This window comes from Gopherus evgoodei, chromosome 24 (assembly GCF_007399415.2).
Source record: "Gopherus evgoodei ecotype Sinaloan lineage chromosome 24, rGopEvg1_v1.p, whole genome shotgun sequence".
NCBI classification, from domain to species: Eukaryota; Metazoa; Chordata; order Testudines; family Testudinidae; genus Gopherus; species Gopherus evgoodei.
Window position 1 is genome coordinate 787014 of NC_044345.1, and position 66770 is coordinate 853783.

The following is a 66770-nucleotide window of genomic DNA, read 5'->3' on the forward strand; positions in this document are numbered from 1 at the left end:
TTTCTTTTCTGAGCTAGTGTGTTGTATCTTGACATGTTCCCTTGCAATATCCCTATCGTTATATATCCTCTGTGCCGTATGAATTGGCTGGGAATCTCCTCCTGCAACCCCTCCTCACACAACCATGTGAATTTCCAAACCAACCAATGTGTGACGCTGGCTGCTGCGCTGGTTTGAAAATCGATTGGCTGGTGAATGATGAATTCCCTGTCTGCCTGGGCCAGCAGCGGAGTCGACAGAGCAGCAGAAGGGCCAAGAGTGTGGAGGACGACGACGAGGGGCATCTGATCTATCGCGTCGGCGACTGGCTACAAGAAAGATGTACAGCCGAATCGTAACATATTTAGCTCTCTAGTTAAGCTCCCATCGCAGTCGCAGATCTGTCTTATCTTTCTGTTCGTTTTATTTTCATTGTTTTTAAAGAGAAAACCCCCTTCCCTCCCTCCCTTCCCTTTCGTTAAATAGATTAATTTTCTATTTTGCATTGTTACCAAAATACCAGGGACTAGGGCAGTTGCCTTGTGCAGCTGGTGTCAGCATTCTGCTGCACTGGTGTCTCAAGCTGTGTGCAGGCTAGGTGTTGCAATGCATTCTCCTCTGCCTTGTGTTATGCGCTCACCCAGGTCCTGCTCACTCCCTCATGTTGCCTTCTCTCTCTCTCTCCCTCTCAGATGAGATTATTAGCACCTTAGGGGAAGGCACGTTTGGCAGAGTGGTGCAGTGTGTGGATTCACCGAGGTAAGCGTGCTGATGGGCTTGGCACGGTGGGTGGGCAACCAGCTGAATGTGTGTGTAAAATCTGGAGCTTTTATGGGGAGACGAGCCCCCCTCCCTCCTGGACTCCATTCAAATCCAGTGTGGATCAGTAGGCACCCACTGCTGATCCCATATGGGTGGATACATGGTGGGTCTTGTGATTGTTTGTAGTGGAATAAACCCACCATCTCAGCCTGCACTGGTCCAGCCAACCAAAATCTCTGCTGGACCTGGCTAGTCCATGACACCCCTTCCCCAGGGCAGGGCTGAGCTCCACAGTGACCTTGCTTTCTTCCCTCCTCTCCCCAGAGGGGGCGCACTGCGTCGCCCTAAAAATCATAAAAAACGTGGAGAAGTATAAGAGGCTGCTCGGCTGGAGATCAACGTGCTGGAGAAACTCAATGAGAAGGATCCAGAGAATAAGAAGTGAGTATCTTGCGGTGGTGGGGCCAGGGAAGCAGTGTCATCCTAGCCCCTATGCCCTCCAGCTGCTAGGGAGCTGCCTGGCAGCCCATGGCAGGGTATGGGGTGGCAGTGCCATCCCAGTCTGCCACACTGGGGTCCTGAGTTCGTTATTCAAAGTATGTAGGGTTGAGGTTAGTCTTGGCTGCTCTGTGCCCTGTTGGGGGGTGGGGAATGGCCCAGGGAGGACTAGGACCGTCTCTAACAGAAGTGTCTCCTCTCAGCCTGTGTGTGCAGATGTTTGACTGGTTCGATTACCATGGCCACATGTGCATCTCCTTTGAGCTGCTGGGGCTCAGCACCTTCGATTTTCTGAAGGACAACAACTACTTGCCCTACCCCATCCACCAAGTGCGGCATATGGCCTACCAGGTGTGCCAGGCTGTGAAATGTGAGTGGCAGCCGCTCCCCTTCCTGACAGGATGAGGCGGGAGGATCTTTGGGCCACACCTGTGCCAGCTCTGCATCTGATAGGCCCAGGGCACCCCATCACTAGAAGGGCTCCCTTCTGCAGATTCCAAGGCCAAGCCCTCCCTGCCTACCAAGAGAAGGAAAATGGTGCATTGGGGTGAACCCACCCTCCTTTACCCGTCTCTGTAAGAGCAGTAATCATGTGGGATGGGGACAAAGAGGTGCCACAGATCTGGGTACCCTCTCTTTCTGTGTCCCACAGCTCTGTGTGTGGAGCCCATCAGCTCCAGTTCCCTGCACCCTGGGCTGGAGCAGTGTCTGACAATGTAAACCACATTCACTGACCACTGCCAACTGGTGTCAGTGTCAGCTGGGTTTAATGGACTCTGACTCTGATCATGTTTTCCTCCCCAGTTCTGCATGACAACAAACTCACTCACACGGACCTCAAACCCGAGAACATCCTCTTTGTGAATTCGGATTATGAACTCACTTATAATCTGGAAAAGGTAAAGGGGCTGCCCTCACCTTAAGTGCCTCCTGTGAGGTTTTCTGGCCTCCCCTGGCCCTATAATCAGATAGGAAGGAGTGGGGGGCACCCGTTTTCCTGGTGGGAGCACTAGTGAATTGTGCTGTAGGGAACAATTCTGCAATGTCGGTCTCCTGCCCCCTGGGAGATGGATGGGATGGGACTGATAGGGTTCCTGTGTCTGTTCAGGGCCCAGTTATCACATGAGTTGCCTTCATCTTCTGTAAACAGACAGCAGTGGCCCCACGGTGCTCTGAGAGCTGGTGAGAGCAGCCTTTGCGCTTGTGGGTGGGCAGGAGTGGAAGGACAAGTGCCAGGCCTAATGATGCTCCTCCAAAGCGATCCATTTCTGTGGTGCCCTGCTGTGCAAGGGGCTGAGGCTGCCTGGTGAAACTCCTGTGTAAGTGGTCCCTTCTCTCTCCAAGAAGCGAGATGAGCGGAGCGTGAAGAGCACGGCCATCAGAGTGGTTGATTTTGGCAGTGCAACGTTTGATCATGAGCATCACAGCACCATTGTCTCCACCAGGCACTACCGAGCCCCAGAGGTCCTTCTGGGTATGTACTGCTGGCTCTGCGTGCTGGGCCGCAGGGTGCTGGCCCCTAAGTTCCCAGGGATCACATTGAGTAGGCACCACGGGCTCTGTTCGCTGAGCTATGGGCTGTTTGCCTGCCTGCCATGCCATTTTTCTAGAAATGCCAGCAGATGCACAGCTCAGCGCACTGGCTTCAGTACAGGCTGTGAGCATGCTGAGGGTCAGTCAAGGCAAAAGTTTCCTTGGCAGCAGCTTATAGAAAAGGAGGTTGGCAGATCTTGTGCAGTGACTGCTCTTTCCTCTGGTAATAACCTCTCTGCTTCTTAGAACTCGGCTGGACCCAGCCCTGTGACGTGTGGAGCATCGGCTGCATTGTCTTCGAGTATTATGTGGGCTTCACTCTGTTCCAGGTGAGACTCACGTCTTTGCTCCACAACCACATCAGCTTCAAGCTGATGGAGTCAAATCCTGGCACTCTCCCACTATTGTTTTGGGACATCCACACCTGGGAGTGGGTTCTCCTGATCATTGGTGTCCTCTGGTGCTGCAGTCAGCAGTGCACTGGGCACTGGCTGGCAGCCAGGAACCACACTCATTCTGTGGCTGCAGTAAGAGGCTGAGACATCCTAGCTCCAGTGAGCTGGAGAATCCCCCGAGCTGTGCAGGAGTCCGAGTCTGCTTCATGACATCCCTTATGAGCTGGGCCAATCTGTGTCTCTCCAGACTCATGACAACCGGGAGCATCTGGCCATGATGGAGAGGATCCTGGGTCCGATTCCTTCACGGATGATCCGAAAGACCAGGTGAGAGAGGCTGGCAGGATGCTGCAGGACCTGCCATTTGCTCTCCTTGCCTCATTTCCCTGTGGTAGTTCCTGCTGATGTGGGGCTCGGGCTCGGGCTCAGAGGTTCCTTACTGAATCGGCTCTGTTTACAGTGCTGTTCTGGAGTAGAATGGCCGAGCATGCCTGTGACCCCCGCCCCGTATTGTCTGGGTGGCTGAGTCTCTATGGAGGCAGGGGGTCTCCACTCCAGCTCCTTGCTGTTATGGCCTCATTGCTCAGTCCCTTCTGCTGTAATTAGGCCTGGGCTACACTAGCAGGGGGGTTCAAACTAAGATACACAACTTCAGCTACGCTATTCGCGTAGCTGAAGTCAAAGTATCTTAGTTTGACTTACCTGGTCGTCCTCATAGCAGCAAGTCGACTGCCGTGGCTTCCTTGTCAACTCCGCTTACTCCTGCCGAGGTGGAGTATGGGCGCTGATTTGGGGATCGATTTATCGTGTCCAGACAAGACATAGTATAGACGTACCCTTCTGTGTCACCTCTTACTCTGGCAGGAAGCAGAAATATTTCTACCATGGTCGCCTGGACTGGGACGAGAACACCTCCGCAGGCCGCTATGTCCGGGAGAACTGCAAACCACTGCGGGTAAGGCTCCCAGCTGGGGCACCCCTCCCTTCCCACGGGAACTCTTAATGCCTGCCCCAGCTCTTGAGAATTTGGACTCTGTGTAGCCAGCAGGGCTGTGAATGTAGCCTGCTGGGAGCCACTGAAAGGCTCTGTCCACATGGCTTCTTGATGGAAACCAGAACTGAGTTAGAGATTAAGACAGGAAATGGAAAAGGCAATGATGGGAGCTTAGCCAGAAGGCTGGGAAGGGGGTTGGGGGCTGAGAAGCCCTGGGGGAGGTGCCTGCGAAGGAGAAATGAGAACTGGACAACACGTGCTCATTAGAATGCTCCACAACTTTGGGGCCTTCTAGGTCCCAAGCCCTAACTGGGCTCTTTGCCCCGGAAGCGTGTTGGGAGCTCCCAGCTGTGCTGCAGTGTGGGTGGTGGGCCATGCTGTGTCTCTCTCCCTGACTTCTCCCCCTCATCTTCCCAGAGATACCTGACCTCTGAGGCTGAGGACCACCACCATCTCTTCGACCTCATCGAGAGCATGCTGGAGTATGAGCCATCAAAGCGCATCACTCTGGCTGAGGCACTCAAACACCCATTCTTCGACATGCTGAAAACAGAGCCAAGCACAAAAGTTTGGGACTCTAGCCGAGACATCAGCCGGTGACACTGCTGGTGCCCAGTCTGTCCTCAGATTCTAGCCCCCGTGGAGGCCTATGTGATTTCTATTCGGACACTTGGTGCTTTTTTTATACAAAAAAACCCCAAACAAAACCCCCTGGATCTTTTTATTACTATGTAAAACTGTTGATATGTGAGATATTGTAAATACCCAAATCTATATCTGCCTTTGAACTCCATGGACCCAAGCCCCTGCTGCTGCCATTACTCCTAGGGGAGGGGGCCTCTTACGTCCATGCTGTGAATACCTCTGTTCATGTGTTGCTTTGTCTCCTGTTCTCTCCTCCTGCCCTCCCCAGGGCTCCCGGCTGTCTGTAGCTCATCCATTTCCTTGTAAGTTATGAAGCTGGTGGGGTTGCATGGGAATTATTTTTTTGGATCAATGTCATAGCCCATCCCCGCACCAGAGTTTTATATGAATTTTGTACAGTCTTTGTGAAAATAAATATGAAGTCAATTAAACTTTCTGGCCTTCCTCCCAGTCTGCGTCCAGACTAGTGGGGGCCCATCTTGGCATTTTCCGGTGCCCTGGGATTGAGGCGCTGCTTCCCGCATCCCAGAAGATGGGGTATGTGGTGCATGGGACGTTAGCCTAAATAAGAACTCTAACCCCCAGATCTTTGCTAATTCCCTGGAAATGGAGGTTCAGCTGCTGTCTTATATTGGGTAGTAAATGTACTGTTGGTGGTTCTTTTGGGCCCTGATGTTGTGCATCAGCTGCACTCTGCTTCTGCAGAGGATGGATGGGAGTCCTTTGTCCCAGCAAGAAGATACTTGAGGGGATAGGATCCTTGTATTGGTTTCTGCTCTGCTTGACCCATTTCCAGCTGTAAAACTCATTCCAATCTTGAATGCTTGACTGGTGCCCAAAAACGCACCTGCCAAGGATTGCTCTTGGTGTGAGGGTTGCAGCTGGATCTGAGCTATAAGCCCTGATGCCTCAATCCTGTTTCAAAGTTACTGCTGTGTGACTCTGATTCAATTATAGGTTGGAGACCGGACTGGGGACAGACGGCTCTGCAGTTTTGCAGCCAGAACTCCTTCCTGAGGGTGAGCCATTCCAAGCAGTGAGGCCATCTCCTGTCCGCATTCCTCTGATGGACTTCCTATGCATTGTTCTTTGCTCTTGTGCCTTCTGTAGCTGCCATGTGCTACCTAGTAGACTTGGCACCTCTGCAGAGGTCACTGCAGCAGGGCTCCTGGTCTTCCAGCCTGGCTTGTTGGCTGTAAGAAGATTGGAGACGTCAGTTGCTGTTCCAGGGGACAGCAGAGCATGTGCTGGCTCCTCTGGAAAAGCCTCCTCATTTCAAGATCAGTGTTTTGTGGTTGGAAGGTGCTAAATATGAAATGCCGCCAGCTCTGGTGTGGGGCTGGCAGCCAATTCCTAAGACAAAAAAAAGGAGACTTTAAGCCCAGGTTGCTGTGACAAATCCAGATTTTTAAAGTGTCCCAGGCTCATTAACGTCTGCACCAAGTGAGCCTGAGTGTTTGTTTGAGGTCTTGCCAGAGTGTGTCACTCACCCACAGGATGTATTGGTATTGACTGTATTAGTGATGGCTGTCAGGAAAACTGTCTAGGTGCGGTGTAGCTATCCCTTTGCAGGCGGCCATCCCAACAAGAGCTTTCCTTACCCAAACTCACAGCATAGCCACTTGTTCTGCTGCTGAGCTAGTCTCTCTGTTCCTCTCCGCTCTTTTACCAGCTGCACAGCTCAGTTCAGACAACTCCTTCTGCTATCTCCCACTGGAGCCACAAACATAGTGGAATCTTCATGTTAGTTCTTGGTTAAGTGCTTGGCAGGGAAAGTCTCATAGGGGACTGGGGGGAAAGACAGAACCGATGCATGAGGAGCCCTCATGCAGGATGCTTTGCTAATGCATCATCGGCTATGACAGACTGTGCCCTAGCCTAGCACCCTGTCATCACTCAGAAGGATAAAGGAAAAGCTCAGCTTCACCTGGAGTTGGTGAGAGCTGAGACTTGGGTGAGGGAGGGGGTGACATTGAGTCATCTTCGTGTCCTGATTCCAATTTAAGGAGCTTGGGCTGGGAGCATTAATCTGTCTCCAACAGTGCTGCTCAACCAGCAGCTTATCACATTGCAGTGACACAATGAGCATCCAGGATTGAGCACAGGAAAGCCTGACACCACCGTGCCGGCCATCAGCGTCCAGCTGAGGGCAAGCAGGAGCTGGATCTGAGTGAGTAACCTGTTCCCTGTACCCAGCGAGGTCCGGGAGAGAATCCCTATTTCCAGCCTGACGCCCTGCCCTCAGCCTCCTGGGTAGCAACACAGCCAACCCCCTTTGCAGCTTGAGAGGGATCAGAGTTCTGCCCTGGACATTATGCACTGACCTACCAAGCCCTGTGCTATCAGTCTGGCAACCTGGAGGCTGGGTGGGGACTGGCTGCATTTGGGCCACGCTTTCCTTCTAGCTCCTCTCTCTTGCTCTCCAAGAGGATGGATGGTGATCTGTGGCCATGAGGCAGGTGCAACTGTTGCCCAGGTACTGAATTCCTGGACCTGTGTCTGGCTCGGCATGCTTGCCCTCTGTGCCCCATACAGCCAGCTCCCAGGATGGTGGCAATCCCCTTGGCATATCAGGGCACTCTAGCCACTCCACTTCCTGCTGTGTGTCTTCAGATGATGTCTGAATGGGAAATGTTAGTGGAACTAGCAGCACTGAGGGTCCCTTGTGTCCTGTATCCTGACTTGAGCTGGCCAGGAGGTTCAAAGCCACTGGAATTTCCCTGTCTGTCTGTCTTTGTCATGCCAGGGATTCCTCCCAGGCCAGCTTGGGACTGGGACATCCCTACAAATAGCACCTCGCCATGCCCTACATGGATTCATAGACTCCAAGGATAGAAGGAACCAATGCGATCATCTAGTCAAACCTCCTGCACAGGGCAGAGTAATGCCCTCAAATAATTCCTAGAGCAGATATTTTTAAAAAACACTCAATCTTGATTTAAAAATTCAGGGACAGAGAATCTATCGTGACTCAGTAAACTGTTGCAATGGTTAATTACCCTCACGGACAAACATTTACGCCTTGTTTCCAGTCTGAATTTGTCTAGCTTCTACTTCCAGCCATTAGATTGTGTTAGACCTTTCTCAGCAAGACTGAAGAACCCATAATTAAACATTTGTTCCCCATGTAGATACAGACTGTAATCAAGTTGCCTCTTAACTTTCTCTTTCTTAGGCTTAAAGAGCTCATTCTATTTAGCCTATCACTATGCCATGTTTTCTAATCCTTATTCTTATGCTCTTCTCTGGCCTGGTCTACACTACGCGTTTAAACCGATTTTAGCAGTGTTAAACCGATTTAACGCTGTACCCATCCACACTATGAGGCCCTTTATATCAATATAAAGGGCTCTTTAAATCGGTTTCTGTACTCCTCCCCGATGAGAGCAGTAGCACTAAAATCGGTATTACTATATCGGATTAGGCTTACTGTGGCCGCAAATCGATGGTATTGGCCTCTGGGTGGTATCCCACAGTGCACCACTGTGACCACTCGGGACAGCAATCTGAACTTGGATGCAGTGGCCAGGTAAATAGGAAAAACCCTGCGAAATTTTGATTTTCATTTCCTGTTTGCCCAGTGTGGAGCTCTGATCAGCACGGGTGGCCATGCAGTCCCAAATCCAAAAAGAGCTCCAGCATGGACCGTACGGGAGATACTGGATCTGGTCGCTGTATGGGGAAACAAATCTGTTCTATCAGAGCTCCGTTACAGAAGACGAAATGCCAAAGTGTTTGAAAAAAATCTCCAGGCTACACAGTGCTGCGTGACAAGCGTAACAGGAAGCCAGAGACTCACATGGATGCTCCTGGAGGGGGTACTGAGGACTCCAGCTATCCCACAGTCCCAAGCAGTCTCCGAAAAGTATTTGCATTCTTGGCTGAGCTCCCAATGCCTGTAGGGTCAAACACATTGTCCAGCGTGGTTCAGGGAATAGCTTGTCAATTTAACAACCCCCCCCCCCGCCCCCGTGAAAGAAAAGGGAAAGAAATCGTTTGTTGACTTCTTTCAATGTCACCCTATGTCCTGAATGCTGCTGGTAGACGCGATGCTGCAGCAGTGAAGAGCAGTATCCGCTCCTCTCCCCTGCCCGGTGGCAGACGGTGCAGTAGGACTGGTAACCATCTTTGTTATCGACCCGTGAGTGCTCCTGGCTGGCTTCAGGTGAGGCTGGCTGGGGGTGCCTGGGTGAAAATAGGAATGGTTCTCAGTCATTCCCAGTAGATGGTACAGAACGGCTGGTAACCGTCCTCATCATAGCAACTGGGGGCTGAGCGCCATCAGCCCCCTCCCTTTCCTGTGTAAAGAAAAGATTCTGTACTGCCTGGACTATCATAGCAGCGGGATGCTGGACTCCTCTCCTCCACACCGCTTAATGTCCTGCCTGGACTGTCATAGCACCGGGAGGCTGCCTCCCCCTCATTTTATCTCACTAACAAGTCACTGTTTGTTATTCCTGCATTCTTTATAACTTCATGACACAAATGAGGGGACACTGCCACGGTAGCCCAGGAAGGTTGGGGGAGGAGGGAAGCAACAGGTGGGGTTGTTGCAGAGGCACCCCCCGTGAATGGCATGTAGCTCATCATTTCTGCGGGATCTGACCCGGAGCAGCTGTGCTCTCTGATACACTGGTTCTCTAGCACACTTGCCCCATATTCTAGGCAGGACTGACTCTATTTTTAGAAACCATAAAGGAGGGATTGACTTGGGGAGTCATTCCCAGTTTTGCCTTTGCACCCCCAGCCAATCTCAGCTAGGGGCCCCCATGATAGCAGCAGACAGCACAGAAGGACAGATAACCGTCATCTCATTGCCAATTTACACCGGCAGCAGACAGTACAGAACCACTGGTAACTGTCTCTGCTATCGTGCAAAAGCAAATGAATGCTGCTGTGTAGCGCTGGAGTATCGCCTCTGTCCGCAGCATCCAGTACACATACGGTGACTGTAAAAAAAAAAAAAAAAAAAAAAAAAAGCTGAACGGGCTCCATGGGTGCCGTGCTATAGCGTCTGCCAGGGCAATCCAGGGGAAAAGGTGTGAAATGATTGTCTGCCGTTGCTTTCCCGGAAAGGAATGACTGACGACATTTACCCAGAATCACCCGCGACAATGATTTTTGCCCCACCAGTCACTGGGCTCTCAACCCAGAATTCTAAGGGGCAGGGGAGACTGCGGGAACTATGGGATAGCTACGGAATAGCTACCCACAGTGCAATGCTCCGGAAATTGACGCTAGCCTCGGACCATGGATACCGCCGAATTAATGTGCTTAGTGTGGCCGCGTGCACTCGACTTTATACAATCTGTTTTATAAAACTGGTTTATGTAAAATCGAAACAATCCCGTAGTGCAGACGTACCCTCTGAGCCCTCTCCTATTTATCAACATCCTTCTTGAATCGTGGGCACTAGAACTGGACACATATTCCATTCAGCATTCGCACCAGTGCCAAAAAGAGGTAAAATAATCTCTCTATTCCTACCCAAGAGTCCTCTGTTTATGTATCCCAGGCATGCATTAGGTGTTTTGGCCATGGTGTCACATTAGGCTTTCAACTTCAACTAATTATCCCCCAGAACCTCCATGTTTTTTCAGAGTCACTGCTTAAGAGTTCTCCATCCTGTAAGTATAGCCTAAGTTTACATTTAGCCATATTAAAACACATATTGTTTGCACCCAGTTTACCAAGCAATCCAGATGGCTCTGAATCAGTGTCCTGTCCTCTTCATTATTTACCATGCCCACAATTTTTGTGTCATGTGAAAACTCTGATGATTTTGTGTTTTCTTTCAGGTCATTGATAAAAATGTTAAATAGTGTAGGGCCAAGAACCAATCCCTGCAGGACCCCACTGTAAACACATCCACTTGATGATGATTCTTCGTTTACAGTTACATTTTGAGACCGAACAGGTTTTTTATCCATTTAATGTGTGCCATGTAAATTTTATATCATTCTAGTTCAGGGGTTGGCAACCTTCCAGAAGTGTGTGCCGAGTCTTCATTTATTCACTCTCATTTAAGGATTTGCATGCCAGTAATACATATTCATGTTTTTAGGTCTTTTTCTTTAAGTCTATAATATATAACTAAACTATTGTATGTAAAGTAAATAAGGTTTTTAAAATGTTTAAGAAGCTTCATTTAAAATTAAATTAAAATGCAGAGCCCCCTGGACTGGTGGCCAGCACCCAGGCAGTGTGAGTGCCACTGGAAATCAGCTTGTGTGCCACCTTACCCAGTAAGAACTTAGCCAGTACTCCAGGACTTATTGAAAATCAGCATTAATGGTCTAGTGAGCGCCTCAGCCAGCTCTTTTAAAACTCTGATGTGAGTTATCTGGACTTGCTGATTTAAAAGTATCTAACTTTAGAAGCTTCTGCTTAAAATCCTCCAGACATACTATTGCAATGCAAAGTATGTTATCACCATATGATGAGACTAACATCTGGTTTTCTGCCAAACACAGAACAGAAATATTTATTGAACATTTCTGCCTTTTCTGCATTATTAATAACACTTCCATTTCAGTCTAATAATGGATCAATATCATTGTCAGGATTCTTTTTGTTCTTTATATATTTTGTTAAAAATTCTTATTGTCCTTAACTCTGCCGGCTATACATTTCTCCTTGTGTCCTTTTGTTTCCCTTATCAATTTTCTACAATACCATACTTCTGATTTATATTAGTTACTATCAGTTTTGCCTCTCTTCCATTTGTTATATATATACACACACATTTATACGTGCTTTCACTTTCCCTGTAAACCAGGCTGATTTTTTACCCAGCACTGCTTTCTTCCTCAATTGTTGGATTTTGGCTTCTTGGGCATCTATTATATGCTGTTCTTAAATGATTCCTAATTATCAATCACATTTTCTGACTAAATTCTCTCTTCCAGCTGACTTGGCTTGAAACTGTTTTTAGCGTTGTGAAATCTGCCCTTTTAAAGCACAAAGCATATATATTATAGGTGTGGACTTTATTCTGCTTGCACAGTATAAATGTGACCAAGTCATGATCACTTGTACCTAAGTATCAGAGGGGTAGCCGTGTTAGTCTGAATCTGTAAAAGCAGCAAAGAGTGCATCCGATGAAGTGGGTATTCACCCACGAAAGCTCATGCTCCAATACGTCTGTTAGTCTATAAGATGCCACAGGACTCTTCGTTGCTTTTACTTGTACCTAAGCTACTGTTAATTAATTTGTTCCTCTATTTGTTAGGACAAGGTCTACTAAATAATTCCTCCATGTTGACTGCAACACTTTTTGAGATAGGAAATTATTAATAAATAATTATTGATAAAATTTATACCTTTCAAGCTTGTTTTAATACTGCCAGCATGAGATCTCCAGCATTTTTCACTCAAATTGAAGTCCCCCATGATCATTTTTTTTTCTACACCTCCTAAGTAGGTGCCTAAGGAGATGGCCACCCTGGAATTTGGTGATCTGTAGCTACTACTCAATTTTGTGCTTTATCTGTTAGGACACTGAGCTGTAAACATTCAAGATAATTTTCTTCTGAGTTATCAGTGAATCAGAGACAGGCAGTGCAATTTTTGCCATAGAGTGCCATTCTCTCTCTCTTTTTGCCCACTTGATCCTTCCTAAATAGGTTACAACCATTGATTTTTAACATTCCAGTCACACAAATGCAAATTATAAATGACCAATTCCAATTATTTCATTTGTTACCCTGGCTTCTAGCACTGATGAATAGGCAATTTAAGAATTTCTTCTCCCCATGTCCTTAGGTTCCTTGATTAATGTTGTTCTTAACATCTCAATTTTGTGCCGAGTACTCATATCTTTCCTCTTTTACCCTCCCCTTTTACTATTAGTTTAAACCCCGCTTGAAGTGTCCGCCCAACCTGTCCTTTAGGAGATTAGTCCCCCTTCTGCCAAGGCAAAGGCCATCTAAACTATACATCCACCTCTCCCCAGTGAAGGGGGACCAATGTTTGACAAAACTCCTCCACTCGATGCTACTTACCTAGCCTGCAATTCACTTCCAGAATCTTCTGCTTTCTGTTTTCCTTTGCTCGTGAGACAGGAACGATCTCAGAGAAAATTGCTTGGATGTTGTTGTTCCTTTTCAGCACGGATGACCTGTTCCACTTTCTGAGGTCTGTCTCTGCACCTTGCACAGCACTGACTGCTGCTGTCCTTGCTGCCTCTGCTCCCGCCTCTCTGCTCACCTCTCCAACTCACACCTATGGGATCTGTAGTGAAGTTTGCTTTCAGGGCCCCAGTGAAACAACTGCAGTGCTGCATCTCTGCTGTCTTTCCTGGGGACAAGGACTGCCAGGCATTGGGAGGCTGCATAAACCAATGCAGAACAGAACCAGAGGACCCAGGATAAGAAGTAAGAGCAACTGGCCACCTCACCATGCCCAGCTCAATGAGATGTTCTAGGCCCTGCTTGGATCTGATGGGGTCCTCCCACATATTGAGGGGACCCCTTTAATGACAGACCCGTCTGTATAGTCATCTTCTGTGTGTGATGTTCCTCAGTGAGCACAGAGCATGGCCCACAGCGGGCTGCGTAGGCTGGTCAGTCCATGAGAAGTGCAGTTCTCTGTCGCAAGCTTCCTCCAGCTCAGTGAAACCCATTATACCCACCACCCTGTTCTGATTGGGTGAAGCAGCTTGCTGACATGGTTCTTTCCAACTCAGGAGCAAACGGGACGTGGTCTATGCTCCAGAGAAAGGCTGAGCGTGCAGCCATCAGAACCCACATCAGAGAGAAGTACCAGCTTCCCACGGTAAAGGGGAGCCAATTCAACAGCCTGGGGAAGAGGAGACTTAGCTCCTCAGGGAAGCTTAGGATTAGAGTCTCATAACTTTGCCTCTTGGGCTGCACCCATTGGTCAGGTCCTAGCCCCATAGGCTGCTGGGCAGACCCTGCTCCAGCTCTGGGGCTGTTCACTTGCCCATGGGGTGCAGATAATTGCAAAATACCCTATTTAATTTAGGAAGAGGGAAAAACCTGTTTATACGGTAAGGCTGTGATACTTCCTTAGGATCAAGTGACCTGTGATCCTGGATGGACAGTTGTGTTGGGGCAGGACCCAGCTCATGGTACCAGCTGGGTGGCTCCACGCATGACTCCTCATACTAACATCTTTCTCCTTTTCATTTCCTCTTCAGAACAAGGTGGATAAGAAGCAGCTGGAGGTCATTGGGGGGAAGGTGAAAATGCTGCAGGACCATGTGGCTGTGGTGAGGCCTCAGGGCACCCCTGAATTTGACTCCTGCATCTCTAGCCTCAGTGCTATGGATCTCAGCTCCCTGAAAAAAACAGCAGAGAGCACAATGCAGTCCGTGCGGCTGGGGCTGCGCTGTCCTATCATATGAACAAACCAGCAGCGGGGGCACAGTAGCCCAGTTTCTCTGCTCAGTCCAGACTCTGCTTTGCTCCCTGCCCTGTGTAAGAATTGCTGTTCTCGCCCTCCTGGGGGAACTATAGGTTAGTGGAGTTCAGTTGGGAGTTGGGCTGCTCCTCTGATGCAACATCTGCTTCTGTTCCATTAACCATCTCTCCCTGGGGGTGTGGGAATCCATCCTCCACTTTAACCACAGTATCTTTTTGGAATGAGAAGTGTGGAAGTGGGATCACCCTGGAAGTTGCAGAGTGACCTATACTCTCTTATGCCTCACCTCCTAACCACACCATCTCCTGGTAAAGCCCTGAACCTCTCACTGCTTTGGCTTCTCTGAAAGAAGGATTCAGGAGCTTATGCCAAGCATGGTGAATTATAAGACACAGCACTTGTGTTTGGACACACCTGTGAGCTGGGATTCTTGGCGGGGGGGGGGGTATTCAGGTCACTTGCATGTGGGCCTGAACATTTTGTAGCTCCTCTGTAATTGTGTAAGATTTCAGAGACAGCAGGCCTGGGGGTTGTGGTGGATTTCAGGATGGACGGCAAGTCATGGTGATTAATGAATCTGAGTCCAATGCCCTGGGATGCTCACATAGAATGGCTTGTCGGGGACCACCCATCCTGTGACAGCCAGGAAAGGGCAAAAGGCTTAGGGCCAGTCCTGCCCTCAGTCTGTCAGCCAGAGCGTTTATTCTGATGCCATGTTCCTTGCTCGCCGGCGGGTGTAAGTTTCTCTGGACCGGGAGTTGCTGCTCCTGCACTCTGAATTAAACACACTTGCATCCTCTTTACAAATCAAGTGTCATTTCCTGGCTCCCTCTTCAAACTTGCTCAGCCTACGGCAGGAAGTGGCCTAGCAGCCCTGGCCCAGGCGGCACCAAGTCCTGCGGTGGGGCAGTCCTTCACAGGCCCCCTCCCGTAAGGGAGGCTCTGAGCTGGCCAGGCATTGACTAGGCCTGGGTTCGATGTGCAGGAGACGTAACCAGGTCCGGTGCCTGCAGCTATCCCCGCCCTGCTCAGCGCCGGCCGCGCTAGGGGGGGGGCAGGCAAGGCCTCACTCGCTGAAAGGGAAGGAAGACAAAATAGTACCTGCTGCCTGACCGCCCCTTCTGTTGGGTGTGTCACCCTGGAAACTACAGCTCCCAGCATGCATTGTGGACAAGGACCCAGAGACATTCCCGACAGGCAGCGGGAGTTCAAGGGCTGGAGAAACTCCACATCCCAGCATGCAGCATGGCGGTTCTAGCCCTACGCATGCGCACACGCCGCCGCCGCGTGTGATCATGCCTCATAGACTCTAGGACTGGAAGGGACCTCGAGAGGTCATCGGGTCCAGTCCCCTGCCCTCATGGCAGAACCAAATACTGTCTAGACCATCCCTGATAGACATTTATCTAACCTACTCTTAAATATCTCCAGAGATGGAGATTCCAGAACCACCCTAGGCAATTTATTCCAGTGTTTAACTACCCTGACAGTTAGGAACTTTTTCCTAATGTCCAACCTAAATCTCCCTTGCTGCAGTTTAAGCCCATTGCTTCTTGTTCTATCATTGGAGGCTAAGGTGAACAAGTTTTCTCCCTCCTCCTGATGACACCCTTTTAGATACCTGAAAACTGCTATCATGTCCCCTCTCAGTCTTCTCTTTTCCAAACTAAACAAACCCAGTTCTTTCAGCCTTCCTTCATAGGTCATGTTCTCAAGATCTTTAATCATTCTTGTTGCTCTTCTCTGGACCCTCTCCAATTTCTCCACATCTTTCTTGAAATGCAGTGCCCAGAACTGGACACAATACTCCAGTTGAGGCCTAACCAGCGCAGAGTAAAGCGGAAGAATGACTTCTCGTGTCTTGTTTACAACACACCTGTTAATGCATCACGTTTGCTTTTTTTGCAACAGTATCACACTGTTGACTCATATTAAGCTTGTGGTCTACTATGACCCCTAGATCTCTTTCTGCCATACTCCTTCCTAGACAGTCTCTTCCCATTCTGTATGTGTGAAACTGATTGTTCCTTCCTAGGTGGAGCACTTTGCATTTGTCTTTATTGAACTTCACCCTGTTTAGCTCAGACCATTTCCCCAATTTGTCAAGGCCTCAGGTGCGGAGTTCCCGCCCCCAACGCGGGCAGCGCGGATGACGTAGTGGGGCGGTAGCCAATAAGCGTCGGTCAGGCGAGGGGAGCGGAGGCGGCGGAGTCGGTCGCTGAGGCTGGGGCCTGGCATGGCCCAGAACGGGGCGAACCCCTTCCAGGTGCGCGGCGCGGGGACCCCGGGGCGGCCCTGGAGTGCTGCCCGGCCCCTCAGCGTTCCCCCGGCAGCGCTTCCCGTCCCAATCCACGTCATCGGGCACCGCGGCGGGGCCTGGGGGCAGCTTCCTGACTCCGCGCGGCTCAGCAAACGGACCCGGGGGGGCTGCTCCCCCGGATCCTCGGGGCTCTACGCGCCGGAGAACGGCTCGGGCGGAGCCTGGGCGGTGGGGTCTGGCGGGACGGCTGCTCCCCCGGATCCTCGGGGCCGTACGCGCCGGAGAACGGCTCGGGCGGAGCCTGGGCGGTGGGGTCTGGCGGGACGGCTGCTCCCCCGGATCCTCGGGGCCGTACGCGCCGGAGAACGGCTCGGGCGGAGCCTGGGCGGTGGGGTCTGGCGGGGCGGCTGCTCCCCCGGATCCTCGGGGCCGGACGCGCCGGAGAACGGCTCGGGCGGAGCCTGGGCGGTGGGGTCTGGCGGGGCGGCTGCTCCCCCGGATCCTCGGGGCCGTACGCGCAGGAGAACGGCTCGGACGGAGCCTGGGCGGTGGGGTCTGGCGGGGCGGCTGCTCCCCCGGATCCTCGGGGCCGTACGCGCAGGAGAACGGCTCGGGGGGAGCCGGGCCCGGCTCAGCGAACAAACCTGGGCGGTGGGGTCTGGCGGGGCGGCTGCTCCCCCGGATCCTCGGGGCCGTACGCGCCGGAGAACGGCTCGGGCGGAGCCTGGGCGGTGGGGTCTGGCGGGGCGGCTGCTCCCCCGGATCCTCGGGGCCGGACGCGCCGGAGAACGGCTCGGGGGGAGCCTGGGCGGTGGGGTCTGGCGGGGCGGCTGCTCCCCCGGATCCTCGGGGCCGGACGCGCAGGAGAACGGCTCGTGCAGTTTTCCAGGGAGGGAGGCGAGCTCTTCCCCTAGACTGAGCGGGGGCAAGGGAGCAAGATGGTCCCTGCTGCCCCTTGGGGCTGGGCCGCTGCCTTTGCCTCATGTCCTGGTTCCTGTTGCTCTCCGGTCCTTAGCTGCTTCCCTGTCGCCCCTGCACTGCCATTGCCCTCCACAAGCCAGGGCTGTGCTCCAGCATCCGCGCCGCATGCTGGGTGCCCAGAGCCATGTAGGAGCACTGGAGTTGGCTGTTGGCCTTCCAGGGCTGATGCATTGTCTGCCTGGCTGCCAGCAAAGCCCTTGGGAGCTGGTGGAGGCTTTCTGGGAATTCTGCTTCTGAGACCTGCTGGGAAGTCAGTCTGTTGCTGGGTGCTGTTTTCTCTCTGTGTGCATCTCCGTAAAATACTAGATGAGAGAATTGTACACATCATTCAGCCCTTCTAACTCCCAAACAGGTCCCTTAGTGGGGTCCAGGGAGAACTGCTCTATTGCGGGGTTTGCGCCATTCTGCATGGCGATGCTATCGGACCAGTGCTGCCCATGTTGGCCTGAGCAGTTCTGACTGTGTCCCAGTTCCTGAGCTTCCCCTTGGATTGAGTCAATTTATGAACTGTGCTGGCTGCCAGGGCCCGGGGAGTGCCCTAGGTGAGAGACTGCCCTCTGCATGGGCTGGGGGGGGATGTTGTCCTGAGCATTGGGAGTGGGAGCTGGTGGGTTGCTGCAGGGCCTGGGGTATAGCAGGTGAATGGGAGCACTGTTTGATCTCGGTGACTGCAGGTTCATGCTCCATTTCAGGATCCTGCTGTGATGCAGCACAAGCCCAGCACGGAGTATGCGACTCTGGATGTGTACAACCCCTTCGATAACAGAGGGGTAAGGAAGCTTCTGTGCGCTGAGAGTACTGCATTGGGGAGGAGCCTGCACTGGCCTCAGGGTTCTAGTCCTCTGCATTGGTCTGGCTGTCTGTGGAAATGCTCACTTTCTCCTGGGTTACATCCCAGACACCAGTCTGTGGCCTGTCCCTTTCAGCTGGGGCTTCTTTGGCAACTGGCCAGCTCATGTGGGATTCTTGGGGACAGGGGGCTCCCTGGGCTCTTGTTTTGGTGGGAGGATAGTGTTGGGTTTCTCACACTTGCTGTGTGCTGAGCCCTCCTGCTCCCTACAGCCTCTCATGCTGGGCTGGCTTGCTACATGTGCATGGAGAGGCATCTTGTGTGTGGGTTAACAGCTGATAGCACAGCAGCTGTGATGCCCAGCTGTCAGGCTGGCAGACTTGGTGCCAGCTCATGCCAAGGCCCCTAGCTCTCCTGTGAACACTGACAGATGCACAGCTGGAAACCAGTCTGGCTTGCCTGGGTGTTAGTTTTGTTAAAATCTTAAATTTACAAAATTGTGTTTGTGTTTAGACTTTATGGAATACTTCTAAGTTGCTGTATGTATTAATTTCACTTAGAACATCTGTATCCCATGTTATGAGGTGGTATTAAGTATTTGCATTCTCATCCTCTGTAATTGTGTAAGTCATCAAACAGGAAAGGAGCATTAATGAATGTAAACTGGTGGCTTCCTACAGAAGGTGTTAGGTCCTTCCCTCCAAGAAGGCCCACTGAAATGTAAGAGAACAAATACTTTAATTGCATTCCACACATGAAGAAGAGGCTTGCATGGGAACTCATCCCATCACCCCGAACTCTTGGGGGAAGCACATAAAAATCCCTAACAAGAAACTCTCTCACTGTGCTGCTTGGGCTTTGAGAGGGCAAGATTTCTAAGTATAAGCAAGGAATTCCCAGATACTTAGCCTGGGTTGACCCTAAAGAACACACTACTTGCATATTACAGTAGCTTCTACCACCTCTTGGAACCTAAGACCCTAACTCATTTGTGTGTATGTTTACCTGCTTTAACCCTGTAAATAACTCTCATTTCTAACTAATCTTTAGTTTAGTTATAGGACTGGCTACAAGTGTCTTTAGTGTGAGATCTAAAGTGCAATTGAACTGGGATAAGTGACTGGTCCTTCGGGGCTGGGAGTAACCTGAATATTGTTGTGATTTTTGGTGTAAGGGACCATCTGTCAGAAAGGCAAGCTTGCCTAGGCGGCAAGATAGAGGGAGTGGAGTCCCCAAAGGGACTGTCTATGACTCCATGGTCAGGCTCTTACAGTGCCTGGGGAGTTGACACTTGGCTGGTGAAATCTAAGTGTAGACCTGACACCCAGTTTGGGTTCAGTGCCCTGCTTCTTAACAATTTGCCATGAGGTTGGTGCTCATTGCCCACTCCAGGAAGCTTGACACCGGCTCTGGACATTTGAATGTCAGCAGCTCCCATCCTACACACTCTGGGCCTGTTCTGTCTCTTTCCCTGCTCCTTGCCCGTTGCCTCCTAGATATAAGCAGAAGACTGTGAGCAGTGTCCATGTCTAATTATTCTCTTATGTCTCCAATAGCCACCCCCTCCCTACCAGCCCCAGCCAGGGGCTCAGCCGACTCCACCGGTCACCAAAGTTCCCCAGCCGCCAGCCTCTGCCATGCAGCCCCCCAAGAAGCCCAGCCCCCCAGAGTCCAAAAACTACGGCTCCTATGGAACTCAGGTGATGGGTGCAGGGCAGGGAAGCCAGCATGCTGGCAATAGGGTTGGTTGACTCCTGTGCTTTCAGTTGGGGCTGGTGGAATTGAGTCACAGTTTGGAGAGGGGTTGGGAGCAGCTGGTTCTGGGGCCCGGTAGCTGAGTTGTCGCCCCTTCTCTCTCTGTTAGGAATTGACAGCAGCCGCCGCCACAGCTGAGCTGCTGAAGCGTCAGGAGGAGCTGAACCGGAAGGCAGAGGAGCTGGACAGGCGGGAGCGGGAGCTGCAGAACGCAGCTTTGGGCAATGCTGCAAGTAAGTGCTAGAGCCAGGGGAAGGTCAGCAGCCCAGACACCCTGGCCCGGTGCAGCGCGCATGCATACACGCACGTAGCCTTCCCCTCCTCCTGGGAACTGCTCTGGTTGCACTCTGGCTTCATCCTTTCTGCTTTGCTTCACAGTCAGACAAAACAACTGGCCTCCGTTGCCCTCCTTCTGCCCCATGAAGCCCTGCTTCTACCAGGACATCGCTGTGGAGATCCCCATGGAGTTCCAGAAAACAGTCTCCTCCATGTACTATCTCTGGATGGGTGAGCATCTGGAGAAGGGCACCAAGGTGCAGATCCCCAAGTATGTGGGGGGCAGAGGAGAGGGTTTGGAGGGGTGTGAATATCCCTGTACGTTGTTGGGGGTCGGGGGAAGGCACAGACTTTGCAATGTTCAGGGGGATGGGGCCTGGGACTGAATACCCTGCATATGGGAGTTGGCTGGGAGGTGCACTCCCTTGCCCCCTCGAGCAGCAGGATTCCTGACTCCCAGTGCTGGGACCAAAGGGGGTGGATCTTGCTGTTGGGGAGGGGTGTGTGTGTGTGTGAGAGACACACGGAGGGTTAGGGCTCTGCTGCCCCAGGGGTTTCCTAACCTGCTGTTTCTCTTAGCCAGCACCGTGACTCTCTTCCTGAACTTCTTGGCCTCCCTGGCCTGGTTCAGCGTGGAGATCGCAACTGGTTCGCACTTTGGTCTCTCTATCCTCTGGGTTCTCCTCTTCACACCCTGCTCCTTCCTGTGTTGGTACAGGCCAATGTACAAAGCCTTCCGGTACGTCCCTGCTGGGAGTTTTGAGGCTGGCAAATCAATAGAGCCTCTGATTCTTGAGCAGCTCCATTCATTTACCAGGGCACCAGAGATGTCCTGTAGCTGCAGTGGGTCTGCCTGGCTGTCACCACTGGTGACACCTCAGATCTTCCGTGGCTTCTGGGCTGTGGACCTTGCAGCCAAACTCCTACGGGAGAAAGGGATAATGATCGGAGTGTACCAGATCTCCATGCTTCCCTAGTAGCACTGGCCCCTGCCCGGGAGGGGTGGGGCCCTGTATCATGTCTGCCTTAGGGAATTAGGGAGGAGCCTTCCCACCCACCCCACAAGAGAGTGAAGTGCCCAAGTTGTGGGTGACTGAATTGTGTGCTTCCTGGGGGGTAAAGGAACAGGCCTGGCTGTGCCTCCTGGACCTGGCTGTTGCTTCTCAGGCCTGTGTTCACTGGCCCTGCTGGAGGGGGGAGGGAGAGTCTCCTCTGGGAGCAGAGATGCTCTAACTAATCCAGCCTCTCTCTCTCTCTCTCCCCCGCCTCTCAGGAGCGACAGCTCGTTCAACTTCTTTGTGTTCTTTTTCATCTTCTTCGTCCAGGATGTTCTGTATGTGCTGCAGGCCATCGGCATCCCAGGCTCGGGATTCAGGTAGGGGCCATCCTAGGCTCAGGGGAGCTGGCTCTCCTTTCTCTGGCCTGGCCCTGTGTTGCTTATGCAGAGACCCAGCTGTGCCAGCTGGTCCATGCCAGCAGGACTTGGTGCTGGGCAAGGTTGCTGGGTGCTCCTGTCATGATGGGGAGGGGGCTGGGAGTCTGTGTGCATGGGCAGCCCTCTCTCTCTCTCTCATTGCAGTGGCTGGATAGCAAGTCTGACTGTGCTGAGGAAAAATCAGGCTGCTGCTGTGATCATGATCTTGGTGGCTGTGTTCTTCACGGTGGTGGCCGTGTTGGGGATCATCATGCTGAAGAGGGTGAGTACTGAGTGGGGCCTTGGCCCTTCTGGCAGGATCCCCGCCAGTGCTTTCCTGTCCCTGTGGTGCAGAGAACTTGCTTTGAGCACATGCTGGAGCCCTGTGGGTCCTGCTGGGCTCTGCAGGGCTTGGCTGAGCCTGCCCAGATTCTGGGGTATCGCCCTCTAACTAGGGTGCCCCCTCTCCTCTGCTGTGGCCTGCTCAGAGTCTATAGTAGTGCTGGGGTCCCAGTTTGGGTGCTGGGCCCAAGTACAGTGCCCCTTGACCGTGGGTTTCTCTTCTAGATCCACTCCCTGTACCGCCGGACGGGTGCCAGCTTCCAGAAGGCACAGGAAGAGTTTGCTGCAGGCGTCTTCTCAAACCAGGCGGTGCACACGGCAGCAGTCAATGCTGCGACGGGGGCAGCGGGCAGTGCCTTCCGGGCGCAGTAGGGGCAGGCCAAGCCCAAGGCCCCATCACTCTCACATGGGCTATTTTTAAAGAAAAGGAAACCAAGTTGCACTTTCATTGGGTCCCTTTGTGTCTGCCTCGGCCAATCACAGGCTGCCTCATCCCAGCTTGGAAGCAGGGATGCCCCGATACTCTGCTGCTCTAACCACCTCCCTCATGGATGGAGGCTGCTTGTGTTTGTGCCACCCCTGTGGACAGAGGCTGTGGGGAAAGCAGCTCAGGAAGGGGCTCTTGCCATTTCAGTTCCCACATGTACAATTCCCACCCCACCCAAGCAGTTGGTGTTGGACATGTTGCATTTCCTGTTTCTTCCCGGCCCCTGCTGCACTGTGGGCCTGAAATCCCCAGACCCCTCCCAGCCCATGGAATTGCTTCCTGCTTAACCCAGAGAGCCTGCTGCTCCTGTGCAGAGGGGGAGACTTGTATCCTAATCTCAGCCTCCCCTCTGTCCATTAAGGGAGTAAGGCCGTGAGGGTGGAGCTGGCTCTGGGCTAGGCATAGGTGAAGGTTTCTCACTGTACTGTCTTTGGAGTGGGAACTCATCTGTCAAAGATGCTCTTCCTGCAGCGGCTGTGACCTCCCAGTGGGGGTGACTTGCTGGTTGGCTGTTGGCCCAGTGTGATACTGAGGTGAGAATGGGGAGCAGCTTTGGGGCTGCCACCTAGCACATATGTGCAGTGAAGGGTAACTTAGGCCCAGGTTATTAGCACCAATGTCCCCTGCCCTGCAGCTGCCCACCTAGTGCTGTGGCTACAGCCTTTGGCCAGCATGTGCCTCAGGGCCCTATGATGAACTCCTTCCTCACGTGATTAACAGGCAAGAGGCCTGAGCTGCTGCTCTGGGTGTTGGGGCTCCCTGTACCTCTGTGGTGCCTGCCCCATGGTACCAGGAGGCTGAGTCAAGCCTGAGGCTCTAGGTTTACTCTGTCATTGAGGAAGTTGCAGAGCAGGCACCATAGCCCTGGCTTCCCTGGCCCCTCTTGTGGGGGAGATGCTATGGACCTTGCATAGCCTGGCTTGGCTGATGTAGCATGATTGATCTTTGTATGATTCTTCAGTGCCCCTGGGCATCAGCTGGAGGAGATCCTGCTCCTAGCTTTCATCTGCATCCTTTCCCCAGGGATCCCCACATCTCTGCTCCATAGTGCCCAGTGTCCTACTCTACTGGCACTGTGTTCTCTCCTAGTGCCGCCTGCCTCCCTACCTCCTCCCCCAATGCTGCAGGGGTCAACAATGTATAGGGTCATTCCTGCCCTGGCTGGTAGCACTCATCACAGGCTGTCCTGAGGAAGCCAAACAATGGAGAGGGAGGTGGGGGCAGATGCCACAGCATGTTGGCTTGTGGGTGGAGCACAGCTCTCCATTCCCACCCTGGGGGCTGAGTTTGGTTGGCTTGAAACAGCTCTAATGTTCTGGCAACTCCCTAGTGCCCTCTCTCCAGGCTCCACTGCTAGCTAAAAGCCACTTAACTGCTGTAAAAGCAGCAAAGAATCCTGTGGCACCTTATAGACTAGTGCCACAGGATTCTTTGCTGCTTTTACAGATCCAGACTAACATAGCTACCCCTCTGATACTTAACTGCTGTAGTGGTAGCCACCCCCTCTCCTATGCTGCCAGTGTGTTGGGGCAGCAAGCAAGACTCTTCCTGGCTCCAGGGCAGAGGCAGTGGCCCCTTTCCCTAGAGTGGGGGCTGGGTGCAGAATAGGTTGCACTGTTGATTTGAGTTCTTGCCTTTGCTGGGGGTGGCCAGCACAGCAGAAGCAGTGAACTTTATCTGCAGCTAGGGACACTTAGGAAAACATTTTTAGTGTCTAATCAAACTGGAAGGGTGGTTGAGTTCTGGACTATGCTCCCAAGGGAGGTGGGGGAATCCCTGTCACTGGAGGTTTTTAAGAACAGGTTGGACAAAATACCTGTGGGGGATCTAGGTTTACGTGACCCTGCCTCAGGGGCTGAGGGAGATGGATGGGACTTGCCCACAAGTGCTGCCTTCCAGCACTACATTTGTGTATCCCTGCAGTGCAGCAGCCTGGCCTCAGCACTCCCTGATTTCCCTGGAGTTGTAACTCAGCTGCTGGCAGCTGTAAGAAGGGCAGGGATGTTTCCCCTTTTGCCTCCTTTCTGTCTCTGGAGGGGTGGGGCTGGGTGCTTAGGGACCTGTGCTGTCAGGGGATGCAAGAGGCAGAGGGTGACAGCTGGCATGGAGACTTTCCACACTACAGGTCACAATTCACCTGCCCCAGAGCTGTGGTGGATTTTTTTTTCCTGTGCCAAATGCAAAAAAGTCAGCTTTGATTTTATTTAAAATAATAAAGTTTAACTCCTTGTTCTCTAGGGCTTTCTGTGTTGGATTCATGTCCATCATCCTCTGCTGGGAACAGGGCATCAGCTAGCTGGGGAGTCACAAGTTTCTGTGAGCTGCCCTTGGTGGAGCTGAGTATCCCCTGGGCTGAGGGTGGGGAAGGGGGGGTGGTGGAACCTGCAGGGTGTAATGGGTGGTGAGGGGTGCTCTGGAAGTTCCACCCTGGGAGGCAGGAGCCACTGGGAAGGGGGACCCTATCTCCCCTTCGTTGGCAGCCTTCAGCCCATCTCCTTCTGCTGCTCTTTTCCTGGGAGGAAGACCTATCTTGTGTTATCCTCGCTGGGGCAGAGCACCTGCAGGCTTGGGGGTTGTGCATTGTCTGAACAGTCTCCCTGGCCATTGTGCCCCTAAGTGCTGGGTGTATTGCTCAGCGGGGTAGGAGCTGGGCTGCAGTTGTGGTAGGAAAGAATTTCCATTAGGCGGGGAGGCCCAGGGGAGCTGCTGGGGTTCTGGCTGCAAGCAGAGAGGGGAGTGTTTAATGGCAGCACTGCTCTCACAGCTCATTCCTTTCCCTGTTGACTCAGCCGTCTGAAATGCCCCCAAGAGCCAAGCTGCAGCGGTTCTTCCACTTGTGGGGCAGTTCCAGCTGTGTGTGTGGGCGTGGGGAAGCGGAGTTTCAGTGGGCACGGCTGGAGGGGGCTCCCCCTCCCAGCCCGGAAGAAGTACTGGGCACAGCTGGAGCAGGCCCCCCCGCCCCCGAAAGCCTGGCCGCGTTCTCATTGGCCAGCGCAGCCTGATGCTCATGTGGTCGCTCTCTTGCCCGAGCAGGGCCCCAGCCGGGTCCGTGGTTCACATCTGGGTGCCGCTGACCCTCCCGGCCCCGCCTCCCCGAGACTACAACTCCCAAGGTGCAGCGCGAAGGGGCGTGTCCCCCGCCCCCCTCCCCTCCCCGCAGCATCAGCCCAGTGCTGAGCGTTCCGGGGCGATGCAAGTCGGAGGCAGCGTAGATTCCGCGGCTCCTCCCTCGGCCGGCTCCTGCTGCAGCGCGGGGCGAGGCGCAGAAGCGGGTTCCAGCCCCCTCCGCTCCCCACAGCCTTGCACCTTCCCTGGCGCCCGGCTGGGGAGACCGGGAGCCCCGCGCCCCCTGCACCGACCCCGGCTGGCGCTGCGGAGACTGGGACCCTGGCGCTAGAGCCCTCGCGTCGCTGCAGCTTCGGGGGCAGCTCGGGCCTCGCTTCTCGGGAGCCTGCCTTGGAACTGCCCTGGGCAGAGGCTGCAGTGCAGAGCCGTTCCCCCATCCCGCTGTCTGCGCCTGGACCGGCTGCTGCTCCCTCCCTCTTCGCCCCAAGCTCCTCCATGGGCTTCGGGCGGATTCTGTCTGGTCATTAATCTTCTAGGAGCCACTAAGTTTTGTCTATCTGGTGCCTGAGCATCCTGCCTGCCGGAGATGGGTTAATAGCGGACTCGCCATGGGGGAAGTGGCCAGTCCTGCCCCGCAGACCGCCCGGGACTAGGGCCAACGCCTGGCTGGCTGTAGCCAGCAGCTGCTGGGTGCAGGAGTCTTGAACCCCCCAGTTTTATGGATAACATTTAATTGACTCTATGCTCAGCTCTGCCTGGCAGGATTCCTGTTTGCTGGGTATCTCCTCCTCCCCCACCTTTTGTTTGGCTGCTGCCTAGATGTCAACATAAGGGGTGTTTGGGGATTGAAACACCATCCCAGCATTCAAGTCAAGTGAACCCAGCTCAGTCCCTAGGCCTGAGGGAGTGGGGATGGTAGCAGGGCAAGTCCCTGCTAAGCAGGGCTGTCTGGTGAGCGTGGAGCCGGAGCACTCAGCTCGGGGAAGAGTGGTCCATTTTTACCCTCGGTAGTGGAAGCTGGGGAAAGTCTCTGGAGCTGGGAGTGTCAATGTCGCCTGAGAACCCCTCACTGGGAGAGAGGCGAACTCAGTGTTCCCTAGCTGGTCTGTGACACCCTCCAAACTCCCTGGGGAGAGAACTGGATTTGAGGATGCTCCTAAACCCAATTGGGAGGGTGGATGAGACACTTCTACCCCATCAAGCCTGGCTGCTCCCCTTTTCCAGTATCTCCTCCGGTTTCAGAGCCCTGGCCTGGAGAGGGCAGCTCCCATCACGTCTCTGTGTCTTTATGGAGCAAAACATTTACCTGCAGGTCTGACCCTGGGTGCTTCCAACCTCAGCTCCATGCGGTCCTTGGAGCTGCTTTCAGGGATGGCAGAACACAGTGGGACACCCAGGTTCTGAGAAGATGTTCTGTGTCAGGTGAGGAGTATTGAGCCAGATGTTCTCTGCCCCGGGCAGGATGCTGAGACAGAGGATCCCAGGGCAGCTTGTTCTGTGACTGAGAAGAGTTGGATCCAGACTGGCTTTGCCAAAGTGCTTGAGGCTGGTACAGTGAACCCCAAAGTCAGAAAGCAGGGTCCCCAATCCTGCCTGATCCAGAATCTCCACTCCCAGCCCCAGGGTGGATGGGGCAGCACGTGGCCAGCTCAGAGCAGTAGGAACAGAGAGAACGGAACAAAAACTGCACAGATTTCAGCCAGAAAAGCAAGTGTTGCTTGATCTGGTCCTGGCTGCTTTTCTGGGCAGGCCAGCCAGCCAGCCCCGCGTCGTGACTGTTGCACCCTTTGGCATCAGTTCCGTTAACTGCACCAGGGTTCCCACGCACCACCTAGGTCAGAACTCTGTCTTTTCCTGACCTGGAAATGAGTCATGCCATCAACCAGCGACTCCAGCCATTCCCTGACTGGCCGCTCCTCCCGCAGCATCACCCATCTCCGAGTGCAGAGGACCTGGCTGCAGATCCTGCTGGTGCTGGGCTTCATTCAGGTCATCCTGGGCATCCTCATCTTCACCTTCAGCCTTGTGGCAGCTACCATCACGCCCTCCACCAAGGTCCGGCACTCCTGCCCCTCCTGGGCCGGCTTCTTGGTGAGTCTCCTGGTTCTCACAGACAAGGAGCTGCCATCTGCAGGGAAACTAGGGAGTCCCCAAGCAGCTCAGAGGTGCTGGCCCAGGCCTTGGGTGGCCAACTGTGTGTGCTGCTGGCTTTTCCGGGGTCTGATTGGGGAGGCAGTGGGAGTGAGCTACTGTGTGGCTGGGGGACGGGGGAGGGAAGACTCCTCCCCTCTAGCTTTTGTTGGCTAGGAGAGTTTCCAAAATACTTCTCAGCAATGCATTTTCCCTGCTCTTCTTGGTCCAAGACACCCAGACTGGGTAGTGGCAGGGCTGGGAATTTGGCCTTGGGGCAAATGCCCCTGAACTGGCTTCCCACTGTACATCCTCCAGGCAAGCTCACTGCCCTCATGGTGCTACTGCTACTTCCCCATCTCCGAGGCCATCAGCCGTAGCCCTCCCTGGCCCAGGGGGGAGGGTGTGCAACAGCCTTTATTATCCCCTTACTATCCCAGGGGTTCAGGATGGTCCCTGGCTTACCAATGGGGCTGCAGCCTAGAGGAGCTGGGAGAGGCCCTCAGCAGCTCTTGGATTCTTGCTCTGTGTTCCAGACACTTGACACCCCCTCCCCCAGCTCACCTTGGACCCACCCCTCCTGCCTGTTCCAGCAGCACAGACCCCTGCCGGGGGATGCCTGGCCATGGTCCTGCTGTCCTGCTCGGAGCTGCCTGCAGGCCCTGGGCTCTCCAGAGTGCCCTGAATCAGCACTTTCCTCAAGCTCCCTTATTCTCTGGCTCCTGCCTGTTGGCCTTGCTGCTGCCACCCGGGATGGGCCCCACTCCTGAGGCTCCGCCTTGGCCCCAGTCCCTCTGGGACCAGCTTTGGGGGCTACAGGGCTCAGAGGAGGGTTCATGGCCTGTGGGGGTCTCAGGCCTCCTGCCCTTCCTCTCTCCTTCCCACTGTAATTCCTGTGCTTCTGTCCCCCCAGCTGGCGCTGTCCGGGCTCGTCGGCATTGTCTCCTGGAAGCGGCCCTTCACCCTGGTGGTAGGTGTGTCCTGTGTGTGGGCTGTGGGCGTCCTCACTGACCCAGGGCAGGGCCCAGCCCCTCACCCAGCTTCTGTCTTGGGCCACCACAGTCCCCTGTTTCTCCCCCATCCAGCTCCAGGACAGGGAGGGCAGAGCGAAGAGGCAATCCCCTGCGCACACATGCCTGTATCACATGTGCAGTCTTCTAACATGCACGCTGGCCTGTTGCCTCTCATTCCCCTAATGTGCCAGCTCATGGCCTCTGTCTGTCCTGCCTGCAGATCACCTTCTTCACACTGCTCTCCGTGCTGGGCATCATGCTGAGCCTCGCCGGCTCCATCCTCTCCTGCCAGAATGCTCAGCTGGTGAAGTCCTTGGAGGCCTGCACTAGGGTAAGGCCTGACCCAGGCCAGCCCTTGGAGGAACTCTGCCTCCTGGGGCTGGGGCATCCGGGGCTGGGTGATAGCCCTTTGGGGAGTGGGCACACCTGGGGGAGGCTGCAGATCAATGCCTGTGGCCGAGCAGAGTGCCTGGAGCAGGGCAATGGGCCATGGGAGGGAGGGGCAGTATCCCAGCTGCATGAAGGGAGGCTAGGCTGGGACACTTCTTGGGGCTGGCTCTTGCGGAAGGGACCTATTGGCTGGCTCTCCCGGGGACCTACTGGCAGTGGCAGGATTCCTTGTGTCTGGGCCTTGGAACTTGGCCGTTCCTCACTCTGAGGGTTGCCAACCCTCCAGGAATTAAAGATTAATCTTAATGAAAGATTATGCCATATGATGAAACCTCCAATAATACATCCAACCAGAATTGACAACCGTACTCACGCTGGGTCTCTCCTCCCTCCAGGAGAAGGACTCCTGTGTCTGCTGCCAGGTCCTCTCTGAGTACCCATCCATGGGACCTGCCTGCAGCAGACAGGGCGAGACACTGACCATGTTCCCCAGCCCTGACTGCCGGAGCGTCCGCATGGCTCTGAAGGTAACTGGGCTGGCTGCACTGGGCAGGTGGGGAGGCTTGCAGTCTGCAGGGGTTCTCTGTGGGGAAGTCGGGGGGGGCTTGGAGCCTGATCAGGGCTCTCTCCACTGGGGTGGAGGCTGCTGGTGTCTGTGGTGGGGCAGTTCTCTGGGTGGCTTGTATCTGGGAGGTCCTTTCTATGCTTTCTGCATTGGGGGGCAGCTCTCTGCACTGGGGTAGGCAGCTTGGTGTCTGGGGGAGCTCTCTGCTTTCTGCACAGAGCCTACGCACACTCTGGGCAGCATCTCTGGGACTCATTCCCATCTCTCCTCCGTCCCAGGATCTTCTATTCAGTGTTTGTGGCCTAACCATCTTCTCCACCATTGTCTGCACGCTCTCAGCTGTCATGTGCTGCATCCAGATCTTCTCCCTAGACATTATCCATGTGGTGAGTCCTAGCCTGGCCTGCAGCTCCTCTCCCAGAGAATTCCGCTCCACAGGAATCCAGCTCAGGGTTGGAGGGTCAGGCCCTGGGGATGCTGGAGAGAACCTGGCTGGGACTGGATCCTGCCCTCCAATCTCCTTCCCCCCCGGGGGGCGGGGATGTCCCCTGCCCATGATCCCTATGCTTTGCCTGTCCCCAGGGACGCAAGCAGCAGCTCCTTGGAATTTGCAGTGGTGCAATGTGCAGGGACTTGGAGTAGGGGGCACTGGAGCTGCTCCCTCGACACCTCTTTGGGTGAGTAGGGCCAACAGCAGGGGAAGGGGATGTGTCCTGTACCCAACCTAGGCACCTGTCCTGGGGCGCTGGCAGGCTCCCCCTCACTCCCCTCTCCCTGCAGCTGGCCCCGCAGCGCTCCAGTTCAGTGACCCTGGAGTGCACATCGCCTCCAGACCCCTTCCTGCAGAACATGATGGACTTGGAGGAGTTTGTGCCCCCGGTGCCACCGCCCCCATACTATCCGCCGGAGTACACCTGCAGCTCCGAGACCGATGCCCAGAGGTACTGACACCCTGGAGGGGAGGGCAGTGGGGTGAGCTCTGAGGCAGGGAGGGGAAGCCCATTGCTGAGTTGTGGGTGAGGGGACCCCAGGGACACACAGGATCAGCAGGAGCACAGGGCAGGGTGGGGGAGGGCAGTGAGGAGAGAGCCTGAGATGGGGCTGGGGGACAGGGAAGTCTGAGGTAGTTGGGAGCAGGGGTGGAGCCAAGCTGGGGTTGGGGGCAGAGGTAGGGAGAGGGAGGCCAGGGCAGGGCTTAGGGGGGACCCAGGGGTAACTCCAGGCAGGGTTCAGCCTGGACCTCCCCTAGGCTGTTTCCATGGGAGGTTTGGTGCCCCACTGTGGCTGATGCACCTTTCCCATGTGGACCCACAGCATCACCTATAACGGCTCCATGGACAGCCCTGTGCCTCTCTACCCTACCGACTTCCCCCCATCTTATGAGACTGTCATGGGACTCCAGGCAGTCAGCCAGGTAAGGAGCCCAGGGGCTCTTGGCTTGGCCAGGCCCAGGGCTTGGCCGTTGTGCAAAGAGGTGTGGCTGGTGAGGAGCAGGTGGTGACTGGCCCAGTCCTCTCACTAGAGGCTCAGGGTGCCCCAGGTCAAACCACAAAGTGAAGGGTGAGGGAGAAGCCAGAGCTGGGTTGGGTGAGGGGATGCAGGACTAGGCTAGGACTATAACAGGGTTTAAAAGAGAACTGGATAAATTCATGGTGGTGAAGTCCATAAATGGCTATTAGCCAGGGTGGGTAAGGAGTGGTGTCCCTGGCCTCTGTTTGCCAGGGGGTGGAGATGGATGGCAGGAGAGAGATCACTTGATCATTGCCTGTTAGCTTCACTCCCTCTGGGGCACCTGGCATTGGCCACTGTCGGAAGACAGGACACTGGGCTAGATGGACCTTTGGTCTGACCCGGTACGGCCGTTCTAATGTTCTAACCGTAATGGATTCCAGGGGACCCAGACGCTGAGGCCCAGGGTGCGAGTGGCACGTTCTTGCTGCTGTCTCCTCAGCCAGTCACTGACTGCACTGTGGTGCTAGAGAGACTGGGGTGGGGTGTTGAGGTAGCAGCCTACCTCACTTGCCCTGTCTGTGTAACCTCCTGGGGCCAACCTGGCCACAGCACACTGCTTACATTTCGCTGTATCTATCACAGCTACACCAGCCCCGGCCTCTCCCAGCAGGGGCTGTTGGGGGCAGGAGCACTGGCTGGGGGGAGCTCCCGGCTGCGCCAGTACCAGCCTCTCCCAGCAGGGGGTGCTGTAGGGGGGGGGCAGGGCAGGAGCACAGGCTGGGGGGAGCTCCCGGCTGCGCCAGCCCTGGCCTCTCCCAGCAGGGGGTGCTGTAGGGGGGGCAGGGCAGGAGTGCTGACTAGGGGGAGCTCCCGGCTACGCCAGTGCCAGCCTCTCTCAGCAGGGGGCATTGTGGGGTTGTGGGGCAGGAGCAGTGGCTGGGGGGAGAGCCTAGTGTGCAGCATCTCCCTGCCCGTACGGCCTGCGTATGGTTCTGTAATGTGACGTGATTCTGCCCACTCTGCAGGCCACGCTGTTTGATTTGCAGCTCACGGATCCGTCGCACGGCTGCACCTGCGACCACGTCCCCTCCATCGTGCTCAGTGGGGAAGGTAACGGTTCTTGGGCAGCAGCTGGGGGCAGGGTCCTGGGAGGAGGGAGCTGCCTGTGCCCACGTCTGCCCATGACTGGGTGGGAGCTGGGGGCTGGAGAGGCAGGGGTAAAGTCCTGGTGAGCACCATATGGGTGCGCTGTGCCTGTTGGCTGGGTGCAAGGACAGTGGCACGTGCCCAGTAGGGGTGGAGCTTGGAGTCCTGTGCCTGTGAGCTGGTCCCCCACAAGGCTGGGCTTGGAGTTCCCAAGGCAGGTACCCTGGGGACGTGCTCCGATCCCTCCCAGAGAACCCTGTGCATCCCGCTCTGCCTGCATGCCTTGCAGCGTCCATGGATAGTGGCTCCCTGGTCATGTCCGAGATCATCGACATCCCCGGCGACAGCAGCCCCTCGGAGGACTCCTGCCTGCTGGAGCTGCAGGGCTCCATGCGCTCGGTGGACTACGTCCTCTTCCGCTCCATCCAGCGCAGCCGCGCAGACTACTGCCTGAGCATGGACTGCGTGCAGTGTGGCCACCATCCCCACAGCCCCACGCTGGGCCTGCAGGGCCCCTTCGAGGATATGCCCCGGCCCCGGGTGCGGGGGGAGCGCTCTTACTCCTGCTCCACCCCTGATCCCAGTTACGACAGGCTCCTGGAGCCAGGCGGGGCCATCACCCACAGCTGCAATCGTCTGGAAGGGCTGGCTCGCTGCGCTGGGCCCTGCTTCCCTGAGGTGCGACTCAAGGGCAAGACCTTGCTGCCAGGGCATCAGGGCACCAGCTCCACCGGCTCCCTGTACTCAGATCGCGGGCACCACGGCCGTCAGCGACGCAACAGTGAGACGTCCTGCCTGCTGAGCCCAGCCTGGGGCCTGAGCCAACGGCCGCTCGTGCGGTCGCACAGCGACCCCGGCATTGCTGTTGCCGGTGATCCTGGTAGGTGGGAATTGCAGGGGGAGCAGGGCTGATGTGGGTCCCCATGTGTGTCTGTTTTCACTCACGCACTTGGGGTGGGGGATGGACCAAGGGGTGTTCTGGGGGTTGCTTGTCAGTGGTCACTGATAGGTTGGGTGAGTGCGGTTTGCAGGCACAGAGTGGAATTGGTGCACAGATTGATATGCAGCTCATGCCAGGGGACTGGTGCACACCTGGCAGTGAGTGGGTGCCACTGGCCCATGCAGGGGCTGGAGTGTGCGATGGCAGACCCATGCACAGTGCTTGTGTGAGGGAACGGGTGCACACCGCTGTGATGGGATCGGGGCAGGAGGAGGGTAGAGCCTGAGTATTTACCACTGGCTTTCTTTCTCCTTCCAGTCGACTTGAGGGATCTGCTTTATACCAAAGCGCTGGAGGATGATGCATCCAATTCTTCTGCAGACACAGGTCAGGGCCGAGTCAGGCTTAGGATGAGTGTCCGACATAAGACCTGGGGGATGGGCTGGAAATCACTGGGGGCCTGACGAGTGACCGCCTTTACTTGGAAGTGGCTGGCAGTGTGCTGTAGTGCCCCTTCCGGGGGCGGCTGGGAGCAGAGTAGCCTGGAGCTCCCCCACAACCAGTGCTCCTGCCCTGCTCCCTAGAGCATCCCCTGCTGGAGGAGGCTGGCTCAGTAGGAAGGCCCTTCACCCCCACGGAGTGCATTGCAGCCTGGGCCTCTTGGCCACAGCCTCTGGGAACCCCTGGGACCGGTGCTTTCTCCCCTCCCCACCGTGTTCCCCTGCGGCGGCGGTTCTCACTGGCCAGTCTCCTTACAGGACTGTGCTCTGAGGCCTGCCTGTTCCGGCTCTCGCACTGCGACTCGCCCCAGCTCCTCCGGGCTGCCTCTGCCAGGAAGAACACGCTGCCAGTGCCCAAGAAGGTGACACAGCAGCTGTCGAAGGCAGCAACACGCTCCCTGGGGGATCTGAAGGTTTGTCGTGGTACCCGGGGGCTGCTGGCCAGGTTCCTGCAAAGATCCAAACGCAGCCTGGCGTCTGGTGTGGAGATGGCTGGGCATGGCTCCCAGAGCCACAAACAGGTAGGGGCTCCGTGTTGGCCACGCTCTGCATGCAGGGCTGCTGAGAACCCCCAGCAGGCCCTGTGCTGCCCATCCCCCTGGGCCCAGGCCTGGATTGTCCCCTACAGGCATTTCCAGGACCAGTCCTGTCTACCTCGGCCTCCCCTGCATTTGCCCTTCCCTGGGGAGTCTGCTTGGCTGGGGGCTCCCAGGTCCCTTCTTGCTGGGCGATGGTGTCCTGAAGCCACTTGCTGCAGAGTCAACCTATTAACCCTTGATTATCCCAGCCTTTCTCTATGCTTGCCTGGTTGGGTGCCCAACAGTGAGCTCATGAGAGGGACATGATCCTCTGTATGTTCTCCCCCAGGCCACATTGGCCCTCGGGCTGCCATAGCCCCTGCAAACACCTGCCCATTGCCTTGGCGCTCTCAGCTGCCCCTCCCTGTCAGGGCCGGCTCCAGGCACCAGCAGAGCAAGCATGTGCCTGGCGTGGCATCCATCCATTCTTGGGGGAGCACAGCCTGGGGGGCTTTTTTTGCAGTTTGGGCAGCTGCAGTCAGAGCTGTTTTTTGCTTGGAGCGGCAAAAATGGTAGAGCCGGTCCTGCTCCCTTTTCTCTGAGCAGGGCTTCTCAGGCTCCTGAATGCCCTGGGCTTCGGGAGCATTTGCCCCTTGTTCTGGAGGAGCCGGGGGCCTGCCTGTTTCTCTCTGTTGGTTCCCGCCTGGGCTTCATGGAGGAAGCAATGGCGGCTACAGCTAGGAGAGGGGATGGGTCCCACATCAGTGGGACGTGTAGGGCCAGGATGTGGCTCTGCAGTCTGGAGCTCAGTGTCCCTGTGGTCCAGGGCCTGTCTGGGAGCAGGGGACTCCTGAGTCCTTCAGTGCTCCTGGCTCTGCCACTCAGTCCCACTTTGGCCTCTGTTTCCCACTTGTAAAAAGGTGCCCATGACCCTTCCCTGCTCCCAGGTTAGTGGAGGTCAGTGAGGTGCTGCCTGCATTGCTCAGTGCAGGAGGCTCTGGAAGGACCCAGCCTGCATTGGGTAACAGTCTCCAGGAACTCTGGGGCTTGGCTGGTCTGTAATTGCAGCTTGTGGGCCCAGTGCATACCTTTGCCGCATGTCACCAGCCCTCTTCCCCTGCACTCTCCTTTCCAGGCCACCCATGCTGACGTTCCTCATCCTGCAGCCATCTCTCCAGATTGCAGTTAGGCTCCCTACTCTAATGAAGCTTTTAGGTCACGATCTTGGCATCTGAGCTGAGACTTTATGCACTCACCTTCCCCTCCTAGTGCAGGGCAGCTCTGTCCCTGGGACGATGCTCGGTCACAGCTCGCCCCTTTTGGGAGCTTAAAGCCGCTGTGAGAGACCTGATGGGCCTGAGCCCAGGAGATTGTTTACTTGTCCTGGAGAGTTCTGATCCTTCCCTGGGTCCCTGAAGCTGTTCTTGACTTTGTGCACTGGAAACTGCTCTGGGGAGTCCCAAGGCTACTCTGCCTTCCTGGCCAGGACAGCAGGCACCACCTCTGCTTGCTGCCTAGCTGAGTCACAGCCTGCTCTCACTGTCACGCGCCAGGGCCAGCTGCCTCCTGGCTCTGGCCTCTCTGCTCAGGGGTGACTGGGGGGAAGGTGCCTGCTCCCTGGGTTCTCAGGGCTCCTCTTTGGGGCGGCCCCCACCCCTCCAGTCTGCATCCCAGCACTCGCTGGGGGCTGTTCTGCCTGGCAGGGCTTCTCCTGGATGTGCTCTTGTGGCGAGGTTCCTGCTGTCCTCATCCCTGCCCTTGTTGCTGTGGCTTGCCAGGTGCCCTGGAGCCCGTGGCAGGCAGAAGAGCACACGCTGCCAGAAGGGATTCACTTGCAGAGCTGTGGGGACCTGAGCTCCACCTCCTCGCTGCGTCGCCTCCTGTCTGCCCGCCGGCTGGAGCGCAGCCGTCCGCACCGCCTCAACGGGGTCTACAAAGAGAGCATCCTCTGAGGAGAGCCGCCACGCTGCCCTCAGCCTTGTCTGACCCCCTCATGCCCAAGCCCAGCTGGGAGTCTCCACCAGCATCAGGCTCTCTGCCTGGGGTCCACAGCGAGAACTGGAAGCAGCCGGGGCAGGCCTTCCCCCCAGTGCTGGGGAGGGGCCATGGGCTGGCTCATTCCCTGCAGACGTTCCTCACTGCCAGGTGACAGTGGGAGAAAGCACAAGCTGGGGACACAAACGCAGATTGCCAAGGGCAGAGCATCGTGGCCTGGTTCGGCAGATCTCCATGTGGGACTCTGGGAAGGAGGAGGTGCTGCAGTCTGTAGATTGCATTGGGGACTGGGGAACATGGATACAGCCTGCTTTGTGCTGAGAGGCAGTGCCTGCCCCCGTGCTCACTCCGAGGGGCCAGCGTACTTTGGGGTGTTCCTGGGGCTAAGCCCTTGCTGTATATTGGACAGGGCTATTGCGCATTGTGTGTGTGTGTGTGGGGGTGTCCATACAGGCCCTCCTTGTAGTAATAACCTAAGAGCAGGGGCTGAGCCTGGTCCTGCCTCCTGCTCTGCAGTCTGCTGGTTCAGACGCTAACATGGTTCCCAGGGTGAGGGAGCTGGGCTCAATGTGCCCGGTGATGTCCTCCCACGACAGGCCTGGGCCTCATGTGGCCCCTGCCTTCAGGGAATGCTCGCCATCTGTGCCAGGGAGATTGAGCCCAACTCAGCCCTGCTCCCCGTAGATGCTATGCACCCCTTTCTGGAGTGGGCGAAGGAGGGGCCGGGCAGACCAAGCTGGGCTTCCCTACAACTGCCCTCCTCTTCTGGCAAGTCCGCAGCCCCTTCCCCTAGAGAGTGACCTTCTGCTCCAGCCCGTCTCATCGCCCCACCCTGGGCTGGCCTGAGCTATGGGCCTGGATCTTATGCTGGAGCTCTGGCTTGAGAATGGGGCTACGGCCAGGGCACAACCAAGGCCCAGCTTCCAGCAGGGCTTCTGGGAGCTGGGGTCAATTGGCCCCACCAGGTTTAGGGGCAAAACCAAAGCCCTCTGTGCACTGAGTCCCCATCCCTGGGCTCTGGCAGCCTCTTCCTCCTCCCCCCCGCCAACCGCTGCCCTTGCTTGTATGCCGCATGCCGCGATGCAGCTCTCCCCATTCTGGGGCGGGCGGGGGGAGTGTGGGTTGCACCTTTTTACCTCAGGAAGCATGTTGGGAACTCCTGCAGGGAGTCTCCACTGCAGGCGCTTTAAGCTGCACTGACACTTATACAAGAAACCAAATAAAGTTATACACCCTTGGAGCCAGCTTGGGCTGCCTGGTGTTTGGCCGGCCTGCCATGGACCTGCACTGGCTGCCTCCATTCTGCAGCTGGGAAGAGCTCTGGCTCAATCCAGGAGAGTGGGGGAAGGAGCCCTGGGGCCCTCACTAATCTGTCATGAGAAAGAAAACATACCGCTCTCTGGGACAGGGACAATGGTCCCATTCTGGCATTGTGTGTGTGTGGGGGGAATCTGGTCATTGCAGGTGGTGGGGCGGGGGGGGTGCATCTGTGTATGGAGGCATGTGAGGGCTGTGTGTGTGGAGGTGTGTGTCAGGGCACGGCCTGTGAGGGCTGTGTGTGGAGGTGTGCATCTGGGCACAGTCTGTGAGGGCCGTGCGGGTGGAGGTGTGTGTCTGGGCACAAGGTGTGAGGGCCGTGCGGGTGGAGGTGTGCGTCTGGGCACAAGGTGTGAGGGCCGTGCGGGGGGAGGTGTGCATCTGGGCACAAGGTGTGAGGGCCGTGCGGGGGGAGGTGTGCATCTGGGCACAAGGTGTGAGGGCTCTGTGGGGAGGTGTGCGTCTGGGCACAAGGTGTGAGGGCCACGCAGGGGGAGGTGTGCGTCTGGGCACAAGGTGTGAGGGCCACGCAGGGGGAGGTGTGCGTCTGGGCACAAGGTGTGAGGGCCGTGCAGGGGGAGGTGTGCATCTGGGCACAGCCTGTGAGGGCTCTGTGGGGAGGTGTGCATCTGGGCACAAGGTGTGAGGGCCGTGCGGGGGGAGGTGCGTCTGGGCACAAGGTGTGAGGGCTGTGTGTGTGGAGGTGTGCGTCTGGGCACAGCCTGTGAGGGCCGTGTGTGTGGAGGTGTGCGTCTGGGCACAGCCTGTGAGGGCTGTGTGTGTGGAGGTGTGCGTCTGGGCACAGCCTGTGAGGGCCGTGTGTGTGGAGGTGTGCGTCTGGGCACAGCCTGTGAGGGCTGTGTGTGTGGAGGTGTGCGTCTGGGCACAAGGTGTGAGGGCCGTGTGGGGGGAGGTGTGCGTCTGGGCACAAGGTGTGAGGGCTGTGCGGGGGGAGGTGTGCGTCTGGGCACAAGGTGTGAGGGCTGTGTGTGTGGAGGTGTGCGTCTGGGCACAGTCTGGGAGGGCTCTGTGGGGAGGTGTGCATCTGGGCACAACGTGTGAGGGCTGTGCTGGGCGAGGTGTGTGTCTGGGCACAAGGTGTGAGAGCCGTGCGGGGGGAGGTATGTGCATTGAGTCAAACACTGGATCAAATGACCTAGGACGATTGTGGAATCAGAGTCACTGGAGGTTTTCAAGAACAGGTTAGACAAACCTGGCAGGCCGGGGTTAGATAATACTCACTCCTACCTCCGGGCAGGGGCCTGGACTAGCTGACTTCTGAAGGTCCCGGCCTGTCCTCCATTCTATGAGCCTGCACTCGGTGGGTGGATCTGTTCGGTGCACACGTGCGTGGGAGGAGGCCAGTCCCTCCCAGCTCCAGCCCCACTCTAGCTTTTGGCTGGAGAATTGGGCTGCTTCTTAGGAGTCTTGGTCCTGGGCTCTGCTTCCTCGGCTGTGGGTGGGCAGGAGCTACCCTGAGCCAAAAGAGAGAGTGCTTCCCTCGCTGTGCAGCTGAGACACGCCACCAGACTGGCCTGGGCTACCAGCAGCAGCTTGCACACTCCTTGGGGAAACTGCTCAGCTGATTGTGGGGGGATGGAAGGGGGCAGCATAGGCTGCTGGGACTGGGGGCCAAGCTGGGGGGGGGGAAGGCATTTGAGGGGAACTGCAGGTGCAGGCAGTGGGCTGAGTGCATGTGCCAGAGAGAGCGACCGTTACATAACTCTCCAGGCCCTTGCACAACAGGCCAGGGACTCACTGCAGGACTGGGGCCAGGGTGTGCGAACCGTGCTGTCTCTGCTGGCAGGCTGTGGGCATCTGCCACCTCTTGCTGCCTTTCTAAGGGGATCTCTCAGCTCTAGGGGGGAGCTGCTCACAGAACTGAGGGTCCTGAGTATAAGTGAAGGGGCTGCTGGGGGGACTGGAAGGTGGACGGGCTCCTGGTCTCCCCACTTGCTCCCGGGCCCCTGCACTTCCCCAGCTGGCACCGTGGTTCTCGGCAGCCCAGGGAGAGGGGACCTGCTGCGGGACTCCGTGTCCTCTGCGCCCCGGGGAGAGCGGTGGGAAGAGGCCGCAGGCCGGACCGAGCCCCCGGGCCACTGGAACTCGGGTGTGATGGGCTGGCGGAGCCCCCGGCCCAGGCTGCCCGGCCCAGCCCCAGGCAGTTCTGGCTCGGCTCGGGCTCGGCTTGGCTCGGCTCGGGCTCGGCTCGGCCCGGCCCAGCCCCAGGCAGTTCTGGCTCGGCTCGGCCCGGCCCAGCCCCAGGCAGTTCTGGCTCGGCTCGGGCTCGGCCCGGCCCGGCCCGGCCCAGCCCCAGGCAGTTCTGGCTCGGCTCGGCCCGGCCCAGCCCCAGGCAGTTCCGGCTCGGCTCGGCTCGGGCTCGGCCCAGCTCGGCCCGGCCCAGCCCCAGGCAGTTCCGGCTCGGCTCGGCTCGGCCCGGCCCGGCCCAGCCCCAGGCAGTTCTGGCTCGGCTCGGCTCGGCCCAGCCCCAGGCAGTTCCGGCTCGGCTCGGCTCGGCCCGGCCCGGCCCAGCCCCAGGCAGTTCTGGCTCGGCCCGGCCCGGCCCGGCCCCAGGCAGTTCCGGCTCGGCCCGGCCCAGCCCCAGGCAGTTCCGGCTCGGCTCGGGCTCGGGCCCGTCCCCTCCGGGCGCAGCTGGCAGGGTCATGTGACCGCAGTCATGTGACTCTCGGTCCACTCCAGTCCGCGCTTGCGAGAGGCCGCGGAGCGGTCGCTGCTGCCGGACCCTGGCGCCGGCCGGTCCCGCAGGTGAGTGGCCGGAGGAGCCGGATGCCCGGACGCCTGGGTTCTCACCGTGGACAGGTGCGGCGGGGAGGAGGCGGCTTGTGGCCCGGGATCGGCCCCCGCCGCTGCTCCCATTGCTCAGCCCGGCACACTGAGGCTGGCGCTGTTAGACAGGTGCTGGGATACGGCCGCCGGGTGCCCAGCCAGGGGAGCAGCTGCCCCCCCATAGGTGCTGGAACTAGGGGTCCGGGGGGGCTGCCACACCCGCTGGCCTGAAGTGGGTTTACAGTTGGGTTCAGTGGCTCTCAGCACCCTAGCTATACAAATTGCTCCAGCAGCCTGCTCCCCCCGCTGCTCAGGGGCCTGGAGCCTCTCCCACTGGGTCTGCAGCTTGGTGGGGCAGTCGTGGGACTCTTCCCCTGCCCCATGTGGCTGGCAGGGAGGGGCCGAGTGAGTGGGAGCTTGTCCAGCCAGCCCCAGGGGAAGTGCTTGACTCTGCCAGTCAGATTAATATCAAGGCTTTTTCTGAGCCCCTCCCCTCATCCTTCCTGGTGCTTGTGGGTGCCAGCTGCCTAGCACCTGAATGAGTGGGGGGAGAGGAGGTTGGCCGATGGGATTTCCTGCAACCGTGGGGCCTATTTCCACTCCTCCGTCCGTTCATGCATCAGGGCAGAGTTCCTCTGGGTGGTGTCCGCTGGCTCCCTTGACACCTTTGAGGAGCAGTGGGCATTGTCTGGGGTTCTCTGCTCGATGTCCCCATCAGGTTCCCTTCATTTAGTCCTGTGACCTCATTCCCAATCCTGCTTTTTTCATAGGTTGTCCCACGCAATTATTTGGTGTCACAGACCTGTGGATCCTCCCCTTAGGCTTGGGGGAGGTCCTTTAGCAGCAGCCCGCCTGCTTCCTGGATACCAATAGGACCTGAATGAGGGGGTGGGGCCAGCAGTGTTCTGTTTTGTTAGCCCAATCTCTGTTTCTCACCCAGGACTCTTTATGGCATTAGAAGGGCACACAGGGCAATATCTTCATCAACAACTTAGATATTGGCATAGAAAGTACGATTGTTAAGTTCCCAGATGATACCAAACTGGGAGGGATTGCAACTGCTTTGGAGGACAAGGTCATAATTCAAAATGATCTGGACAAATTGGAGAAATGGTCTGAGGTAAACAGGAAGAAGTTTAATAAAGACAAATGAGAAGTGCTCCACTTAGGAAGGAACAATCAGTTTCACACATACAGAATGGGAAGAGACTGTCTAGGAAGGAGTATGGCAGAAAGAGATCTAGGGGTCATAGTGGACCACAAGCAAAAGATGAGTCAACAGTGTGATACTGTTGCAAAAAAAGCAAACGTGATTCTGGGATATATTAACAGGTGTGTTGTGAGCAAGACACGAGAAGTCATTCTTCCGCTTTACTCTGCGCTGGTTAGGCCTCAACTGGAGTATTGTGTCCAGTTCTGGGCACCACATTTCAAGAAAGATGTGGGGAAATTGGAGAGGGTCCAGAGAAGAGCAACAAGAATGATTAAAGGTCTTGAGAACATGACCTATGAAGGAAGGCTGAAAGAATTGGGTTTGTTTAGTTTGGAAAAGAGAAGACTGAGAGGGGACATGATAGCAGTTTTCAGGTATCTAAAAGGGTGTCATAAGGAGGAGGGAGAAAACTTGTTCACCTTAGCCTCCAATGATAGAACAAGAAGCAATGGGCTTAAACTGCAGCAAGAGAGATTTAGGTTGGACATTAGGAAAAAGTTCCTAACTGTCAGGGTGGTTAAACACTGGAATAAATTGCCTAGGGAGGTTGTGGAATCTCCATCTCTGGAGATATTTAAGAGTAGGTTAGATGTCTGTCAGGGATGGTCTAGACAGTATTTGGTCCTGCCATGAGGGCAGGGGACTGGACTCGATGACCTCTCGAGGTCCCGTCCAGTCCTGGAATCTATGAATCCCTGCCTCAAGGACCCGTGGAGACAAGCACAGAGGCCTGCAGTCAATCAGGGCTAGTGCTGGAGTTTTGATCTAGGCTCTTTCAAATTCATAATTTTAATCCTGATGTGGAATCCACAGGAAAAATAATCCCAGTAAAGGTGCGATAATTATGTGGCCTCATCCTCTCCAAATCTATCTCTTGGGGAAAAGGGAATTCTTGGCAGTCTAAACCAGAGTGAGTCTTGGACTATGATAAATGACCATGCATGTTCTCAGGGAGGGAGTGGGTGTCATTTCCAGGCAAGAGGTGAATGTGACATTACCAATTATCCAGATTTTAAGTAACTTTTCTTCCCCATGTGGCCTGAACTAACCTACAGCTGGCAGGGTCAAAGATTTCTTTTTTGGTTTTATTTTCAGTGTGTTGTCCCACAGTGCTTTTCAGCTAGAGGCATCAGTAAGCACTTTGCATATTCTCCACACAGTGAGTACTTACTACTGAAATGCGCCCAGCTCCAGGGTGGAATGCAGCAGTTGTGTACTAGGAAGAACGGCTCAACAAGTGTTACAGGAAGTGAGTAATAACTCCATCCCCTGACATTGCAGGGAATTCTTGTTTGGCAGAGTATTGCCCAAGTGGGAATTTGACCAGGATGCCAGGGTTAATAAGGACACTGTAAGAAGTCGTGTGGCAGTAGATGTAGTTTGGTATGACTGGGCATTTGCTAGTCCCTCTTTAAGGCTGCCTTCGTAATCGAGGTCAGGTGGAACTGAGCCATTGCAAAAGATGCCTGTGTTACTGGCTAGGGAAGATGGATGGGGTCCTTACGTCAGCACCCAGCTCCTCTCTCTCCGCCTTCCCCCGTCTCTCCCACCCATTGTCGTTCACTCTGTGCCCTCACAGGGTGAGTCCCATGCTGTCATCGTCTCCTGCCCAGGTGTCTGATGGTTCCAGGGCCTCCTGATTCTCTCTGGCTGGGGCCGGCACCAATGCACAGATCAGTGTTGTGTGGGAATGGGATGGACCTGCTCTCTGCTCCCTTGCTCTGATCATTAATGAAGTTGGTAAATATAAGACCAGAGTTCTGAGGTGCCCACTACAACCGCTTAAGTGCTGGGTCAGGTGAGCCTCAGGGGCAGGTGGGGTTCAGGGTGAGGGGAAGGATTAGCTGGTATCCCAGGAGCAGGGGCTGCTGGATAAGAAGGGACAAAGTCAGGGTGGCTGAAGGAGACTAGGGGAGTGGTTGGGACGAGACTTGGGGAAATGAGATCAGATGTGGGAGGGACTGGAGCCAAGGCTCCCTTTAAAAGAGAGGCTGGGGCTGGCTGTGGAGGTGGAGGCCTTGCTGAGTCACAGCTTGGGTTTGGCTGGGCTGAAGGACAGGACAGGGAGGTGAGATCGAGACGCTAGTTACCAGAGCGGCTCAGCTCCCTGACAACCTCCGCCGGCAGGTGGCCGCCTCTCTGTGCTGCTCCAGGAGTCCCCGTGGTGCTGGGCTCGCCTGACTGCTGCTGAGGCTGGAGCTGCTGAGGGCGCAGTGAGTGGGGAGCGAGTGACGCAGCGGCCCCGACACTCACAGCCTCCATCCTGCTTTCAGGCCCAGGTGCCCAGTGCCGTGCTCGCTGGGACTGGCTGTGGGGGTGGCGCTGGGCAGGAAAGGCGCCATGTGGGCCGGGTGTGCCAGCATCATGGGCTGGTTCCTTTTCATCCAGACAGTGCCCAGGGTGGCAGGTAAGTGCTTGTGATGTGTCATGTGTGTGCCCCAGGGGGAGAGTTCCTCCTGGGTGCAGCTCAGCCTCTGCGCTTCTCCTCGGGGTGGGGGTGGGGGGCGTAGTGGGGTATTGGCTGGCGCAGGAGTCTTGGGGGTTGAGGGACCAAACGGGTGTGCTGAGAACCCTGCTGCACCTGGGATGGGTGCCTGGGACTGTGTGGGAGGGACCTCTCTCGGGGCATCCCCAGAACTCGGAGGAATGGGATTGGTCAGGGCGGGGGGGATATCCTCTCCCAGGAGGGGTGGAGAAGCCCCAAACTGTACCCGGAGCCCTGCCCCAGCCCTGTCTGTCTCCTCATCCCTAGGTAGTCGTCCCTGCAGCCCCCAATATTTTGGCCATGGCTTGATGGCGTGTGAGTGCAATGCCTCCTATTGTGACACGCTGGACCCCGTTGTCGTCCCGGCCCTGGGCACGTACGCCAAGTATGAGAGCAGCAAGATGGGCAAGCGGCTGGAACGCAGCGAGGGGAGGTTCCAGAGCGACTCCATGGCCCCAGGTATCAGCTTGGGCACTTGGGATGCCAAGGGCAGGGCTGGCCGCTGTCCCTGGCTCTTGCTGCCAGCTGCAGGGCTCTGAGCTGGGCTGCTCTCTGCTCTGCAGATCTGTTGCTGAAGTTGGACACGGCACAGCGGTACCAGAAAGTGAAGGGCTTTGGTGGCTCCGTCACAGACTCAGCCGCGATGAACATCCTGTCCCTGTCCAAGGAGACTCAACGCCACCTGCTCGCATCCTACTTCATGGAGGAAGGTGAGAGCTGGGGGCTGATTTGGGGCAGGAATGTATGGAATTGACCTGCTGGTGGGGGGCAGGCAGGCCCCAGCTCTGGGCTCATGGCTCTCAGGAGCTGCACGTCCCGTGTCCTGCAGCCTGAGGCCCCCTGTCCCCATGTGCAGTCACTGGGAGCTGAGTCACCTCCTTCCTGTCCCACAGGGATCGAGTACAACCTGCTCCGCATCCCCATGGCCAGCTGTGACTTCTCCACCCACCCCTACAGCTATGACGACACCCCCTACGACTACCAGCTCCTCAACTTTACCCTGAAGGATGAGGATACAAAGCTGAAAGTGAGCAGCACTGGATGGGGAGGGGACCCTGCTGAGGGGGAAGGACGCTGGCCACAGTGAGGGGGCCCAGGCAGGAAGGATGAGGGGGCCTGGCTGTGGGGAAGGGAGCCTAGCCACGGCGGGCCAACCATGGGGAGGTCTGAAGCACAAGATGGAGCAGGGAGTGGCCAGTCCCAATTTGCTCAGGTTTTCTGCTCCCCAACCAAGCTCCCAGGCCCCATCTCATCTAGAGTATTTTCTGTGGCCATCATGGGCCGGGGATGACCCCCCACCCCCCTGTGGCACTCACCCCTCAGCCATTGCTCTGGGTGTCCATCAGATGCTCCTTGGCTGCCTTGACAGCCCTGCAGGGCAGGCGTCTCCCAGCCCCTCCTGCGTGGCGAGTTGTGAGGTTGTGAGGGGAAAGTCCCATCTATGCAGTGAGTGGGGAGCGAGTGACCCAGCGCCCCTGTCTTGCAGCCTTTCTGGGCTCACTTCTGCGTCTGCAGCCCTGAGCTGCCACGTGCTGCCCTCCTTAGAGGGAGCAGCCCTCAGGGGACCATTGTGTCTAGGCACGTTCCTTCCTGAGACCCCGCGGCATATGGTGAGCTGGTTCCGATGCTGTGTCCCTTCAGATCCCCATTCTCCATCGAGCCATGGCCTTGTCCAAGAAGCCACTGTCCCTGGTCGCCAGTCCCTGGTCATCCCCAGTCTGGATGAAAACCAACGGGGAGATGAAAGGGAAGGGAAGTCTGAAGGGGAAGCCAGGGGACAAGTATCACAAGACCTGGGCCAACTACTTCATCAGGTAAAGGGCAGCCTGGGGCGGGGGCTCTCCTGGGAGAGGAGCTGGCAGGATGGGGAGTGGGTCTTGGTGGGTACAGGTGGCCCTGGGGCTGTGCGAGGGAAGGGGCGGGACGGGCCATTGAAGGAGTCAGTGTGAGCAGGGCCGCTGAGAGCAGATTTGGGCCCCGATGAAAAATTTTTTTCGGGCCCCCCAGCAAGGCCGGACCCCAGGCCCCTTCCGGACTGCCGGCCCCGGTAATTTGTCCCGACTCCCCCCCACCCCCCCTCCGGTCGGCCCTGGGTGTGAGCTCCTTGAGCCAGCAGAATGACAGACTGTGAGCGAGGTCTGTACAGTCCATGCGAGTGGGGGGTAGGGGGACTGGTCTCTGCACACTAGGAGGGGCACTGGGGGATGGGGCTGGAGCTGCTAATATTTCTCGTCCCCGGCCCCCAGGTTCCTGGACGAATACGCCAAGCACAACCTGACGTTCTGGGCGGTGACGGCACAGAACGAGCCCACGGCTGGGCTGATAAACAACTACCCCTTCCAGTGCCTGGGCTTCACTGCCGAGCACCAGCGGGACTTCATTGCCCAGGACCTGGGCCCGGCGCTGGCCAACAGCTCGCACAAGGGCACCCAGCTCATCATGCTGGATGACAACAGAATGCTGCTCCCACGCTGGGCCAAAGTGGTGAGTCTGCACACTGGGGCCTGTTGCTCCTTCGCCTGTTCTTCTGGGGCTGGCTGTGCATGAGCTCTGCTCTGTGGGGAGATACTGCGTGTTGGGATTGGCCTGTGGTCTGAGCATACTCAACCGGCACATTCCTGGCGGTGCCTGGCGTGTGCCCTGCTGGGCTTCCCGCCAGGCTGAGCAGGGTGCTCCCTCTTCCAAGGGCTGGGTGCTCTCAGGACATACAGGGAGACCCCAGTCCTGCCAAAGCTGCTCCCATTACCCCTGGATGACTGCGGGCCTGCTGGGGCAGAGAGCACAGCTCTCCAGAGACAGCTGCCTGATCCTTCCTCAAGGTGCCCGCTGGGGCAGTGGGATTCCATGTAGCTGCCTCTGATTTCCAGCCCTTTCGGCCTGGCTGTAAGCGTGGAGGCTGTGCTGGCCGCCTGGCTTGGCAACCGCTGCTCCCAGGAGAGCTGCCAGCCCTCCCATTCATGTTGTTTATCACAGCAGTGCCTGGAGGCTGGGCCCTGCTTCGCAGTGTGGAGGAGGCTGTGCTTTAGGCAGGCAGGAGGTGACACTGGTGGCGACCAGCAGTTGCTGCAGCAAAGCAGCTCCTGGCCCTGGGGGAGTTTTGATGGAGAATAGCAAGCCCAGCATGGGGCTCCCCCCAGTCCCCACGGGCTGCCCAGCTTGGGGTTCCCAAGCACACATCCGGTGCTCTCAGCCGATCTGCATGGGTGTGATGATGCCTGGGGTCTGGGGGAGCCAGGACCCAGCAACCCAGGGCGCTGAGCTCCCAGCTCTCCGATGGCTCCTTTCATTTGTGGGACCCGTTTGCTCTCTGCTTGGGCTGCAGGGTCTTCTCAGTGCTGGGGGTGCTTGGCCCTATCTGCCTGTTCTCTGCTTTCGAGGATGCAGCCTCTGGGTTTCCCAGGGACCGGCCGTGGTAGAGACCTGGCTAGGAACCAAGTGCCTGATGTCCAGCCTGGATGAAGCAGGGGTAAAGTTGGCTGGCTAGGGAGCCCCAGGGGCTCCTGCCCTGGCTGTTCTCCTGGGACTCTTGGGCCCCGAGTAATCTTGGCTTCCTGGGAAGCAGCAGGGGCTTGTCCTGCGTTTTGTTTTCCACCCAGGAAATCCTGGCCTTCCCTCGCAATGTCTGGGTGGGCCAGCGCAGAGCGGAGTGCTGAGACAGTCCTGCCAGCACCCTGTGCTGCCCTGGTCTCTGGACTTGTTCCCAGCTGCAGAGCTGTGAGCAGCTCTTGTGTCCCGGCTGGCATAGGGGCTGATCTCTCGGCACCTGCGCTGTCATTCAGGGCAGCAGAGTGCTTGGACCTGTGCTGTTGGGCAGAGCCCATCTGGAGTGTGCTCTCCAATGGGTTGCGTCGCTGGGCCATTCTTTCTGCTGCTGTCTCCAAGGGTGTGGGTCTGGAAGGCCCTTGAAGGCCTGGGCCAGTAAGTGACTGCTCCTCCTTCCTTCCTTCCCAGATACTGGGTGACCCAAATGCTGCTCGCTACGTCCATGGCATCGGCGTCCACTGGTACCTGGATTTCATTGCTCCCGTAGAGGACACCTTGTTACCGACCCATGACCTCTTCCCTGATTACTTCATCTTGGCCACAGAGGCCTGCATTGGGTCCCACTTCTGGGAGAGGGATGTTATCCTGGGCTGCTGGGATCGGGGGAACCAGTACAGCCACAGCATCCTGACGGTAAGGCCCGCTCGGGTCCCTCACGCAGGCTGCCTTGGGAGCATCTCCTGCCCTGTCCCTTGCCTCCAGCTGAGCATCTCTGCCATCCCCTCACAGGACCTGAACAACTTTGTCACCGGCTGGATCGACTGGAACCTGGCCCTGGACCTGGAGGGGGGGCCCAACTGGGTCCAGAACTACGTGGACAGCCCAGTCATCGTGGACAGGAAAAAGGATCTCTTCTACAAGCAGCCCATGTTCTACCACCTGGGGCATTTCAGGTGAGCTGGGACATTCCTGGTCGGCTGGTGAGGGCTGCAGAGATTGTGCCCACAGCCGGCTCAGTACACGTGTGCTGGTGAGTGAACTCCCAGGGTCAAAAGAGTCACAGGTGTGTGAAATGCTTTTCCAGTCCGGCCCAGAAAATGAGATACCAAGAGGCCCGAGTTTTCTCCGAGGGACCTCGGTTTACTCGATTTCTTGACCAACACCCAAACCCTTTGTTCTAAAGTTGAAAGTTTGTTGATTTAAACACAAGGAAGAACAAGAAGTTAAAAGAAACATTTATACAGAAATCGAAATTGGGTGATTATGCAAAACAAACTTAATTAAAACCTTGAAAATTTTTCTCCTTTGGGAGGCAAAATCTTAGTTTTTCATTTTTAGAACAACTTTCTTTGAGGGAAAGGAAAGGGTTAATGTTGATCTGCAAAGAGTATTCATGTCTCCTGTTTCTAACAGGCAGGCAGCCTGCTGGGTGACTGGAAGCTGAGGTTCTCCCTCTTCCCCTCACACCCAGTATCTTTAAGAACCCCCGCCCAAAGGGGAAAACGTGGCCAGCCTGCCTGGTTTATTCCTGCATTATTTTGCCCACCAAACATTTGACACACCAATTTTGCTTTATTAATTTTCAGTTCCACATTTCCTGTTCTTTAACCTGCGTCATTTTAGCACTGCTCTTGAGTGACGCTAGGAGGCCCTTTGCATTTGGGCTCACGTGCTTTGTGTCTTTTGGGTTCTGTGCACCCATTCAATTTAATGATTGAAAACAACGTGACCTATTTCCTGGTTCACGCTTGAGCCGGCAGGGTTTTAGGTTACTCTGACACCCCAGGGAGTTGTGCAGCCTTTTTACGCCAGAGCTCACAACTGGGATAAATTTTAGGTCCAGTAATGACAGCAGTGCCCAGTGAGCCAGGCTTTCTCCCTCTCACCTCAGGCTGCGGCCGTTGGCCCAGCCTTGTCTCTGGGGACTGTTGCTGTCCTTCCCTCTATGCTCACCACTCCCTCTTGTCTGCGCAGCAAGTTCATCCCCGAGGGCTCGCAGCGCATCGGGCTGGTTGTCTCCAAGAAGAGCTGCAAGTGCAGCATGGAGTACGCAGCCTTCCTGCGCCCGGATGGCGCTGCTGTGGTTGTGGTCCTGAACAGGTGCGTGGCTGGGTCTGGAGTGTGGGAGCCTCGTCCAGTGGGGCAGGGGCTGAGGGAGTCAGTGCTGGGATGAGAGTTGGGAGCCCGGAGTTGGCCTTTGGGGCAGGCAGGACGAAAGAGACTTGGAGATAACCAGGTTACTCACTGCACTGCAAGAACAGTGCTGGTGGGGGCAGAGGAGGGCCAAGCCGCTGGCCTGAGCATTAGCAGGTGCCCCCAGCCCTGCAGGAGGCACGTACCCTGCTCCCACGAGCTCACAGTACAATCAAGGGGACTGGGGAACCGTGGAAGCAGCTGGCAGGGGGGCAGAGGGGAGGCACTGAACACATGGTGGGTGAGAGCTCTGTTGGTCACATTCACTGATCCTCATCCGGAGAGGGGCCTGGGAGCAGGGGGAGGTTAGCTGTGGTCCCTTCCCTTTGCTCCTGCGGCCCACATGGCACTGCAGTAGTGGAGCTGGCTCTACTGGGCAGCCATGCAGTCTGACTGACTCTGCCCCTCGCCCCCCCAGGTACTCCACAGACGTGCCATTCAGGATCTCAGACCCAGGCGTTGGCTTCATTGAGGCTGTGGCTCCGGCTGACTCCATCCAGACCTACCTGTGGAGACGGCAGTGAGAAGGCTCGGGGGGCCTGGGGCAGAGGAAGGTGGGGGGTGGGGGAGGACTTGGCATGCTGCTCTGGAGAGTCGCTCTGTGGGGCCATTGCAGGCAGGTCTGGGTGGAGCCCTCAGGGGGACAGGGAGGCCAGTGCTCACCTAGATCTGCCCCTTGCAAAGCACAGCACCTGAGCAGGGGCAGAGCTGAGCCACAAGCCTGCAGCATGTCTAGAACCAGGTGGGCCCTACTGGACCAGGGGACAGAGGGAGCTGGCTCCCTTTGCTCCACAGGAGTAGAGAGCCACGTGCTGTAACCACGATCGCTGCTGCTCTGCCAAACAGCAGCTCTCTTTGGGCATCCCCCCTCTGGCTGCGAGCGGTCTGGGTGCCTGTCTGAAGCTTTACATCAACTGGGAGTTAAAACCTCACTGCCTCTCCCCTCCCATGTGCTGCGTCCCTGGCTGCCCCCTCCCCAGTGACACTTCCTTGGATGCCTCTGGGGCAGGACCCGGCTTGAACCAAGGAGACCGGAACAGCTGGGTCTGGAGGGGAAACACCTTAGTATGCTGGTAAATAGTCTCCTTTACAAACCCCCTGCTGGAGACTCAGTCCACAGGGTAGTAAGCGAGTCCCCTGGGCCAGGACGGTGGCTTCATGCGGAGATCCAGTGGGCAGGTGTTGCGCAGCCGCCAGGAGCCATTACCCCTAGGCTGAGCACTGCAGACTGGTCTGCCCCAGGGAGGTCCATCTTTGGGGTGGGTGCCACAGCTGGCTCCCAACTTCCCGCTGGCTTGCTGGGCTGCCTGTTCTGGTGCTGTCTGTCGGCATCTCTGGCCTTCCCCCGTCAGGCTGCAAGATGTGGAATGGCAGAGAGCTCCTTGAGGTTGGCCTCCCACCCCATACAGTGGCTGATAACTGGAGGAGGGGGTCACAGACCAGAGCCCAGTCTCATTCAGCCTCTTGGCCCTGCATTCCTTGTCCCTCTGTGACAGAATCGGGCTCCAGTGGGGCATGCTGGATGCTGTTCCACCCCCACCAAGCTCCCCAGGCCAGGGACTTTGCCTGGCAGAATTCATGCTGTGGATGGTGCTGTATACACTGAATAATTGTTGACTAGCAGGGGGTGCAGCAGCCCAGGGAACATGGTGCTCTGACAGCACCTGCCCCAGGGCTAGCAGGCCTGAGGGAGAGGAAATAGGGAATGGGTGAGAGAGCATCTTTACCTTTTCTGCAAATAGCAGAGCAAGGGCCCAGCAGATGAAATTGAAAGGAAATAAATGTTCAAAGTACATAAAAAGAAATAATTTTAACAGGGTGCATAATTTACCTATGGCACTCACTGCCACAAGATTTCACTGAGGCCAAGAGCTGATAGGATTCCAAAAAAGCATTAGCCATTTATATGGCTACTGATTAACACCCATAGTTATATTTCAAGAGGATAAAACCAAAGCTTGGACAAAATCTAACCCCTCCTGCTTCCGAGTGTGATCCAGTGGCTTACTGCTCTAGGAGGGACGAGCAGACCAGTGGCCCCGTGACTGAAGCTGAGCCATTTTGTACGTAAGGCAGGTGTTTCACCACTGGTTTCTGTGTGAGGAACACAGCATACTTTCCTCCACGTTCCACCTCCTACTTTTGGAGCACAGAATGAAATTTCTGAACATTGCCAAGTAATTTGGTTGGTTACTTTGAATAAAAATTAATTTAAAATGGTTCCTTTAAGAAGTTTAGCCCCTGGTGTCAGACTGTTCTGTGTGTCCTGAATGATCTTATTAATGGGATAACAGATGCTTCAAACTGCCCACTTCAGGCTCCCTGAAAACTGGTGCATTGACTACAGTTGAAGACTTTTCTTTGTTTTGTTTTGTTTTTAGAAAAGATTAATAGTAATTTTTTGGCAGCGGTCTTCATAACTGCAAGTTTCTTCAACAGGGACTGACAACTAATCAACTTCTGCAGAGAGTTCCGTACACAACGGCTGGCTCCCATCTCCTTTGGCTCAGTGGCAGCAAAGCTGAAAGTGCCCTCAGCAAAGATGCTCTCTTTCAAAATGACCCATGGTAAATGAAGCCAGCCTGCCCTTAGGGATGCTGGTGGGGCTGGACAGCAGAGAGACTGTCAGTCCTAAAGAAACAAATGGCTTTGAAAAGCTCCTTGTTTCACCCAATCTGCTCATCAGGGAGGGGAACAGGGGGAAGCTTCAGGGTGGACATGGGCTTGCATGCACCCAGAGGAGTGTGAGGTGAACTGGGTGTGAGCAAGGGACTCGTGGGCGGGGGGTGGAGGGTGGGGGGAAGTGGCCTGTGTGCTCTGGCTACTTTGCACTGCTCCAGAGTGGGGTGCACAGCCAAAGTGCTGTGGGGAAGCTGCCCCATCAATGAAACATTGAAGGTTGATGTACCCCAGCATCACCTCATTTGCAGTATCACTAGTAATATGTAGTTCTCATGGTAAGTTTGTAGTAATAATAATAGAAAGCAGGGAAATCACCAGCAGCAATCTGTTGAAACGGCATTAAGCCTGTGTGTGTCTATCAGAACCTGCAAATGTTACAGGGATGTTGCAATTATCACCAAGCTAGGCATTATAAACCCAGGAAATCCTGAAGTGAAGAAAGTTAAAAGCAGTTGCCACGTGTTCCTTAAGCCTTGGGAATGCAGAATTTAAGGTTTGCAAACATCTCTAACTCCAGCCTTTGGCAACAGGATGAAACGAAGGGAGAAAATCTAATATGTCTAAATCTGTTTAAGTGGGAAGTGCAAGTGGTGTTACACAGGCATCAGTGTCTGGCTCTTGCATGATGTTGCTACAAGGCAGCCGCACGTTTGTTTGGGTGCTGTAAGCTGGGCATTTCCAGCCCCTAATAACCATGTCTGGATTGCATTTGTGTTTAACCTTCACTTGGCCTTTCCTGGGTTTGTGAGGCTTGTGTCCCCGTAACGGTTTTAAGACACTGCCATGCACTCAAACTCACCTCCACATTCAGCTGGGACTCCTGGAATGTATGTTCTGAGGGATTTTACCCCATCCTCTGACATGGTCCAAGACCAGCTGTAAGACGACCATGTGTCCGGCCAGATTTGCAGGGGGGGTTCTAGGGAATGATCTGCCCTAAGCCCCAAAGGGCTGGAAGGGGCAGGGGTCTCATCCTCTTGGCCTGCTCCCTGCCCCTGGAGTGGGTGAAAAGCCAAAGATTTGCAAGTGCTGCCAGAGGATTTGAAGGTTACGTTGGAGCAAGTGTTGAGAAATCCTCCCTGGATTCCCCCTCACGTTCATGCAAAGCCAGGGACGCGCCCTGTCACCAGGACTGAGCAGGGAATGATCACCGAGTGGTGCGGCCTGCAAGGCAGGTGTCACCGTGTCCCTGTCAGCTCTGTAGAGCAGGGCAAAGCCCGTTAGTTCCTGTCACCTCAGCAGCCTGCTGCACAGGTGCCAGTCTGGCTTTGCTGGCTGGCAGCCAGTGGCTTGAGCTGAATCGCCGGGTGAGCGGGGCTGCTCGTGTGAGACCTGAACCTGTGGTGGCCCTGGGGGGGTGCCAGGGCCCCTGGGGCTGGCCTGAGGGGAGCAGGGGAACAGGGAAGGTGCATACACAGACAGTGAGTGTGGGCTGTTTTCTGAGCACCACAGCAGCCCTTCCGGGGGTGAGTTGGGGAAATGGGCCCAGAGAGGTGAGAGCCCAGGCCAAGCAGTGGCCTTGGGGCCTGGAGCTACACCAGTGATGTAGGCAGCGGTTGGGGGTGCTTTGACCTTCCTGCTCCTGGTATGGTTCTGTGGGTCGGTCAGTGGCCTGCTGCCTGCCTGGCTCTGTACTGCGGAGCAGGGCCGTGCACCGAGTCACGCTTTGGAGCCATTATTAAAGTCACTTTCCTAAAGCAGAATTGCTACCCTGGGAATGGGCTGGGCCCCAAGCCCCCGTGCAGCTTCAGGGGAGACCAAGAGGCCTTCTCCCTGACTGGCCCGGCCCGGCCCGGTCCGTCTGGAGCTCCCCAGCCCTCAGGCAGGCAGGTAGAGACAAGCTGAGGGGCTGATCACAATGCGTCTCTGAGATGGGGCTTGGCAGAGGGCTGAGGGGCTCCCCTTGGCCAGGCATCTCCTTGCGGGCTGTGGGGGGTCGGGACAAGGGGCTTCTCTCTGGTGGGTCATATTCCACACGAAGCCTCCTTGGAGATTTCAGTCCCCACTCCCCCAGTCTTCCTAGGACACGTTGGCCTGGCTGCAGCCTGCCAGTCGGGTGCATCCTGTGCACTGGCCTCCCTAAGGATCCTCGCGTCCGCTCTATCGTGGGCTGGTTCCTTCTCATCCAGAGAGCCCCCGGGGTGGCAGGTAAGCGCTTGTAATGCGTCGTGTGTGATCCGGGGGGAGGGTCCCTCCTGGGGGCAGCTCAGCCTCTGCACTTCGTCCCCAGGACCTGTGTGCTCCTGCGGAGCTGCCCCGTCAGTCCCCGTCCCATGCCCGCGATGCCCACACTGCCGGCATCTGTAACGTTTGTGCTTTCAGTTTCCCAAACGCTCAGAGTGCAAGGGGGGTGGTCCCTGACTTGAGGCTGGAGGGACATCCAGGAAAGAGAGTAGGGATGGTGGGGGGCAAGGACCCAGAGGAAGACCAGGACATGGGGGAGAGGGGATGAAGGTCAGGATGCAGTTGAGTGTGAGCTAGCACATGGGCTACAGACAGGTGGGGGGGGGCTTAGGAAAACGGGGCCAGATGGGGGGTGGGCGATAGGCCACGGGGAGGCAGAATGCTAGAGAATAAAGCAAACGGTGGGGGGGTTTGGAGCCTGGGGCATAGGGGAAGGGAGCAGACCCCAGTGGGGCAGGAGGCAGATGAGGTGAATGACAGAACCTGGGTGGCAGATGGGCAGGGACATGGGGAGAAATGGGGGGCAGGGGCAGATGGCTGGGGGGAGCAGGACAATGGTCTCTCTGGGCAGGGGTGGCTCTAGGTATTTTGCTGCCCCAAGCATAGCAGGCAGGCTGCCTTCGGCAGCTTGCCTGCGAGAGGTCCCCGGTCCTGCGGATTTGGCGGCATGCCTGCGGGAGGTCCGCCGAAGCCACGGGACCAGTGAACCCTCTGCAGGCAAGCCGTCAAAGGCAGCCTGCCTGCTGCCCTCGCAGCGACCGACCGGCAGAGTGTCCCCCCCCCCGTGGCTTGCTGCCCCAGGGATGTGCATGGTGTGCTGGTGCCTGGAGCTGCCCCTGTCTCTGGGTCTCCCACAACCCTGTCTGGGCACAGCATGGGGCACTGGGTGCCTCTATCTGAGAGTGGAGTCGTCCCCCACCCCCGTTGTATGGAGCTGAACATGCAGCCCGTGTCCCAGTGGGGTCTGCAGCAGCATGTGGGCCAAGGGAGGCAGGCGTTTGGATGCCAGCGCAGTGCGCTTCCAGAGTCACACCAGTTGCACCTTGCACAAGGACTGGCTGAGTGCAGCGTGTTGCTGGGCGGCTGCACAAGCTCATCAGAGCATCTGGAGCCACTCATGGGGCTGAGGGGCGGGTTCTGCGCCAGCCCCTTCTGACTGGTGCCAGAGCCAGCCGGCAGGAGTAGCAGGCCCCAGGGGGCCACTTCTGGGGGGGGGGCGCTGGCACTGAGCCTCCTGCTGGGGCAGGCGTGTGGGGTGGCTCACATTTGGGTCAGGTTGTGTGTGGCTCAAATAGAAATACAGGGAACTCCCCGGGCTCCAGGGCCCAGCATGGCACAGCAGCCAGTAATGCAAACCAGGGCTTGGGTCTCGCAGCCTTTGGGATCTGCATTCCCTCGCCGCTGGTCCTGCATCGGGCCCTGTGTGCACAGACACCCCCAAGGGGCCCTGCCTGGCTGGGAGCCCCAGGGCCGGGGCAGTTTGCTGGCAGAGGTCACCTGGCGCAGAGGTGAGATGCACTAGTGGTGCTATAAAAGTGACCCAGCAGGGGGCGCAGCGGCCCAGGGAGTGCGTGACCCAGCCCCTTGGCTCCCTGCCCGGTGGGCACAGTGGGGCGATGGTTGGGGCGGGGTGGGACGCCCGCCGCCACGAGGTGCATTGATGGGAGGATAGGGAGGAAGAAAGGGTCCGAAGCTGCAAAATCAAATCCAGATTCTCCCCCAGCCCCCCATGGGGGTGGCAGGGGGCTGGGCCCTCTCTCATGGTGGGGGCCTGGGCAGGTTTCTGCTTGCAGACCTTGGAGCTGGAGGTCATTAGAAAATCCAGCTTTCCCAGCCCCGCCCAGCTGCTGGGGGGATGGAATGACCCAGTGAGGCCCCTGGGGGGGGGACCGTGGAACCTGGCCACAGGGCCAAGCCCCCAGCCAGAGACACAGCCTGTGCTCCAGCATGCTCGATGCGGATCACATTGTACTATGGGGCTGGACTCTGCCCTGTCCGGCTGGGGGCAAAGGCGGCACGGGCTGGGGGTGGGTGAGTTTATGACTGGGATCATTTGGGGGGGATGTAGGGAGCCCCCCCGTGATTGATGAACCCACCACAGCTCCTCTAGCTGGGTGTCTGATGGCGCCAGTTCAGCCAGAGCCTCCTTTCTCCAGCTGCTCCTGTGATGCTGCTCCATGGACAGCCCAGGGCCGGAGAAGCGGCTGGCAGCAAGGAGGCACCAGCCGGCTGACTAAGAGCCTTGCTGGGATGTAACGTCTCGATGGCCATGGCAGCCCCAGCCAGGACGGTGGCTCTGCTAAGCTAGACACTGAACTCATGGGCTGCAAGAAAGCCTGCAAAATATGCCCCAGTGCCAGGGAGGCAGCAGCGTCTGGGTCTGCAGAACTGGGACCACTAGCTTTGCGGAGCATGCGCTGCCCATCCCCTCTGTGGGGCTCACCCCGGTACCCTGTGCCAGCGTGTAGCCGATCTCCTGTTTGTCGGCTCATCGGACAGAGCGCATGGGGAGGAGCTCGGTGTGAACAGCTGCAGTGCATGCCAGCTTATTGCCGCACCCAGAGTGGGCGGGCATGGGAGAGCCATCCCCACCCACCCAAGACAGAGCCTAGCCAAGCCCACAGAGTGGAGCCAGCTGCATGGGCATATTTTGCACCAGTGTCTGAGAGGGTGTCACATGGGAGGAGCTGATTCGGTGGGTGGAGCTTGGAAGAGTACCACCCCCATCATCTGGCGCCTGAGTGACACCCAGACAGAACCTCATGCCACCCCATGCACCTGGAGCAGCCTCTCGATGGAGACTGCCAGTGTGTGACGAACTGGGACTGTTCTTAATGTTTCCTCTGAATACTCTGTGGGTGCCCCAGTTTCCCCTATGCAGTTCTTAAGTCTCCAGTGCGCATAAATGGCCGACACTCTGTATCCTGGCAACAAATGGCCGGGGCCCTTCCCCCCCCCTGCAAGGGGATGGTTAAAGGTGAACAAAGAGATTGGGTGACCTCCTGGCCTGGGAAAGAGACAAAGGCCAGAAAGGAGGGGCTGGAGGGGGTGTCAGTTGGGAGCTGGCTGGGGAGGGGAAGTGAGGGCAGATGGCGTTGTCTGGCTCACTGGGCTCCAAAATGGACCCCGCCGAGGGGTCCCATTCGCTGTACCTACAAGCTCTGTTTTAGACCTTGTTCCTGTCATCTAATAAACCTCTGTGTTACTGGCTGGCTGAGAGTCACGTCTGACAGCGAAGTGGGGGTGCAGAACCCTGTGGCTTCCCCAGGACCCCGCCTGGGCGGACTCGCTGTGGGAAGCGCACGGAGGGGCAGAGGATGCTGAATGCTCCAAGGTCAGACCCGGGAGGTGAAGCCGTGTGAGCTTCTTGCCCTGCAGACAGTCTGCTCCAAAGGACTAATGCGCTGTCCCCGCTCTGCCGAAGAGCCACAGAGGGAAGAGTCACAATGACCCTGAGGAGGAGCTGGGCGCAGAGGCCCCCAGGCTAGCCAGGTCCTGCAGGGGAGCTGGGTGCAGAGGCCCCCAGGCTAGCCGGGCCCCGCGGAGGAGCTGGGCGCAGAGGCCCCCAGGCTAGCCAGGTCCTGCAGGGGAGCTGGGTGCAGAGGCCCCCAGGCTAGCCGGGCCCCGCGGAGGAGCTGGGCGCAGAGGCCCCCAGGCTAGCCGGGCCCCGCGGAGGAGCTGGGCGCAGAGGCCCCCAGGCTAGCCGGGCCCCGCGGAGGAGCTGGGCGCAGAGGCCCCAGGCTAGCCGGGCCCCGCGGAGGAGCTGGGCGCAGAGGCCCCCAGGCTAGCCGGGCCCCGCGGAGGAGCTGGGCGCAGAGGCCCCCAGGCTAGCCGGGCCCCGCGGAGGAGCTGGGCGCAGAGGCCCCCAGGCTAGTCGGGCCCCGCGGAGGAGCTGGGCGCAGAGGCCCCCAGGCTAGCCGGGGCCCGCGGAGGAGCTGGGTGCAGAGGCCCCCAGGCTAGCCAGGTCCTGCAGGGGAGCTGGGTGCAGAGGCCCCCAGGCTAGCTGGGCCCCGCGGAGGAGCTGGGCGCAGAGGCCCCCAGGCTAGCCAGGTTCTGCAGAGGAGCTGGGTGCAGCGGAGAACCCCAAGAAACCCTTTGCAGAACTGTGTGTGGGATAGACTGCGAGTGCCGGATGTTACAGCCAGGTACAAGGCTGCATGGGATTTGCAGGGGAGCAGCAGTGGCTGGGCAAGAAGCCAGTGCATGAGGGCGCCAAGGAGACAGACTCAGTGAGTCTGCCCTGGAAGCCTGCCAGCTCCTCTTTCCTGGAATAGATAATGAGCCGGAGAGGGCTCCCCAGCCTGCAGAGACCTGGCTCGGCTGGACTGCCCAGGGCCCAAACCGGAACCAGCTGATCCCTGGGGTTTCTGCAGCCTCCCCCTTTCTGGCCTGCCCCAGGGAAAGCCCCTTTCCCTGGGCAATGCAGCTGCATGATTCCTGGGAGCCACCAGGGCCTTGGTGCTGAAGCATCTACACTGCGATGCACCTGGCCTGCTGCCAGCACCTTTGGGGCACTCCGACACTGAGCACCACAATAACTACAACGTGCTACTGTGGCCCCGCTGCTCTGCTGGAGCAATGCAGCTGCAGGTGCCATGCTGGGAGCTCTCAAGCTGTGGAGTGGCTCTGGGGAAAGGGGGCTGGCAGCTGGGGGGGGGGGTGACCACCAGGCTGAGGGCACAGGACGCTCTTGGGGTCTCCTGTCCTGCTGAATAACACAGACAGGCTGCGCTGTCCCCTGCCACCTGGTGCAGAGCTTGACAGGAGCCCGTGGCTGGCATCTGCTTCACACGCCAGGAGAGGTGTCAGGAAGCTGCGTCTTTGGCCGCCTGCTTTGCCCTTTAGCCTTTGCCACACCTGCGATGTTCTCACCCTTTCTCTGTGCTAGGAAACAATCTACCAGACAAGACCAGCACTGCTGGCTCCAGGCAGGACTGGAGGGGTTCATGTCCCAGAGTTTGCCCTTCGGTGCTGGCCTGGAAGGGCTGGGTCTGCCACAGTCCATGGCAGGTACGCTAGCCAGGGCAGCTGAGACAGCCGGGAATGGGCCAGCACTGACCAGATCTTGGCTCTTTAGAGCAACCGAAAGACACGGGACCTGTTTGTTGTGGCCTGTTTAACTCTTAGGAGAGAGGTGGAGATTGGGGGGGGACAGTCAGACCCACCCTCTGTGAACAGCAGCCCTGGAAAGTGTGTGGGTGTGGGTGGCTTTTATAAACAGTTGTTTTAACAAGGTTGTAAGACCTCTGCCTCCTGAGAAGTCCCAGGGTAATCGCTGCTCCTAGCACGGGGCTTTTCTGAGCTCTCCAGACGAGCCAGTGGACTGGTCCTTGAGGAGGGAGCTGCTCTCAGGGGTTCCCTGGGAGGCCAGGGCACCTGCCACTGCCCATTCCTATTTACAAAGTCCGCGAAAGGTAGCCCACGGGCACCAGTGCTGGGGTGACTGTGACGCAGACGTGCCGGGCAGGCGTATTACCCTCTGGCCGGCCAGCTCCTCGCTATTCACTGAGGGGGTCGGAGGGTTTCTGCCAAAAGCCGAGAACTAGCTGATTGGTGGGGTTCACGGGAGACGCCAGTGCAGGAGATAGTTGGAGACGTGTAAACCAAAGCTTATTAGGTTGCAGAACTGTTCCCATGAGACTTGTGGCCAGAGGCCAGGTGGGTGTCGGGGTGACTCAGACAATGCTGAGAACTGGAGATGTCTGCAGAGACAGCCCTAGGTTTGCTGTCTAGACTGGGGGAGACTTGAGCATTTACAGAGACCCCCAGGAGAGCTTGGGGGACCCTGAGACAACAGCCTGAAAAGGGATGAGAGCAGAAGTGGCACAAACACATTACAGAGGAGAAACTCTGAACTGTCCCCAGGTTTCTGGACTGGGGCTGGGGCTGCTCCGGGGCATCAGGGAAAGTCCACAGGAGGAATTCAGGGGAGATGGAGGGGCAGGCAGGGGGTTCCCCTGAGGGTCCTCTCCATCTGCCCCAGACTAGCACTCGGGACCTACCCCGCTCCTGGGTTGCATTGTGTGACCAGAGATTTGCAAATGCTGCTGGGAACTTTGGAGCAAAAGTTGCAAAATCCTCCCCAGATTCCCTTTAGAATTCAGGGAGCCGCCCTCTCTCCGTGACAGATTCTTCTGGCTGAGCAGGTCGGCTCATCTCCTCCCACGGTGCTGCTGCCCCACCAGGCAGGTGCGGCTGCATCCCAGTCTCTTGGGGACTGGGGAGAGAGGCAGAGCAGGACCGGTGGCCTTGGCAGCAGGGGGTCTCTGCTTTGCTGGCTCACCAGGTGAGTGGGGCTAGTCCGGTTTGTTCTGTGCTGGGCGTGGGGGCTGACTGAGGCTGTTCAGGGAAGTGGGAAGCTGCTCACAGGGAATATGAAGCGTGTTCATTAGTTAACCCACACAGGCCGATAGGGAGGCAGGGAGGAGCTGCCCCATTCCACACATGGGCAAACGGGGGCTCTGTGGGAGACAGAGATTTGCCCAGAGTCCCAGAAGTGGCAGAATCATGGTTAGACCTAGTGAACCCCGAGTTCCCAGGCCCATGCATGACACACTGGGGCAGTGGGAAGGGGAGGCGTTTGCATGGCTGTGCTGCACCGCCTGCCCCACTCCGGAGCTCTGGGATGTGGTGGTGGCTTTGCCCCTAGGCACAGCCAGTCCCAGCAAAAGGCAGTTGTGGTTGCTGAGCTGACGCATTGCTTGGTCGCTTATGTAAGTTATGTTCCTAATGCCAAGCAAGTTCTGCAGCGTGGGCAGGGCCCAGCTGGGCTCCCTATGTACTGCCAGCTGGGGCAATGCTGCATTTGCTGATGCCCAGAAAACGTACGACCAGCAGTGGGCACAGCTGAGCTGGAGCCCGGACATGCTTTAGCTGCGGGTGCAATTGTGCAGAGCAGGGCTCAGAAACTGAGGTTAAAGGCACCCAATAGCCCCTCTCTCCGGAGCTGAGGGCTCTGGTGCAGCCATCACTTGGGAGCCCTTGTGTATAGTGTCTCCCAAGGTGTCCGGAATGGTTGAGCCATGCCCGGCTGCTGAGCCCCCCCATGGGGAATACAGAGCGCCCGCTGTTACTGCCCGTCCCATGGGGGCACTTTGTGTTCCAGCCGGAGGATCTGTGCCGGGGATGGGGCGATGGGAAGAGCTGGGGGCTGAGTGGGAAGGTTCACATTCAAGAGTGGGCGAGCGGGAAAGGGAGCAGCGCTGGCAAGCGGCTGGGTGGAGCCGGAGAAGCCAGGGTGGAGCAGGTGTAGGAGTGGAGAGACGCTGCTGGAGCCAGGAGTGGAGCTGGGTAGTGCTTTGAAGGTGAGAGAGAAGCTGGAGCTGGCCGTGCAGGAGGTGGAGCGGTCCTCGCTGGGCAAGGAGGAATCCTGGCCAGAGTCCTAAGTGAAGCAGCTCCCTGGCATTGAGACGGGCAGAAGGGGAGCGAGCTGAGATCGGGGGGAGAGGTGTGACGAAGTGGGACTGTTCTTAATGTTTTCTTGGAGCACTGTGTGGGTGCCTCAGTTTCCCCAATGCATTTCTTAAGTCTCTAGTGCGCATAAATGGCCGACACTCTGTCTCCTGGCATGGCTAAAGGTGAACAAAGAGAACAGGTGACCTCCTGGCCCAGGAAAGAGACAAAGGCCAGAAAGGAGGGGCTGGAGTCAGTTTGGGACTGGCTGGGGACAAGAAGTGGGTGCAGATGGGATTGTCTGACTCACTGGGCCCCAGAATGGACCCTGCTGAGGGGTCCTGTTCTCTCTACCTACAAGTTCTGTTTTAGACCCTGTTCCTATCATCAAATAAACCTCTGTTTTACTGGCTGGCTGAGAGTCACGTCTGACTGCAAAGTGGGGGTGCAGGACCCTGTGGCTTCCCCAGGACCCCACCTGGGTGGGCTCACTGTGGGAAGCGCATGGAGGGGCAGAGGATGCTGAATGCTCCAAGGTCAGACCCAGGAGGTGAAGCCGTGTGAGCTTCTTGCCCTGAACAAGTCTGCTCCAAGGGAGAGGAAGCTCCCCAAAGTCCTACCTGGCTTTGTGGGGAGCAGTTCCAGAGCATTGTCTGGGGACTCCGTGACAAGGTGCCAGCCCAGTGCAGAGATAGGAGCCTTTGCTGTGGGGGCAGAGCCGGAAGATAGTCTGGGGGCCACAAAAGGAAAAGCAGCAGGACCGGGCCAGGCCCTGGCTGCAAGGGGAACTGGGCAGGGCAGACAGAGGTTATCCTGGGGCCACAGAGCTGAGGGCAGGTGACAGACTCAGCCCAAGCTACCCAAGGGGGCGCAGGTAGAGAGGACTCTGCTGGGGCATCCAGCTCTGTTCCATGACACAGCCTCTCGTGAGCCCCTTGCCCTCCCCTTCGCCCCACGGTGCTGGGCTCGCCTGACTGCTGCTGAGGCTGGAGCTGCTGAGGGCGCAGTGAGTGGGGAGCGAGTGACGCAGCGGCCCCGACACTCACAGCCTCCATCCTGCTTTCAGGCCCAGGTGCCCAGTGCCGTGCTCGCTGGGACTGGCTGTGGGGGTGGCGCTGGGCAGGAAAGGCGCCATGTGGGCCGGGTGTGCCAGCATCATGGGCTGGTTCCTTTTCATCCAGACAGTGCCCAGGGTGGCAGGTAAGTGCTTGTGATGTGTCATGTGTGTGCCCCAGGGGGAGAGTTCCTCCTGGGTGCAGCTCAGCCTCTGCGCTTCTCCTCGGGGTGGGGGTGGGGGGCGTAGTGGGGTATTGGCTGGCGCAGGAGTCTTGGGGGTTGAGGGACCAAACGGGTGTGCTGAGAACCCTGCTGCACCTGGGATGGGTGCCTGGGACTGTGTGGGAGGGACCTCTCTCGGGGCATCCCCAGAGCTCGGAGGAATGGGATTGGTCGGGGGGGGGGATATCCTCTCCCAGGAGGGGTGGGGAAGCCCCAAACTGTACCCGGAGCCCTGCCCCAGCCCTGTCTGTCTCCTCATCCCTAGGCGGCCGTCCCTGCAATGCCAAGAACTTTGGCCATGACTCTCTGGTGTGTGAGTGCAATGCCTCCTATTGTGACACGCTGGACCCCGTTGTCGTCCCGGCCCTGGGCACGTACGCCAAGTATGAGAGCAGCAAGATGGGCAAGCGGCTGGAGCGCAGTGAGGGGAGGTTCCAGAGCGACTCCACGGCCCCAGGTATCGGTTGGGCACTTGGGATGCCAAGGGCAGGGCTGGCCGCTGTCCCTGACTCTTGCTGCCAGCTGCAGGGCTCTGAGCTGGGCTGCTCTCTGCTCTGCAGATCTGTTGCTGAAGCTGGACATGGCGCAGCGGTACCAGAAAGTGAAGGGCTTTGGTGGGGCTCTCACAGACTCTGCCGCCATGAACATCATGGCCCTGTCCCCGGATGCCCAGACCAACCTACTCAAGTCGTACTTCTCAGAGGAAGGTGAGTTGTGGGGCTGAGCCCTGGAGATACAGGCATGGCGGGGCGAGCAGGGCTGCTGACCCCCAGGACAAACAATGCCCACGGGCCAGTTCCCTCCTCCTACTGTCCACTCAGCTCTGGGCCCCGGATCACCTCCTTCCTGTCCCACAGGGATCGAGTACAACCTGGTCCGCATCCCCATGGCCAGCTGTGACTTCTCGGTCCGCCTCTACACCTATGATGACTCCGAGGGGGACTTTGAGCTGAGGAACTTCAGCCTGACTGAGGAGGACACAAAGCTGAAAGTGAGCAGTTCCCTTGGGGAGCAAGGGCCCTGGGCGGGGAGGAGCTGTGGTGGGGAAGGGGGACTGGCTGGGGGGGCGGTGATGGAAGAGGGGAAGGAGGGCTGGCTGGGGGGGTGGTGTTGGAAGCGAGGAAAGGGGACTGGCTGGGGGTGGTGCTGGAGGCGGGGATGGGAAGCCTACCCTGGGGAAGGCGAGGGCAAGGCCTCCGGCACAGGATGGAGCAGGGAGGGACTGTCACGGAGTCACCGGGCGATGCTCTGGAACTGCTCCCTGCGAAGCCAGGCAGGATTTTGGGTAGCCTCCTCTCCCTTGGAGCAGACTGTCTGCAGGGCAAGAAGCTCCCACGGCTTCACCTCCTGGGTCTCTCCTTGGAGCATTCAGCATCCTCTGCCCCGTCGTGCGCTTCACATAGCGAGTCCTCCCAGGCGGGGTCCTGGGGAAGCCACAGGGTTCTGCACCCCCACTTTGCAGTCAGACGTGACTCTCAGCCAGCCAATATCACAGAGGTTTATTAGATGACAGGGACATGGTCTAAATCAGAGCTTGTAGATACAGAGAACAGAACCCCTCAGCTGGGTCCATTCTGGGGCCCAGTGAGCCAGACCCCCCACATCTGCCCTCACTCCTCATCCCCAGCCAGCTCCCAACTGGCAGAGGGTCAGCCAGAAACTGAGGGCCCCCCACAGTATTCAGAGGAAACATTTAAGAACACTCCCACTTCGTCACAGAGACCAGTCTCAGTTTGCTCCTTGGCCAAGCTCCCAGGTCCTGCCTGATGCCAGGTGTTTCCTGTGGCCATCACGGGCTGGGGCTGAGTCCCCGCTCGACACTTGCCCCATCACCATCGCCCTCATCTCTCCAGCTGATGCTGGCTTGGCTGCTCCTGACAGCCCCGTGGGCAGGTGTCTCCCAGCCCCTTCTGGGGGCACTGGGGCCCCTGAGGCCCATCAAGGCCAGGCTGGCTGGTTGGGTCAGGGCCATGAGGTGCCATGTCCCACGTGTGCCTGCTCTCACCTGTACAATGTCCGAATTCTGCTCAGCCCTCGCCCCAGGGCAGCCTGACATGGGGGCTCCATTTCATAGGAGAGGCTGCGGGTGGAGGGAGGCTCCCATGGGGCAGGGGGTCTGGGGAGAGTTGCTTATAGGGCCACTGCAACACATGATCCCCTGCCTCCCCATGCTCCTCAGATCCCCATTCTCCAGCATGCCCAGGCCGTGGCCAGGACACCGCTCTTCCTGTATGCCAGTCCCTGGACATCCCCCACCTGGCTGAAAACCAATGGAGCCATGACAGGCAGGGGCACACTGAAAGGGAAGCCGGGGGACAAATATCACAAGACCTGGGCCAACTACTTCATCAGGTAAAGGGCAGCCCGGGGCGGGGGCTCTCCTGGGAGAGGAGCCGGCAGGATGGGGCGGGTCTCGGTGGGTACAGCTGGCCCTGGGGCTGTGCGAGTGAAGGGGCTGGATGGGTGTTGGGGACGGGGCATCAGAGGAGTCCATGTGAGCTCCCTGAGCCATCAGAATGAGAGTCACAGAAGGGCCCATTGTATCGTCCAGCCCAGAGAACTGCCCCCAAACAATCTGATTGTGGGTGAGGTCTGTCACGGAGTGTGGGGGAGTCAGGGCCCTGCACCCCCCACTTCCTGCCATTCACCGGGACTCTCAGCCAGCCAGTAACACAGAAGGTTTATTAGACGACAGGACCATGATCCCAAGCAGGGCTTGTAGGTACAACCAGGACCCCTCAGCCAGGTCCCTCAAGGGGAAAAGGAGCTTAGACCCCAGACTTGGGGTTCCCTGTGTCTTCCCAGCCAGCCCAAAACTGAAACCAAAAACCCCTCCAGCAGGCTCCCTCCTTTTGTCCATTTTCCCAGGCAAAAGTGTCACCTCGCCCCACCCGCTCCTGGCTCTGGTTAAAGGCTCAGGTACCATCCCTCACCTAAAGTCATCCCTGATCTCCCATCCCCCACGCAGACAGCCCCAGTAAAACTAAACAACATTCCCAGGTCAATCTGCCCCACTCCCTCCTGCGTCACAAGGTCTCTACAGACTATGTGGATGGGGGGCAGAGGGACTGATCTCTGCACCCCAGGAGGGGCGCTGGGGGGCGGGGCTGGGGCTGCTAATGTTTCTTGTCTCCCCGGCCCCCAGGTTCCTGGACGAATACGCCAAGCACAACCTGACGTTCTGGGCGGTGACGGCTGGGAACGAGCCCACGGCTGGGGAAATTGTCTTCTACCCCTTCCAATGCCTGGGCTTCTCCCCCGAGCACCAGCGGGACTTCATCGCTCAGGACCTGGGCCCGGCACTGGCCAACAGCTCGCACAAGGGCATCCAGCTCATCATGCTGGACGACCAGCGAGTGATGCTGCCTTATTGGGCGGAAGTGGTGAGTCCACACGCCTGGGCCCTGCCCAGCTCCCTCGCTGGGGAGCCTGCTGTTCCGAGCAGGCAGCGCGGCTTGTGGGGGCAGGGGGGTTGGCACCAGCCTGGCTCCCTGCCCCTGGTGGTGGCCTTGGCAGCAGGTGACTCCTCCTCCATCCTCCTCTCAG

At 57.2% G+C, this 66770-nt stretch overlaps 4 protein-coding genes across 11 annotated transcripts in view; all 4 read left to right on the forward strand.

Moving 5' to 3' along the window:
- The first annotated feature begins 1143 nt into the window (after positions 1 to 1143).
- LOC115639306 (secretory carrier-associated membrane protein 3-like) lies at positions 1144 to 24735 on the forward strand. Its single transcript, XM_030541882.1, has 15 exons — positions 1144 to 1182; positions 1443 to 1609; positions 2044 to 2138; positions 2584 to 2713; positions 3019 to 3101; positions 3415 to 3494; positions 4032 to 4122; positions 18124 to 18201; positions 19778 to 19928; positions 20096 to 20209; positions 20355 to 20483; positions 20832 to 20991; positions 21526 to 21627; positions 21832 to 21949; positions 22234 to 24735. Exons 2-15 carry the CDS (start codon positions 1456 to 1458, stop codon positions 22378 to 22380), a joined length of 1632 nt encoding a protein of 543 aa, XP_030397742.1. The 5' UTR covers positions 1144 to 1182; positions 1443 to 1455; the 3' UTR covers positions 22381 to 24735.
- Positions 24736 to 25681: 946 nt separating this feature from the next.
- On the forward strand, positions 25682 to 37450 carry LOC115639305 (protein FAM189B-like). 3 transcript variants are annotated; one of them, XM_030541878.1, is made up of 12 exons: positions 25682 to 27652; positions 28605 to 28661; positions 28925 to 29035; positions 29490 to 29621; positions 29938 to 30045; positions 30440 to 30600; positions 30974 to 31073; positions 32137 to 32221; positions 32547 to 33137; positions 33516 to 33584; positions 33956 to 34218; positions 35994 to 37450. In XM_030541878.1, exons 1-12 carry the CDS (start codon positions 27434 to 27436, stop codon positions 36165 to 36167), a joined length of 2070 nt encoding a protein of 689 aa, XP_030397738.1. In that variant the 5' UTR covers positions 25682 to 27433; the 3' UTR covers positions 36168 to 37450. The 3 variants fall into 3 exon arrangements, with proteins under 3 accessions (XP_030397738.1, XP_030397739.1, XP_030397740.1); XM_030541879.1 differs by lacking the exon at positions 28605 to 28661; XM_030541880.1 differs by lacking the exon at positions 25682 to 27652 and having other exon boundaries at positions 28605 to 28665.
- A 2761-nt stretch (positions 37451 to 40211) lies between these two features.
- On the forward strand, positions 40212 to 52464 carry LOC115639390 (lysosomal acid glucosylceramidase-like). 6 transcript variants are annotated; one of them, XM_030542079.1, is made up of 14 exons: positions 40212 to 40293; positions 42623 to 42776; positions 43107 to 43325; positions 43801 to 43934; positions 44280 to 44471; positions 44576 to 44722; positions 44906 to 45039; positions 45654 to 45826; positions 46259 to 46496; positions 47964 to 48188; positions 48285 to 48448; positions 49470 to 49595; positions 50107 to 50208; positions 52128 to 52464. In XM_030542079.1, exons 4-14 carry the CDS (start codon positions 43868 to 43870, stop codon positions 52132 to 52134), a joined length of 1575 nt encoding a protein of 524 aa, XP_030397939.1. In that variant the 5' UTR covers positions 40212 to 40293; positions 42623 to 42776; positions 43107 to 43325; positions 43801 to 43867; the 3' UTR covers positions 52135 to 52464. The 6 variants fall into 6 exon arrangements, with proteins under 6 accessions (XP_030397939.1, XP_030397940.1, XP_030397942.1 ...); XM_030542080.1 differs by having other exon boundaries at positions 43107 to 43267; XM_030542082.1 differs by having other exon boundaries at positions 43141 to 43325.
- A 10615-nt stretch (positions 52465 to 63079) lies between these two features.
- Positions 63080 to 66770, forward strand: part of LOC115639603 (lysosomal acid glucosylceramidase-like) — a 5164-nt gene continuing 1473 nt past the window's right edge. Inside the window, exons 1-6 of the mRNA XM_030542586.1 lie at positions 63080 to 63146; positions 63466 to 63681; positions 63785 to 63931; positions 64082 to 64215; positions 65404 to 65576; positions 66370 to 66607. Of these exons, the coding sequence (XP_030398446.1) occupies positions 63080 to 63146; positions 63466 to 63681; positions 63785 to 63931; positions 64082 to 64215; positions 65404 to 65576; positions 66370 to 66607 (975 nt within the window). The remainder of the gene's footprint in view (positions 63147 to 63465; positions 63682 to 63784; positions 63932 to 64081; positions 64216 to 65403; positions 65577 to 66369; positions 66608 to 66770) is intronic.

Excerpts from the sequence above, each read along its gene's own strand:
- LOC115639306 (XM_030541882.1), top strand. The coding sequence starts at position 1,456 with ATGTTTGACTGGTTCGATTACCATGGCCACATGTGCATCTCCTTTGAG. Across the intron at positions 19,929-20,095 it reads CTATGGAACTCAGGTGATGG|CAGCCGCCGCCACAGCTGAG; the intron begins GTGCAGGGCAGG and ends AGGAATTGACAG. Across the intron at positions 20,484-20,831 it reads CATGTACTATCTCTGGATGG|CCAGCACCGTGACTCTCTTC; the intron begins GTGAGCATCTGG and ends TGTTTCTCTTAG.
- LOC115639305 (XM_030541878.1), top strand. The coding sequence starts at position 27,434 with ATGCCATCAACCAGCGACTCCAGCCATTCCCTGACTGGCCGCTCCTCC. Across the intron at positions 30,601-30,973 it reads TCCGAGACCGATGCCCAGAG|CATCACCTATAACGGCTCCA; the intron begins GTACTGACACCC and ends GTGGACCCACAG. Across the intron at positions 31,074-32,136 it reads GACTCCAGGCAGTCAGCCAG|GCCACGCTGTTTGATTTGCA; the intron begins GTAAGGAGCCCA and ends CCCACTCTGCAG.
- LOC115639390 (XM_030542079.1), top strand. The coding sequence starts at position 43,868 with ATGTGGGCCGGGTGTGCCAGCATCATGGGCTGGTTCCTTTTCATCCAG. Across the intron at positions 43,935-44,279 it reads GACAGTGCCCAGGGTGGCAG|GTAGTCGTCCCTGCAGCCCC; the intron begins GTAAGTGCTTGT and ends CCTCATCCCTAG. Across the intron at positions 44,472-44,575 it reads GAGCGACTCCATGGCCCCAG|ATCTGTTGCTGAAGTTGGAC; the intron begins GTATCAGCTTGG and ends TCTGCTCTGCAG.